We start from the raw sequence: 72,089 nt of genomic DNA, 5'->3' as shown, positions 1-72,089 counted from the left end.
ATATGCCTCATACCTTTGTTATTATAAAATATTAACTGTGTTCCCTGCATTGTACATTACCAGTTTGTAATGTATTTATTTTATACCTAGTACAAATCCCTTTCACATATTTTTCCCTTTCTCCCACTCCTCTCCCCTATGGTGAGGAGTAATTGGTTCTCTGTTTCTTAGCCATTTCATTTTCAATTGCTTAAACTGAAAGTAACATCAGTTGCTCTTGGTAAATGCAAGATTGCAAATAATTATTGATAATTTTTGTTTGATAAAGATCTTTCTGGTGATACAACTGTTAAGAGTATTTTAGAGGCCATGACAACATTGAGACTATTTCTGAGAAATTAGTGGCGGATTCATGTTGATGTATGGCAAAACCAATACAATATTGTAAAGTAATTAACCTCCAATTAAAATAAATAAATTAAAAAAAATTGAGTACATCTAAAGCTGATGTTTTTTCAGAACACTGTTTCTAAAAAGACTTAACTCTTCATACAAATCAGTTTCATGTAGGTCTGAATTTAATTTTAAATGTGAATTCATATAATGGCATTTTAATATATCCTCAGACATCTTCTGTAACTTAAGCTTGTAGTGGTGATGGTTTAGGTACTAAGTTTTGTCCAACTCTTTCAACTCCATGGACAGTAGCCAGCCAGGCTCCTCTGTCCATAGGATTTTCCAGGCAAGTTAAAGTTGTAGAAGAAACTGAAAGTATGTTCATAACTCAAAATACCTGCTTATACATTCTAGTACTTTATCTTCAATTATAAGGAAAATTAATTAAAAATTTTTATTCTCTAGTAATTGATTCATGTGAAACTCTAATAAAAATGAAATGAATGTTCTTAAGGTGGCTCAATGGTAAAGAATTTACCTGCCAGTGCAGGAGACATGGGTTCCATCCCTGATCCAGGAAGGTCTCACATACCTCAGAGCAACGTGGCCCGTGTACCACAACTGCTGTCTCTGTGCTCTAGAGCCCAGGAGCCACAGCTACTGAAGCCTGTGTACCCTAGAGCCCGTGTTCCACAACAAGAAAAGACACTTCAATAAGAAGTCCACACACCACGACTAGAGAGTAGCTCCTATTCGTCAGGACCAGAGAAAGCTCGCACAGCAACAAAGACCCAGCACAGTCAAAAATAAATAAAGTTAAAAAAAAGGAAAATAGTGTTCTTTAAATTTAATTTCTATGCCCATAGATATTTGCTTTATAATGTTGCCGCAATTTTCAAATCCAGAAATTCTAAATTCTTAAAAGAATTCTAATAATTCTTTGATCTGTTTTATCGCAATGTCCATGTATATGCTTTTACTTTGTAAAAATTGTTGGAAAACATTTACTGCCTGTTCCTGAGATGTGGAAGCTCCTGCTCAGGGAGTTAATATTTGTGCCGATGCTGGGGTGGGAAGCCAGGATGGACAGGCAAGCTGACCCTCCGCTGCAGTTCTCAACGTTGCCCACATGAGGAATCCCTCCTTTACCCCAGGCCACAGCCACTGCTACCACAGCAGCTAATTCTACTGCTGCTGCCATCACTGTAGTTGCCTATATGGGTCTGAATCTTGACCCCAATCATTCCTTAGGGAGCGCAGAGCCCCAGACTGCCCTAAGGTAGCAAATAGGTTTCAGACAACCAAGTACAGGGCTCATTGTTCTCCTGAGCCTTAGCTTTTGGTATGTACGCTGGTGCCATGCACATTTCCTCTGTCCACGCCCATACACCATTGTACCTTTGGATGTGATTTACAAAACCAAGTTCAAAGGCAACACTATTAAGGATTTCATGATGGTGATAGCAGAACATTAAATCAAGTGTGGGACTCATTATGAAATCAGGGCTAGTTTTCCACGTAAAGCCTGTCTTACAAGATGTGCTCACTTGGGAAAACAAGGGCCCTGTTTATTCTCTGAATAGGTGCGCAAAAGTACTTAAGTGTGGGAAAAAAGACATGAAAAAAGTTGTCTCCTAGGATTTTACTTATACACATGCACATCCACCCACTCACACCTCATTCTGAAACAAAAATGTTATAAAAATATAATGAATCTTACTATGTGAGATGCATTCTTTTTAAAAATGCTGGTCCTGACTCACTAAACGCATACAATTTCCTTGAAATTTGACAAAATTATCCTGGTTTGCCTGGGACTTTCCTTCTAGCATTATAAGTCCTATGTCTTAGGAAACTCCTCAGTTCTGAGAAAAACAGGATGAGTGGTCATTCTGTCTCCATGTCTTTATTCTACACCGACAACTGCCTGTCTTTGCCTTGACTTGTTTTCAAACAACAGCTTGAAGGCTTGACCTAAGGAGTCTATCTCCTCCATGAAATTTTCTGATACTTCGTGGTTGAGGTAAGTGCTCCTTTGTCTCTTCTCCCACAGAACACTGGATATCACTTTTATAGAATTTATCACATTGCTTCCTTGGTTGTTTCTCCCATTAGACAAGAGTTCCTTAGGACAGGAAGTGAGTTTTTCTCATCTCTGTTTTTTTTTTTTTTGGTGCCTAACATAGTGCTGGTGTCTAACATAACAAGTAGTCAATACAGGTTTCACCCTCTATCCAAAAGTTGTTGTTCAGTCACTAAATTGTGTCTGACTCTTTGCGATCCCATGGACTGCAGCATGCCAAACTTCCCTGTACTTCACTATCTCCTGGAGTCAACTCATTCCCATTGAGTTGGTGATACCGTCCAACTATCACATCCTCTGTTGCCCCCTTCTCTTCCTGCCTTCAGTCTTTCCCAGTATCAGGATCTTTTCCAATGAGTTGGCTATTCATATCAGGTGGCCAAAGTATTGGAGTTTAGCTTCTTCCAGTGAATACTCAGGGTTAATTTCCTTTAGGATTGCCTGATTTGATCTCCCTGCTATGCAAGGGATTCTTAAGAGTCTTCTCCAGCATCTCAATTCAAAAGCATCAATTCTTCAGTGCTTAGCCTTCTTTATTCTCCAACTCTCATATCCATACATGACTATTAGAAAAACCATTGCTTTGACTATACAGATCTTTGTCAGCAAAGTGATGTCTAGAGCATTCCTATGAAATCTTTCATAAGTTAAAATGGCAAAAAGTGAAGAAGGAATTACCTTAAGACACATCTTGCTAACAGATGCACAAAATAAATTGAGATCAAGCACAGATACTCAGACCCATTTCAAAGCTATGGTGGCTTGATGCTGAGATGCTGAGTGTAGTTCATGGGAAAAGAGCTTCTGTTCTCACTGTTTGGGGTGCTCACTGCTTCTGTAAGGACTCACTGCAAAACAAACACCAACATCCTATTTTTGCTTTTTTTTTCCCATAAAAGTAAAAATCCTATAAGAATTTCTTTCTGTTAGTGAAAACAAATGTTAGTGAAAAGAGAAGTGGCATGCAATGAACTTTTGAAAAGTGGGGGATAACCATAACAATTTATTGAAAAGATGAATGAAGCACTGGATATAAAACTGCTCTTTATCATAAACACTAATGGTCAGTAGTCCTTTACTTTGTTAAAAAATCATATTGGATAGTCTTAGCTTCCTTCAGAAACATTAAACAAATCGACCCACCCTCTAAATGTTGGGGGTGAGTTCAATTAATTCCTTATTTACTAGGTTCCTTATTTAACCCTAGCCTTCCTCTACTTAATGGCATGTGCTTTCTTTAAACTTGATATAGGAAATCTAATATAGTTGGCAAAGAAAATGGCTTTCTTTTGTTCTGAAAACAAGTTTTCAGTCTCACTGGACATAGTTGTAGAACTGTTGTGTTACTGAAAACTCAACACTATTATCTGCGTATTACATATTAAGTTTTTCCCAAACATGTTGATGTCACTGTAAGCTCAGTTTGAAGAACACAGATAGAAGATTAAAGTTTGGACTCAGTGAGGAAAAAAGTTTTGTTTGAAAATTACCTTTCTAGTGCTGACATAAAACTAATGAATATAATCAGTCTGTTTAGTGTGATGTAGAATATCTTGGTAAAAAAAGCTTTAATTTTAGTGAAAAAAAAAAAAAAGAAACTGAGTGTTTTGTTTTACACCAGGAAATTCAGTTTTGTACATTGAAATATATGATTCCATACATAATTAGTTTGCTTTAATGACTGACTAGAAAAGTAATTTTGGCAACGCTATTATGATTTATGGTGTTGAAAAAAATTATAAAAATGTATTTGAAGAGTTGCTTGTATAAGCCTGATATATTATGGAAATCTGCAGTGGTCAATTCTATCAAATATTTCTGTTATTATACTTTAAGCCAGTTCTTGACACTGTCTATCTCAGATTGGGACTTGAACTCACAGTCTTTTAACTCAGATCATATCTGATTTGAGGACTTAATGAAGCTCAGGTTCTTGATATCTCATTGCAGAAAGAATTCAGTGATGGACAAAGTGATAGGTAAGAAGTGGATTTATTTAGAGAGAAACACACTCCACAGAGTGTGGGCCATCTCAAAAAGCAAGAGAACACCAGGGTATGGGGTTGTCAGTTTCTATAGGGGTGGGTAATTTCATAGGCTAATGAGTGGGAGGAGTATTATAACTATTTTGGGGAAGGGGTGGGCATTTCCAGGAATTGGGCCACTACCCACTTTGACCTTTATGGTAGGCTTTGGAACTGTCATGGCACCTGTGGGTGTGTCATTTAGCTTGCTGATGTGTTACAATGAGCTCAAGTTCTAGAGGAAGTCAACTTATCTGCCATCCTGGACTTACTTGGTTCTAATCAGTTTATGACATGTTCTATGGCTATGTCATTCCTTTAAAGATTTTGCCCTGCTCCCTTCCTTTCTGTTTCATTCTTACTGGATTACTGGAAAGCCATGTGGATCTAGACCAAACACAGGTTAAAGGCACAATCCTCCCTAGACTGTCTTTATCTCAGACATCAGCCACCAGCCTGGATGAAGAGTGGTCTCAAAACATGCACATTTCTGATCTACTGGCTATAAAATCAAGATTTCCCACTACCCCATTAGGTTCAATAATTCACTAGAATGACTCATAAAACTCAGGAAAGTGCTATTCTTAGGATTACGGTTTTATAATAGTAAAAAGAATAGAAATCAATATCAATCAGGGGACTTCCCTTGCAGTCCAGTGGTTAAGACTTTGCCTTCCAATGCAGGGGATGCGGGTTCAATCCCTGGTCACAGAGCTGTAATCCCATGTGCTTCATGGCCAAAAAAGCCAGAACATGGACAACAGAAGCAATATTTGTTAACAAATTCAATAAAGACTTTAAAAATGGTTCACACCAAAAAACAAAACAAACAAACAAAAAAATCTTTAAAAGATAAGTCAAAGGAAGAGATGTATGTTGCAAGATCCAGGAGGGTATCAAGTGGAGACTTCCAGTGACTTTTCCCATTGAGTCAGAATGTGTCATCTTCCTGGCACATCAATGTGTAGCAATATGCACAAAGCATTGTTAACCCGGGAAATTCACCTGAGCCTCAGTGTCTAGATATTTTAAAGGAGTTTCATTAAATAGATGTGATTGACTGACTCTCTAGCCATGTAATGGAACTTAATCTCTAGCTCCTCTCTCCTCTTTGAAGGTCACATGGCTTAAAGCCTTAAATATCTAATCATATAAATTGGTCTTTCTGGCATGGCCAGCTCTCCTACCCTAAGTCATTTTAGCTAGCTTATATAGAAACCCAAGTATCTCCTCATTAGCATAAACAATCAGCACCTACCATGAATAACAAAGACACTTTTATCATTCAGGAAATTCCAAGAATTAGAAGTTATTTCCTAGGAACTGAGGACAAAGGCCAACTAAATTCTTTGTTAATACAACTGTTCATTGATAAATTGGAAACGATTAAGATTTCTTATGTACATACAGGCTGGCATTCTTTATCTATGGAGAACACACACTTTATATGTTGCAAACATAATACATAAAAAGGAAAACATTTTATCCATAAGCTGTTGTAACAACACATTGATCTATTTTCTTAAGTGCAGGCCAGGGAATAAGGATTTAAGGCCACTAAAGCTTTATTCTTTACTAGTGTCTTTCTTTTACTGGATAGCTTTCAAACAGCAAAACAGCTTCCTAAGTGCTTCACATTGTTCTATCTGTGTAATACCACTCAAGTTCTTGACATACATATGGAATATGCAACTACTGAAATTGATCTGTTAGAGTGCTCTGTTTTCTTTCTTTTTCTTTTTTTTTGGTTTCCATCTTCTCTCTTTGCAGGAGTATTTCTTTCTTTTTTTTTTTAAATTTTATTTTATTTTTAAACTTTACAATATTGTATTAGTTTTGCCAAATATCGAAATGAATCCGCCACAGGTATACCTGTGTTCCCCATCCTGAACCCTCCTCCCTTCTCCCTCCCCATACCCTCCTCCTCCCTCCCCATACCCTCCTCCTCCCTCCCCATACCCTCCCTCTGGGTCGTCCCAGTGCACCAGCCCCAAGCATCCAGTATCGTGCATCAAACCTGGACTGGCGACTCGTTTCATACATGATATTATACATGTTTCAATGCCATTCTCCCATATCTCCCTACCCTCTCCTCTCCCACAGAATCCATGAGACTGATCTATACATCAGTGTCTCTTTTGCTGTCTCGTACACAGGGTTATTGTTACCGTCTTTCTAAATTCCATATATATGCGTTAGTATACTGTATTGGTGTTTTTCTTTCTGGCTTACTTCACTCTGTATAATAGGTTCCAGTTTCATCCATGTCATTAGAACAGCCTTCAGAATGGGAGAAAATAATAGCAAATGAAGCAACTGACAAACAACTAATCTCAAAAATATACAAGCAACTCCTACAGCTCAACTCCAGAAAAATAAATGACCCAATCAAAAAATGGACCAAAGAACTAAATAGACATTTCTCCAAAGAAGACATACAGATGGCCAACAAACACATGAAAAGATGCTCAACATCACTCATTATCAGAGAAATGCAAATCAAAACCACTATGAGGTACCATTTCACGCCGCTCAGAATGGCTGCGATCCAAAAGTCTACAAGCAATAAATGCTGGAGAGGGTGTGGAGAAAAGGGAACTCTCTTACACTGTTGGTGGGAATGCAAACTAGTACAGCCACTATGGAGAACAGTGTGGAAATTCCTTAAAAAACTGGAAATAGAACTGCCTTATGATCCAGCAATCCCACTGCTGGGCATACACACTGAGGAAACCAGAAGGGAAAGAGACACGTGTACCCCAATGTTCATCGCAGCACTGTTTATAATAGCCAGGACATGGAAGCAACCTAGATGCCCATCAGCAGATGAATGGATAAGAAAGCAGTGGTACATATACACAATGGAGTATTACTCAGCCATTAAAAAGAATACATTTGAATCAGTTCTAATGAGAAGGAGTATTTATTTCTTCAGTTTCTTTTATACTGTAGGAGAGAAAAAAATTTTTTTTCTTCTACCCGTCTATGTTCTTGGTTCATACCCCAAACCCTACCTCTGTAAAAAGAGATTAACAGGAGAAAAATAAACTTAAGTTTATTAGCATGTAAACTTCCTGTACACATGGGAAATACCAATGACCCAAGTCACTTAAATATCAATTCCAGCTAAAGACAAAAGAAGATGTTGAGTGTAGGGGAACCAGTTATGGGAGGCTATCAGGAAAAGCACAGTAACAAGAGTATCATTGTTATGCAGATTTAGGTCTTTGTCTTCCCCATTGATAAGAGTTTCTAGAGATTTAGTCATCCCTGTCGTCCTGTTACAGAGAGGGAGATACAGTTACAAATGGAGATTTCCCTTTGTGTCAAATACCCCTTATACAAAAGAGGTATTTTTGAGGGTGGCAAATTCTGCCCCACTTCAACAACTCAGTTAATCTCAGAGTTTCTGAGGTCAGACTACCTAGGTTCAAATCCCTGCTTTTCCATTCATTAGCTGTATAACTGGGCAAGTTACTTGGCCTCTCTGTGCCTCAGTTTTTTTCATTCATAAAACATGGATAATAGTAATAGATACCCTTAGGGTTTTAGTGAAGATCCAAATAAATAAGTAAAATACACAAAAAAGCTATTAAATGCTAGCAGTTATACTTTCAATTTGAGCAACTCAAGGATAACAATTCCTTTAGCTATACAATTCTGTATAACTAAGATTCCTTTGTGAGTATGGTTTCAGTGTGTCTGCCCTCTGATACCCTCTTGCAACACCTACCGTCTTACTTGGGTTTCCCTTACCTTGGGCGTGGGGTATCTCTTCACAGCTGCTCCAGCAAAGTGCAGCTGCTGCTCCTTACCTTGGGCGTGGGGTATCTCCTCACCGCCGGCCTTCCTGACCTTCAACGTGGGATAGCTCCTCTAGGCCCTCCTGTGCCCGTGCAGCCACCACTCCTTGGATGTAACAGAAGCAGAAGATATTAAGAAGAGGTGGCAAGAATACACAGAAGAACTGTACAAAAAATTTTTTATGACCCAGATAATCACGATGGTGTGATCACTGACCTAGAGCCAGACATTCTGGAATGTGAAGTCAAGTGGGCCTTAGAAAGCATCACTACGAACAAAGCTAGTGGAGGTGATGGAATTCCAGGTGAGCTATGTCAAATCCTGAAAGATGATGCTGTGAAAGTGCTGCACTCAATATGCCAGCAAATTTGGAAAACTCAGCAGTGGCCACAGGACTGGAAAAGGTCAGTTTTCATTCCAATCCCAAAGGAAGGCAATGCCAAAGAATGCTCAAACTACTGCACAATTGCACTCATCTCACATGCTAGTAAAGTAATGCTCAAAATTCTCCAAGCCAGGCTTCAGCAATACATGAACCGTGAACTTCCAGATGTTCAAGCTGGTTTTAGAAAAGGCAGAGGAACCAGAGATCAAATTGCCAACATTGACTGGATCATGGAAAAAGCAATAGAGTTCCAGAAAAACATCTATTTCTGCTTGATTGACTATGCCAAAGCCTTTGACTGTGTGGATCACAATAAACTGTGAAAAATTCTGAAAGAGATGGGAATACCAGACCACCTGACCTGCCTCTTGAGAAATCTGTATGCAGGTCAGGAAGCAATAGTTAGAACTGGACATGAAACAACAGACTGGTTCCAAAAAAAAAAAAAGACTGGTTCCAAATAGGAAAAGGAGTACGTCAAGGCTGTATATTGTCACCCTGCTTATTTAACTTATATGCAGGGTACATCATGAGAAATGCTGGACTGGAAGAAACACAAGCTGGAATCAAGATTGCCGGGAGAAATATCAATAACCTCAGATATGCAGATGACCCCACCCTTATGGCAGAAAGTGAAGAGGAACTCAAAAGCCTCTTGATGAAAGTGAAAGTGGAGAGTGAAAAAGTTGGCTTAAAGCTCAACATTCAGAAAACGAAGATCATGGTATCTGGTCCCATCACTTCATGGGAAATAGATGGGGAAACAGTGGAAACAGTGTCAGACTTTATTTTTTGAGGCTCCAAAATCACTGCAGATGGTGACTGCAGCCATGAAATTAAAAGACGCTTACTCCTTGGAAGGAAAGTTATGACCAACCTAGATAGCATATTCAAAAGCAGAGACATTACTTTGCCAACAAAGGTTCGTCTAGTCAAGGCTATGGTTTTTCCTGTGGTCATGTATGGATGTGAGAATTGGACTGTGAAGAAGGCTGAGCGCCGAAGAATTGATGCTTTTGAACTGTGGTGTTGGAGAAGACTCTTGAGAGTCCCTTGGCCTGCAAGGAGATCCAACCAGTCCATTCTGAAGGAGATCAGCCCTGGGATTTCTTTGGAAGGAATGATGCTAAAGCTGAAACTCCAGTACTTTGGCCACCTCATGCGAAGAGTTGACTCATTGGAAAGGACTCTGATGCTGGGAGGGATTGGGGGCAGGAGGAGAAGGGGACGACAGAGGATGAGATGGCTGGATGGCATCACTGACTCGATGGACGTGAGTCTGAGTGAACTCCGGGAGTTGGTGATGGACAGGGAGGCCTGGCGTGCTGTGATTCATGGGGTCACAAACAGTTGGACATGACTGAGTGACTCAACTGAACTGAAGATTCCTTTGAGAGCAGTTGGCCTAAACTTTACTCTCTTTCAGCATAAATATAGGCAGCAAACCACATATAGAAGTCCAAGGGAGGTAAAATGACTTGTTTACGGTCACATAATGAGTAGCATAGTTGTGACTGGAATCCCCCTTACATGTTTCCAAGCTCTTTTCACCACACTGTAGTACAGTAAGTTGAATGCAACTTACAATCAGTAGTATTGCCTCAGAAATCTTGAAAATGAAAGATTCAAAAAGGGTGATAATACTGAACAAAACTCAACCTAGAAGTTCCTTCTCTAAGAATATTCCAAAGAGCAGGTAAATGCCTAAATTTCTTTAAACGTGAGTTTATGCGCATAAATTGGTGAAGAGTTTTCTGTACATATCTCATGGTGACCTTTGTGAGTGTATATCTCCTACATATATAAATATAAAATATATATATATATATATATATATATATATAGCTATGTTCCCTTAAATTGATTCTTCTTTTCCTCAGAACATTTTTATTTTTTCTTTTGCTTTGGTTGTTGACAGATTTATTTTCAATTCAGAACAGCTCACTGAATTGCAAAGGAAAATAATGAGTGTGAAAGTATTACAGTTCACCCACATAGCCCTTCCACCTGGTTGCCTTATCATTCTAACCAGACATCACCCCAAAGCAAACCATGTTGCTCAAAAACAATGATGAAAGCAAAGTGGTAACAGTCTGATGCAATATCCTTATTCCAATGCTTTCTTGAATGCTTTTCTTGGGCTCTTCAGATAAGAGCTGACATGATCCTGTGATGAACAAGGCAGCACTTTTAAAGTGGAGTCCAGAATGCAAGTCTGTTTGAGACACTAGTAAGTAGCCCACAAAAATAAGGCTTTGGGGGGCAAGTAGTCTTGGACAAGTCTGAGTTAGAGCTTTTTTAAAAAATATTTCTGACTTCTCAGTACCTTTCAAATGCCTTGGAACACATCTTCAAGAACACTTTGGAAAACACTACATCAAGATTTTGATATTAGGACTGTTTGTTGGGGAGGAAGAAATTTTCCTTTACCCTTCTAGGTTCTTATGACTGGTCTAAGAATTAAATTGACATGAGACAGATTAACAGGAGAAAATTAAACAAAAGTTTAATAACATGTATACATGAGAGAGACCCAGGAAAACTGAGTACAAAATGACTTAAGCCCTCACTTAAATACCATACTTAGTTAAAGAAAAAGAGGATATTGAGGATGGTAAGAGTCGATTATGAGAGGTTACTAGGAACATCACAGAAAATAAGGGTAAAGTTGTTAACAGATCTAAGTCATTGCCTTCACTTCATTGATGAGTTTCTAGAGATTTATTTATCCTCCTCTTCCTGGTACAGGGAGGGAGACACTCTTACAAATGGAGGTTTCCCTTATAAATGTAAATATTTCTTACAAAGAGGTAACTCCTACTTGGTTTTCAGAGCTTTTCCTTTGTCTGCTGTTTCATAGAAAATAACCAGCTTAAAATAATTAATATGCCAAATATTGTGGGGTAGCAAATTTTGCTCCCTCATAGATTCTTAACCTGGAGTATGGATTTTTTAACTGGAATTTTTATTAAGGTATAGATTCACATGCAATTTTAAGATACAGAGAGGGCCTGTGTACCCTTTATCCAATTTCTCCCAATGATAATATCTTACAAAGCTATAGGACAATATCATAGCCAGGATATCAACATTTATACAATCTACTGACCTTATTCAGATTTCCTCAGTCTTATAGTCGTGTGCATGTGCATGCATGCGTGTGTGTATGTGTCTACTTTTATACAATTTTATTACCTGTGTAGGTTAAAGTATCTGGAATTTTTATGGGGAAATTATTATTTCTTTATTTCCACTACCGTGCTACTTAAATCTAAAATTTTCTTCAATTATCAATGTAGGTTAAAAAAAAAAAAAACAATCATATTAGCTGTGCATGTGACTTTTTCATCAATGGAAATCACATATGGTTTTTGTAGATATCTCAAAATATCACTCATGTTCATCATGACTTCACAGTTAGGAAAGCTATTAAACCTGCCAATAGATCTTGTTACTTACAATGCTTTAATGAACATTTATTTTACTATATTGAAATTTTTAAGTAGTTTGATAGTTTTATTTCAGTATATTTAGTTTCTTTGTGATCCTATGCATTTCATTTATTTAAAAGTATTATTTTGAGAGGAGGCTCATAAACTTCACCAGATTGTCAAAGAGGACTATGGCACAAAAAGGGTTAAGAACTTCTCTTGTTGGGAGAAAAAACACACTGAAAAGAGAAACAGAAGAGGTTGTTTTCATTTCCAGCTCTGCTGCTTATTACCTACATACCTTAGACAAGTATGTAAATACAGAACCTTAGTATCCTGAACCAGTAAAATTAAAGTGAGTCTAATAGATTGCTTTTGTTTCCTTATAGCTCTAAATCTCACAGAATCTATTTACACAAAAGGAAGTAAATAATCTTTCCATCATTTTTCTGAACTAGTTCAGATCTTATAAACTTTTTCCTTTGAATGTCTAATGATACATGGATAACTTGGAGATTTTTCAGAAAACAGCTTGAGACCATTCATTCATTCATTCAAAAATATCACTTCATGGCAAATAGGTGGGGAGAAAGTAGAAACAGTGACAGATTTTATTTTCTTGGACTCCAAAATCACTGTGGACAATGACTGCAGCCATGAAATTAAAAGACACTTGTTCTTTGGAAGGAAGGCTATGACAAACCTAGATAGTGGGTTAAAAAGTGGAGACATTACTTTGCTGACAAAGGTCCTAGTCAAAGCCATGGTTTTTCCAGTACTCATGTATGGATGTGAGAGTTGGTCCATAAAGAAGGATGAGCGCCAAACAATTGATGCTTTTCAACTGGAGTGATGCTGGAGAAGACTCTAGAGAGTCCCTTGGACTGCAAGGAGATCAAACCAGTCAATCCTGAAGGAAATCAACCCTGAATATTCATTGGAAAGAGTGATGCTAAAGCTGATGCTCCAATATTTTGGCCACCTGATGCAAAGAGCCGACTCATTGGAAAAGAACCTAATGCTGGGAGAGATTGAATGCAGGAGGAGAAGGGGATGACAGACGATGAAATGGTTGGATGGCATTACCCACATAATGGACATGAGTTTGAGCAAACTTCAGGAGATAGTGAAGGACAGGGAAGCCTGGCACGATACAGTCCATGGAGTCACAAAGAGTCAGAGACACCTTAGTGACTGAACAACAACAAAAACTCACACTCTACACACAATAAAACTGTGCATTTGGAGTTTGGAAGCACCTAAGAAGATCAACAAGATTAACAAGAAAGTGAAAGTGTTAATTGTTCACTTGTGTCCGACTCTTTGCAACCCCATGGATTGTAGCCTGATAAATTCCTCTGTCCATGGGATTCTCCAGGCAAGAATACTGGAGTGGGTTGCCATTTCCTTCTCCAGGGGATCTTCCCAACCCAGGGACTGAACCAGAGTCTCCCACATTACAGGCAGATTATCTACTCTTTGAGATCAACAAGATTAACCATTAATTAATGATTAAATAGCTATTTTTTTGTGAACAACAGATGGACATAATCAATCTTGGAACAAATTGTTATCAGCGAAGGATGCCTAGAGGAGGAATTTGGATTTGAATTGAATTGACCATTTGAATTGAGTCTTGCCAGAGCACTGAGCAATAAGAGCATGGTGCACTTGGAAAACGGCAAGTCACTGTCTGTATTTTGTGGGAGGTTCAGAAAATGACTCTGGACAACATTAAGGCCCTTCTGTGTCTACCAGGCTATGGTAAGAGATCATGCATTATATCCTGACATTGGTGGTGACTGACAAAGTTTTAAAAAGGAAAAGTGACATAATATCTTTCTTTTTTTTTTTTTTACCATCCATATACCATGTGGGATCCTACTTCCGTGATCAGGGAGGGCACCCATACCCACTGCAGTGGAAGTGTGGAGTCTTAACCACCAGACCACCTGGGAAGCCCAGAAAAGTGACATAGTCTCATTTGCAATTTATATGAATCCTTTGACAGATAGTAGACTGAAGAAAGAATTGAAGGGAAATGAAACAGGAGGTAGGGAAACTATTATTAGGAGATTTGCAACATTTCAGTTGTAATCATCTGAGGGCATCAAATAAAGACATGGCTATAGGCATATAGAATAAGAAATGTATTTGAAAGAAATAAAGCGTGAAAAAGGCTTCTGGGAAATAGATGGCATTCTATTTTAGAAAACTGTATTTAACAAAAGTAGGAAACCTATGTGGAAAAACAGTTTGAGGAAATTGCTATTCAGTCGCTCAGTTGTGTCTGACTGTGACCCCATGGACTGCAGCACGCCAGGCTTCCCTGTCCTTCACTTATCCCCTGGAGTTTGCTCAAACTCATATCCATTGAGTCGGTGATGCCATCCAACCATTCCATCCCCTGTTGCTCCCTTCTCCTCCTCCTGCCCTCAATCTTTCCCAGCATCAGGGTCTTTTCCAATGAGTTGGTTCTTCAAATTAGGTGGCCAAAATACTGGAGCTTCAGCTTCAGCATCAGAAATAAAGAGGAACAAATAATTGGTTCAAACTTAGATAGACTTTGAGATAACTCCAGAATAAACTGGTTGGAACTTTAAATGTGAAGTTCAGGAGGGTAGTTTGGGCTCGAAATTTAGAGTCATCTGTATTTATATGTTAACTGATGCTACAGAAGTGAATATTGTCATTTAGAGAAATCATGAAAAGTGAAAAGAGAAAAACAATACATTCCAAATTTTATTGGCAATGTATTTCATCAATAAAAGTTTGGCTTCTGTGCATGTGTATCGTGGAATATATGGGTATATCAGTTTAGCTGAATATGTGTATATTTTATAAATACATTTATTACAGATCCCACCAAAATGTCAATATTAGAAAGATGAGGTTAGAATATATATGCGTATCCTAATATTAAGCATTCTAATATTTTCCATACTCCAAAGCATCATCTTTTGTACTCTCTCAAGAATGCACACCTCACTGTGGAAATCAACGGAGAATGAGAATAACAGTGGAAACCTGGAACCTTAAAGGATGAATAAGAAAGTGGTGGAAACAGCTTGGGAGGATATCATATATAGGGAGGACATCTTGAACAGTGGGAAAACACAAGAATAGAGTTTCTGGAGAATAGAACGTAAAAAAAGGAAGTAACTAGAGTTTATGTGAAAGAATTTGATAGAAGTTGGATTCTCAGTGTCAATGCGGAGCTGGGCAAGGGTTTAAGGTAGGGAATTAACATGATTCTGTTTACATGTAGTTCAAATCATTGGCGGTGGTAGGGATTAAAAAGGGCAAGATTAGAGGCAGGGAGATAGAATGAAAGATACAGAAAATGGATTTATGGAGATTAGTGAAGTGAATTAGGCATACTTCTGGAGAATGGATGGCTAAGGGATGACTTGGTCACCAGTCTTCCCATATAAGATTTACAATGTGAAAGATTTTTGTCTAGTGTCTGATTACTATGAAGTGGAAAAAGAAAAAAAAAATGATAAGAGAGGGGAAGTTTCAGTTGGTTACCGAGCAAACTTTCTTGATCATCTGGCTGATGATTTATATATTTAAATTCTTTATCTCTAGAAATTTTCATGAAGAGGATGGCATTAGTGACTGACATGATAGGCAGATAGCAAATGTCATAAATGTGTGGATGTGAGACTATTGAAGTTGCTTCTTTAAAAAATTTAGTGACAATTATTAGATGCAGATTAGACTCAACTTGAGGGCTGCCAGTTTGCGTGAGTTATGGTTTAGTCACTCACCCAGTTTTAGGAATTAGACCAGTTAGAGTCTCACAGCATGTCCATTGGTGCCCTATAATATTCTGAGAAGGTGATCAATGAAATAGCATGCACTTAATGACAATTTACTAGGTTCTGGATTAAAAACAAGCATTTACCATGCAATTTCTGCTCTTAAGGAGCTGGTCATCTAGTTTGAGAAAATAGTACATATGTGTGGGAAAGTAATAATATGCAGGAAGTGCAAAGATAACTTACCAATAGCCCATAAACTTGGTGATGTACCATATATAAAAATCTATGTGTTACTGCTAGTTTCCCTAATTATATTGTTCCTGAGAAACTCAGGTCAACAGAAATGAATGCATTTTAGAATGTTTTTCCCTCTCACAGGTAAACCTGACATATCTAGTTCTGCTATGTAAAAGGGTAAAAAGTTTAGAAATGAATAACAACACTGCTAATTCTATTTGATAATTTAAGAATTAAATTAACATTTACTCTAAATATTATTCAGTTTGAGTACAAATGGTTTATAGATTCAGCACAATAAAGATGTGAGAAGGCAATGGCACCCCACTCCAGTACTCTTGTCTGGAAAATCCCATGGATGGAGGGGCCTGGTGGGCTGCAGTCCATGGGGTCACTAGGAGTCGGACACGACTGAGCGACTTCACTTTCACTCTTCACTTTCCTGCATCGGAGAAGGAAATGGCAACCCACTCCAGTGTTCTTGCCTGGAGAATCCCAGGGATGGGGGAGCCTGGTGGGCTACCGTCTCTGGGGTCGCACAGAGTCAGACAAGACTGAATCGACTTAGCAGCAGCAGCAGAATAAATAATGGCTAGCAATTTATTTATTGTTCTGAAACAAGCATTTATAATCGTTTACATTAATGTATGCTGAGAGATAGTGTAGTGTGGTGGAAAGAGTATTGGACTGATAATTAACACATTTTATTCCAGCTTTACTTCTGCCCCTATTAGTTCTATGATTGTTTTGATTAAAATATTGTTATAGTAATACCAAGCTATTCTTTCTAAGGGATAACAAATTGGCTAAAATTATCATTACTCTAAGAAAAATATTGAGACTTGAAGGCCACTTAAATGGAAAACATAATAAATATACAATAACACTGTTGAATGGCCTAAACAAAACACTTAAATAGAATTCAGCTAACAGGAATGTTTGTCATGATAGGTAATATGGCACTTGGGTGAGTAAAGTATTAAGATGATATGGCAAAATTCTGGGAGAAGACCACAATAATATGCAAGTACTTGATTCTCCTTTCACATCAGAAGCAGAGCTCCAGAAATGAGATATACAAACATTCTTGAATATCACAATTTTGTAAAGGGGCCATAAAAATAGGAAGAAAGGGAAAGGGATAAAAACATTTATCAAGTACTTATATTTGTGAAAACTTTTTCTGTTTTCATGCAATCTTTATCCTATGAGGAAAGTAATATAGATCAGTGTTTCCCAGTCCTGTCAGATCATTATATTTATCTGGTACGATTGTTAAAAATACAGATTCCTTGCCCTCAACTTACCTCCTGAATGATAATCAGGAGGAGGGGCCTAATATAATGCAACCCAGGTGATTTTGCTGCTGCTGCTGCTGCTAAGTCGATTCAGTCGTGTCCGACTCTGTGCGACCCCATAGACAGCAGCCCACCAGGCTCTGCCGTCCCTGGGATTCTCCATGCAAGAGCGCTGGAGTGGGTTGCCATTTCCTTCTCCAATGCGTGAAAGTGAAAAATGAAAGTGAAGTCGCTCAGTCAGGTCCGACTCCTAGCGACCCCATGGACTGCAGCCCACCAGGCTCCTCCGTCCATGGGATTTTCCAGGTGATTCTTATGATAAGGCAATTTTAGAAAATACTTCTGCAGACTCAGTGTTAACAAAGGACATATCAAGAGACTTTTGGAAATTCTCAATATTGCAAATACCACTATAATCATTGTAATTTCCCACATAAAAGTTCTACTTTGCTGGCTCAGATCCATCAGTCTTTTAGAGCTTCTCATTTTCTCTTTTTCTTCATTTCTATCACCAACACCAGCCATTGGCTATTTGGGGGTATTTTTCACAAAGAAACAAAAGTTTTATCACTTCAAAGGGAGTTACCGACAACATGAACAGAAGAGAGCTACAAAGACACACTGGTGCTAGGCGTATACTTCTCTAGATAGACAAGTGGAAACTGCGATGTCTCACAGGTATACATGCTATGATTCAATCTTATTTTTCGTGAATTTATAATATGCTGTTTCCAAATGTGTGTTAAATAAAACTCTGTGGAAGAGTGAGTCCATAGTACATCTGTCAAGTTGTCAGTTAACATCATAATCTTTTAGGTTAGTGAAATGCTAAGTTGGAGGTTGTAAAACAAGGAAAAGGCATTCTCTGTGAGATCATGCTAACTTTCTGTAATGTGAAAATTACAGAATTCAACCAGGGACTCTGAAAGACCACTTTTTAACATTTCTCTGACTGAAATGAATTAGATTTGTCATTCATGACTTTTAAAAGAGAGAGGGCAGGAAAGTGGTGTGTGAAAGTTCCGATGGTACACAGCACGAGGGTAATAATCCAAATTATGTCTAGTGCTGTGCTGTCATTTCAGACGTGTCTGACTCTTTGCAAGCCTATAGGCTGTAGCCCACCAGGCTCCTCTGTCCATGGGATTCTCCAGGCATGAAAACTTGAATGGATTGGCATGCCCTCCTCCAGGAGATCTTTTCCAACCCAGGGATCAAACCCGAGTCTCCTGTAGCTCCTGCATTGCAGGCAGACTACCATCTGAGCCATCAAGGAAGCCCAATCCAAATTATACTCATAGCTAATGGATTCCCAGTTTATCAGTTACTTCTATAGAATGGAGCTGAGAATCTGTCTAAGGTAGCCACTCACGCATCCAAGGACACTGTCACATTTACCTGTTTTATTTTCTTTATAGCACTTGCCATTCATATTTCATTTATTGCTTATTTGTTTGTTGTCTATGTCAACTTCTCCCAACCCCAAAACAAGATGCAAGTTCCATGAGAGTACAGACTTTGGTTTTAGTTATTATTGTCTGTTGTGCTGAATCATCAGCTCCTAGCCAAAAAAAAAAAAGACACATTAACTATTTGCTGAATGCATGAATGTCCTGAAGACACCAATTTAGCATGCTACTGTAGCCAAAAGGTCAAGAATATAAAAAGTATAACCGTGGTGGAAATCAAACATAAAAAATGCAACACTTTGTTTAAAAAATTAAAAATTTATCCCCATATCTAGAAGATGTGCTTGAACTGGGGAAATTCTAAATATAATTAATTGGGATGATTGAGGAACAAAGCTTCAAGAGTCGACTATGAGTATTAAATAATGTTGAAAAGTAGCTGCTTTAGTCTGATAAGACAGAAGCTGAAGGTTAGACACTGTAAGGGAAAAGATGAGTTTAGAACTGTTTATTGTATCTCCATATTTAACAACTAGGGCTTGCCCTTTGGAATTCCTTCATTCTATAGTTATGCATTGTGTAAAAAGTCATGTACTAGATGCTGGCGACATGAAAATGAATAAAATAGAATAATTCATAGGATTGGAGAAGGCAATGGCACCCCACTCCAGTACTCTTGCCTGGAAAATCCCATGGACGGAGGAGCCTGGTGGGCTGCAGTCCATGGGGTCGCTAAGAGTTGGACACGACTGAGTGACTTCACTTTGACTTTTCACTTTCATGCACTGGAGGAGGAAATGGCAACCCACTCCAGTGTTCTTGCCTGGAGGATCCCATGGACAGAGGAGCCTGGTGGGCTGCCGTCTATGGGGTTGCACAGAGTTGGACACGACTGAAGCAACTTAGCAGCAGCAGCAGCAGTCCATAAAAGCCTGATGCGGGGATTTTAGGAAATGCTTTATGGACAAGGTGATACTTATTTTGAGTATTAAAATATGATTAGAAGTTAGCCAGGTGAAGAGTATTTGGAACTAGGCAGAGAAGACAGCAGAAACAAGGGAAATATAAGAGAAAGAGCCAGTGGGAATTCCCAGTGCTCCAGTGTAGGACTCTGCACTTTCACTGCAGGGGGCACGAGTTTGATCCCTGGCCAGAAACCAGGTTTGCAAATGCCTTTTGGACTTGGTCCAAAAAATAAAAGTAAAAAGAGAAAGAGAGAGAGAGAGAGAAAAACAGGAAGGCCTGTGTAAGAGACTATAAGCTTGAATGAAGACATTAAGCTTGAATGAAGACTATAAGCTTGAATGAAGACTATAAGCTTGAATGAAGAGACATTGCTTGAATGAAGCATTTGGTAGGGGAATGGATGAAAAATGAGACTGGCAAGGCCAATAGGGATAATCATGAAGAGCTTAAACAACATATAAGGAATTTGGGCATTATTGTATAGGAAATATGAGCATATAATTATGTTTAAACATGGTGTATATATGTATGTTACTCGCTCAGTTGTGTCCGACTCTTTGTAGCCCACCAGTCTCCTCTGTCCATGGAATTCTCCAGGCAAGAATACTGAAGTGAGTTGCCATTCCCTTCTCCAGGGGATCTTCCTGACCATAGCCCACCAGTCTCCTCTGTCCATGGAATTCTCCAGGCAAGAATACTGAAGTGAGTTGCCATTCCCTTCTCCAGGGGATCTTCCTGACCCAGAGATCAAACCCAGGTCTCCCACATTGCACGCAGATTCTTTACCTTCTGAGCCACAGGAAAGCCCCTTTTAAACATAGTTCAGTTCAGTTCAGTCACTCAGTCATGTCTGACTCTTTGCGATCCCATGAATCGCAGCATGCTAGGCCTCCCTGTCCATCACCAACTCCAGAGTTTACCCAAACTCATGTCCATTGAGTCGGTGATGCCATCCAACCATCTCATCCTCATTGGCCTGGAAGATTTTTAGAAGATAAATTTAAAGGGGAATGTGTAACAGGTTGGGAGAACAGTTAGGAAGATGTACTAGTCTAGGCAAATGATGACAGTTGCTTTGGGTAATGTCTCAATGGTAAAGAATCTGCCTGCCAAACAAGAGAGGCAAGTTCGATCCCTTGGTCAGGAAGATGCCCTGGAGAAGGAAATGGCAACCCACTCCAATATTCTTGTCTGGGAAATCTCATGGACAGAGAAGCCTGGTGGGCTATACTCCATGGGGTTGCAAAAGAGTCAGACATGACTTAGTGACTAAACAACAAAAACAAATGGTAGTATGGATATTAAGGTGATGACAAACTCAAGGAATATTAAGGAGGGTATAACCACCAATTGGATAAAGGAGGAAGGAAGGAGAGGGGGGAGTATAGATGGCTTTAAAATGTCTAGTTTTGGTGACTGAGTAGATAATGATAATACATACCAAATAAATACAGAGGGAGGAGAGGATGTGAAATGGGATTTAGAGATGATTTCAGTTGTGGTATTACAGTTTCTATAAAACATTTAGTATACAATTTAGTACAAGTCTTAAGCCTGAATGAATGGTATAGACTAGAAATATAGATGTAGGAGTTCTGTGTATGTAGGTAATATTTAAGAACTTGTGTTGAATTTGATCATCTGAAGACATATATAAAGTGAGAAGATGAGAAGAATTATAGGGACTCTGGGAAACATCAGTATTTACTGAGAAAATGCAAGAATAGGAAGCCACAAAAGAAAAAGAATGGTTAAAGATATACTAAATTAACTGAAGGCGTTTGGGGTCCTGGGGATCAAGAGTGAAGGATTTCAGGAAATAGAGAATGATTATTGTTACCAAAATATGGTAGAGAGGCCCAGAAAAGTAAGGGTTAAAAAATCTTTTGTGGAGCTTACAATTAAGAAGTTTTGCAACATCAGCTATGATAGTGAGTATAGAATCCAGAGCACAGGAAATCGAGGATTGAGTCGAAAACTTAGAGGGTAATACTTAGAGTTACCTTCATTTACCAGGTAACTGGATGTTACCTTCATTTCTTTTACATAGACCAGGTAGAAGAACACTGGAGTTTCTAACTTCCAAGGTATGATACAGATTGAAAAAAAACTCTTAATTTTTTCTAGATGATTTCGTGATTTGAAGATCCACGGTATTTATTAATAAAAGAAAGGTTGCTTGCAGTAGCATCGTTAAACTGTGACATGCATAAACATAAGTCATTTCTTATGTTTTTATCATAACACTTACCAAAGGACCATTTGTAGTGTTGTCTGAATTGATACCAAATGGATGATAACTCATGGGTTTATTTAGTCTATTGACACACTGTAAGAGCAGGGATAGGAACACATGACTGCATCCTAATTTTCCTGCCAACTTAGAATGCAGTCTCAGAAGGGTAATGTAATATTTTTAGCTCTCTAACAAAGACTATTGAGAGGAAAACAACAGAAGCAAGACCACAGGGGTAGAGTAGGAAATAACTCACCTGGAAAGTAAAACACACTAAGCTTGCCACTAGAAATATTAACATTGATATCCTAAATTGTTGGATCAAAAGCAATAGTATTCTATTACAGCCATTTAAAGTTAATTGCTAATTCTTATTAGTTATGGAGGGTCAGTACTCAAAGTAGAACATCAGAAAGGAGTATTGCTTTTGTGGAATACTGGTAGTTATTCTAGCATATAACCAAAGTTTGTTTTTAAACAAATGCTATGATTTGTAATTTTAACTATTTGTAGGCCTTTCAGACAATGAAACATTATAAATGGCACTATATATCTGATTCTCTCTAAAATTATAATGATTATCTTGATTAGTCTAAGTCAAGTAGGTGAACCTGTGGCTGCATGAATCATGACATAAAGTTGTTACCTGGGATGGATATATCTTTGTGCGGATACCGTATCCAGGGTATGCTTCTCACCTCTGTAGATCAGATGCTCAATTTGATCAGGTGCCCAAACATTTCCAATTGATCACAGACTAGCTTATATTAGCTTAATTCAAAAGGGATCAGTGTTTAAAATTGAGTGCTGATTTATTTGTTTACAGCTATAAGCATAACTCTCAAGCAAACTGCAACACTTAAGTTGATGATGAGGGTGTTCCCTCCATATCTTTAAGTTAAACTGAAGTCCAAATATTATCAGGAAACAATAGATGAACCTGTACTGAGAACAACTGGAATAGGTCGGAAGATTTTCATAGAATGTTGTCATGGAATTCTATAGCCTGATGCCTCTGTCTCCAGTATAAAGACAGATCTGAGCAGAGGACCAGAATATTACCATCCATTGGTTAGAACACTGTATGGGTTTTAATGGCAATTTCAATTTGCACCCTCTGACTCCTGCTTTCCTATGTTTCAAATTGTCATTCCTCTTCATTTGATTCATTTTTAAAATGTGTTTAGGCTACCTAATAGGTTATAGGCAAGATTTGTTTTTGCTTTTGGATTGAAAGATTTTCTTTTAGTATGACTTTTGCACATGTATTATCACATCTATCATGTATTGACTTTATTAGTTTGGGTCTCAGCATTCTGGGGAAATGTGTCCTGGCAGGCAGTAAAGTGTAATTTTAGGAACATGGGTTTTGTACTCAGACCAATCACCATATTAGTTCTAGCTTTACCATACACTAGCTATGGGTCCTTGTAAAAATTATTTAGCTTTCTTAAGCCCCAATTTCCTTATTTAAAAAATGAAGGTAATACTGTTACTTGATGCACATAGTTGTGATGATTTCATAAAATAAAGCTTACAAACTATGCACAGCACCTAGCACATGGTAAGTACTAAAAAGCTAACAATTATTTATTACTATATAAAAAGCCCAGCAGAGAAAATTTTTATTAGCATCATCATTATTGTTTATAATATAATATGCAAAATACTATTGAAAAGATTATCAGTGAACAACTTTAGTTTTAGTTTAAATGGAATCATTTCTATCTTCACATAATAGCAACAATGATTAGTGCCAATTTGGAAATTAGATCTGGTAATATTGATAATTGCTCATTATGCCTGAGTGCTTTTTTATATAGCTAGCAAAACAATGCTCTTACTTATAATATCTATTCAATACTTGGCAATTTGAACAGGTCCAAGCATGAAAATGTTTTCATTTTCAGGGAAAACTGTTATCTGGTTATCTACATAGAAAAGTAGATACACACACTGAATGTAGCTTCTTAATGTTTCAGGGTCATACCTGGGTTTTTCATTTTATTTTCATTTGTCTATTACTGACCTGAAAAGATATGATTATTATTGTATATAAAATCATTTACCCTCATAATTATATCCTCTTAATATGTGTTTTCACTTTTTCTTTATATTCCAATTTTCTTATTTCTACCCTCCAACCACTTTATTTTCTACTTTCATATACAGAATATGTTTTGTTTCTGATCAGAGGCAGATGATGCCTCAGCACCCAGAAGGCTACATAGATCCTGGAAATACCACAAATGCCATTACACACATGGTACCTCCTTGGTGGTGTCAGATGTGTAGCTATAGCAAAAAGCACCCATGGAAATAGCTGAAATGTTGAAGGCAGGTAGGTGGGAGACCAGATGTCAGCTTCTAAAAACATAGCGGAACAAAAATACAAGAGGCAGTTGTTGTATGAATTGAGCAAAGTAGTTCAACTGAATATGTGAGAACAGGATGACCCAGTGCAAATCTTGGCCAAGCAGCTGATTGGTAAATAACAAACACACATCTTTTGTCAGTTTCAGTTTCATTTTCTCCCTCACTATTCTCATCTAAAGTCTACCCATTTTTCAAATTCCAGATAAAGTCCTACCTTCTGCATGAAGACTTATTTAATAAGGATATGATGAAAGTGAAAATTAGCTTATATATGTGTGTGTTCTTATTGCATCTTTGCAACAACTCTTTGAGGAAGTGGATCCTCAAAAATGGTAAGAAATTTGGCAAGCCATTTGTCCAACATAGTGTTGATGAATTGAGAACTTGTAGAAAATAAGGTGCCCATCGAGGATCTAAGAAAAGGTTTCTAGTTAGTTGATTAGATAAATCTCAAGTTTGGGAAACAGAGCAGAACTGGATATAAAGTTTTGGAGCCTTTAGCAATTAATGATGGCAGTTAAGAACAAGAGAATAGATATGATGACACAGAAAGACTGTTTAGAAGAAGGGTGCCTAAAATAAATAAGGGGTCTAAGAACAAAACTTGGAGAGACATCAGTATTTAAGGGCTGAATGGAAGCATAGCAGACAGCAAAAGGAAACTAAGAAGGAGTAGCCAGAAAAACAGGAAACAAATCAGTAGAGTCTGATGTCACCAAAAAAAAAGGGAAGATTGAATATCAAAAGGAAGTGGTCAATAGACTTAAAGGCTACAGAAAAGTTATAAGCAACTTGATTAACAGAGGGGAGAGGGCCACATGTGTTCCCCTTAGAATATTTTCTGTAGTTTTATGGGTATAAATTAAAGTACAGGAAATGTATATAAGAACATTTTACAGGATAGAAGAAGCTTGGACATGCTTATACCATGATGGGGAAGAGCTAATAGAGAAGAAGAGGCTGAAATATAGGAGAGTGGAGAGATTATAAGTGGATTTAGCTTCCTGAGGAGATGGAAGAGGCCAAGATCCAAATCACAGGGGAAGGATGTAGGTATAAAACTGAGGACAGAGGCTTCCTTGATGGTCCAGTGGTTGAGAATCCACCTTGTAATGCAAGGGACATGGGTTCAATTCTTGATTCAGGAAGATCCCACATGCTACGGAGCAACTAAGCCTGTGTGCCATAACTACTGTTCGTGTGCTCTAGAGGCCAGGAGCCACAACTACCAAGCCCACATGCCCACTGAGTCTGTGCTCCGCAACGAGAGAAGCTGCTGCAATGAGAAGCTCGTATACTGCAATGAAGTGTAGCCCTCACTCGCTACAATTAGAGAAAAAAGCCACACAGCAATGAAGACCCAGCACAGCCATAAATAAATAAATAAATCTTTTAAAAAATAAGATTGAGGAGAGAAAATTCTTCTGTGAGAACAAGTAAGGTGGGAAATAATGCAGGAGACTTGAGGAGAGAATGGCAACTAAGAAGTATAAGAGAAGGAGCTAAGCAAAGATAACTCCCTTCCACACAATCCAGAATGGAAAACCCCTCTACATAGCTTGTGGTGCCTCCAGAAGCCCTTAGAAATATTTTAGAGGCAACATATTCACTGCTGCTGCTAAGTCGCTTCAATTGTGTCCGACTCTGTGCGACCCCATAGAGAGCAGTCCACCAGGCTTCCCCGTCCCTGGGATTCTCCAGGCAACAGCACTGGAGTGGTTGCCATTTCTGTCTCCAATACATGAAAGTGAAGTCACTCAGTTGTATCTGACTCTTAGCGACCCCATGGACTGCCGCCTACCAGGCTCCTCCGTCCATGGGATTTTCCAGGCAAGAGTACTGGAGTGGGGTGCCATTGCCTTCTTCACATATTCACTATGATTCACTTTTACCGTACTTGCTCACAAACACTGTCTGATCATTCATTAGAGTGCTTAATGCTAAAATTTGAAATGTTCTTCCCTCTTCTTCATTGAATCAGGTTACTTATCTCAGTGTGGCTTCCTATTTCTTTTTTAAAAAAAAATTAATTTATTTCTCAGTTCAGTTCAGTCGCTCAGTCGTGTCTGACTCTTCCCAACCCCATGAATCGCAGCACGCCAGGCTTCCTTGTCCATCACCAACTCCCGGAGTTCACTCAGACTCAGGTCCATCGAGTCAGTGATGCCATCCAGCCATCTCATCCTCTGTTGCCCCCTTCTCCTCCTGCCCCCAATCCCTCCCAGCATCAGAGTCTTTTCCAATGAGTCAACTCTTCGCATGAGGTGGCCAAAGTACTGGAGTTTCAGCTTCAGCATCATTCCCTCCAAAGAAATCCCAGGGCTGATCTCCTTCAGAATGGACTGGTTGGATCTCCTTGCAGTCCAAGGGACTCTCAAGAGTCTTCTCCAACACCACAGTTCAAAAGCATCAATTCTTTGGTGCTCAGCCTTCTTCACAGTCCAACTCTCACATCCATACATGACCACAGGAAAAACCATAGCCTTGACTAGACGGACCTTTGTTGGCAAAGTGATGTCTCCGATTTTCAATATGCTATCTAGATTGGACATAACTTTCCTTCCAAGGAGTAAGCGTTTTTTAATTTCATGGCTGCAGTCACCATCAGCAGTGATTTTGGAGCCCAAGAAAATAAAGTCTGACACTTTCCACTGTTTCCCCATCTATTTCCCATGAAGTGATGGGACCGGATGCCATGATCTTCATTTTCTGAATGTTGAGCTTTAAGCCAACTTTTTCACTCTCCACTTTCACTTTCATCAAGAGGCTTTTTAGTTCCTCTTCACTTTCTGCCATAAGGGTGGTGTCAGCTGCATGTCTGAGGTTATTGATATTTCTCCCAGCAATCTTATTTATTTCTAATTGGAGGATAATTGCTTTACAATATTGTGTTGGTTTCTGCTATACATCAACATGAATCAGCCACAGGCATACATATGTCCCTGCCCTCTTGAAACTTCCTCCCACCTCCATCCTATCCCTCCAGGTTGTCATAGAGGACTGGGCTGAGCTCCCTGCATCATACAGCAAATTCCCACTGGCTATCTATTTTACATATGTTAATGTATACATTTCACTGCTGCTCTCTCTATTCATCCCACGCTCTCTGTCCCCCACTCTGTCCACAAGTGTGTTCTCTATATCTGGGTCTATTTTCCCAGAGCATCTTGGTCTGGCTTCCCATTACTCTTTAATAATTCCAGTGCCCCTCATGATACTTTTGAACTGTGGTGTTGAAGGAGACTCTTGAGAGTCCTTTGGACTGTAAGGAGATCCAACCAGTCCATCCTAAAGGAAATCAGTCCTGAATATTCATTGGAAGGATTGATGCTGAAGCTGCAACTCCAATACTTTGGCCACCTGATGTGAAGAACTGACTAATTGGAAAAGACCCTGATGTTGGGAAAGATTGAAGGCAGGAGGAGAAGGGAATGACAGAGGATGAGACTGTTAGATAGCATCACGGACTTGGTGGACATGAGTTTGAGCAAGCTGCGGGAGTTGGTGATGAAGAGGGAAGCCTGACGTGCTGCAGTTCATGATTTGCCATAGCTTGCATGTCCGGAATTACAATTCTGTTGCCACTGTTAAATAAACTTGATTTCACCACTTAAACCACTTAACTTTTTGTTTTAAAGGTTAGTATTACTTGGTGTCAGAAAAATAGAAGGTGATGACCCTTGAAGAACTGGAACAGTATGCAGTACACCTGGAAAACTATGCTGAACCCACTTGAGCCCCTTGTGCTCTTAACTTCTATGAGTTGTCTTCTTCTTTCTGGTCTGGCAAGTCTCTTAGATTTGATGTCTTTCCTTTTGACTGAACTCTGTAACTTTTTTTGAGATCTGCTGGTGTGTGTGTGTGTGTGTGTGTGTGGTGCCATTGCCCTTTTGGTGAGTACTGACTTGTTTTCTTAATCTCTGGTTTTAAAGTATGTGATCCTAAGCCTATAAAAAAATCTCTCAGGAGGGTCCTCCTTCTGGGAGTCTGTCTGGTTTTATGTTAAAAACTGTGGTCCTTCCTCATGCACATTTTAAACTAAATGGATCAACTTGAGCGAAGATAATTTAAAACTCCAATGGCCATTATGGGGAATTTTAGACCTCCCCAAACTTGTTTTTCTCAGAACTGTTAGAAGACTATGGCTCTAAAATTAAACAGACTGAATGCAATGTTATTTTAATAGGTACCTGGAAGATTTCAAACACATTCAAGACTCTAAAATTGCCTCTTTATAAAATACCATTTCTAAATAAACTGAGGAGAACAAACAATTGGAAGAAAACAATTAAATTTGCCCATTCCCATCCATTTTAGTTCACTGATTCCTAAAATGTTCACTCTTGCCCTTCCTTTTCCTCTTTGTCTCTGTTGCCATCTTCCTCTTACCCTTCTGTATCATTCTGCCACCTCTATACTCTCTGTTTCCTCATTACAATCCTCCCATTGAACTTCTTTTTTTCTCCCAACTCTCTCTGATTCCTCTTCCCCTGAACCTCTTAACATCAGACCCTCTGGGGATCTAAATTCTAAACCCCTACTTTCTTATCTCCTCTGGATTAAAGCTGAACTATAAGCCATAGTCAAAGACTTCCCCCGAATAACAGAATCCTCACAGATTTGCTGTAGACTTATATCAGCTAGTTCATATGCTTGCTGATGAAGTTCAGACCCAACACTGGATAAAAACTAATCGGGATAACCCTTGGAAGTCTTTAGAGTTATACCCTGGGGGCAAAGTAATCCCTGCTGTTTTGCTATGCCATGAGGATTGGGGAATCACCAGCAACTACAGTTGGCAATTTCTAGGGTTTTTCCAAAACCAGTTGATGGGAATAAAATTCAGGCTTGTACCTAGAAGTCCAAAGAACCCATGTATGATTGCTGTAGAGTATTCCAAATTGTCTTTAAAGAAAACTCTTCTTTTGAACGTTGAATACACTTGGGTAGGCATTGTGAGACTGATGTGCTGCCTACTGTGCTAAGGAGGCAACAGCACTTGGGTAGCCTTTAACTTTGTGTTCATTAATCAACTGAACTGGAATCTTTCTCTTCTGGTTAAAAAGACTAGAATGGAATGGGAAACTATGTCCACCTGAGATTTAGTTAATTTAGCAAACTAGCTGACCTGCACCCTAGATGATCCAATGAAGAAGAAGACTACAAAAGTCTTCAATTTTCAACTCCAAGAAGTGGAAGCTCTTAAGCAAAATAAAAATCCTCCTTATCTCTGCTGTTATTACAAAAATCCAGGAAATTGGAATAAAGACTTACGAGCTTGAGCACTCCAGCTGCCTTTAGCCCTCTAACCAGCCTTTCCAATGCCCTTCTAATCTCTAATGATGGGACTCTGAGGAATTACAGGGTTTTCCCCCAGTCCTTCCCCTTAGCCAACTTTGCAAAACCACTCTCCAGATTGGGAATAAATGTCTCTCTGTACTTATTGACACTGGAGGTACGCTCTTGGTATTCAACCTCACTGTTATTAAATTGTCCTTGCCTTGGAATACTTGGATAAAATAATGTGGGCTACAAATTAAACTCAACAGGTTTCTATTTCTAAACCTATCTCCTTTTGTTTAAGACCTCTAAAAGATACCTGTCCTTTCCTCCTTAGTTCCTCCACCCCATTCATTTATTGGGCTGAGATTTCTTCATAAAATAACATGCTGGAATTTCTCTCTCCCAAAAGGGGGAAATAGTTCTAGAATTTGATAACAGCAACCAAAATAGCCAACTAAATAAATCAAATGACCCTTCAATGTATTTTATTTGTTCTGTCTCTGACAGCATTAGAGCTAATTGTAAGGATACTAATCATTTGTTCCTATTGGATTAACTATCACTCTCCTTATGGATGAAATCTTCAACAGATATCACCAGAATCCATGATACACCTCCTATCAAGATTGAAGTAGATCCCTTAAAGCCTCTCCAAGAATTGACCAATACCCTATAAGTAAAGAGGACCTCCAGGGCATTAAGCTGATAATAGAAAACTGTTTGGCCCAGGGCCTCCTTATCTCCTGCACTAGTCCCTGTAACACCCCTATTTTACCTGTAAAGAAACTCAGTGGCTGAGGATGGAGATTTGACCAAGACCTCTGAGCCACAAATAATATTTTATCCCTCATTACTCTATTGTTCCCAATCCCCATATTTTATTAGCCTCCATCCCCACTTAATGCAAAATTTTAATTGCAATTGACTTATGTAGTGCTTTCTTTAGCATCCCAGTAGATAAAGCTAGTCAATTTCTCTTTGCCTTTATTTGGGAAGTACAACAATATACCTGGACAGTAAAACCCCATGGTTTTACCAAAAGTTCTTCCTATTTCTTAAAAAAATTAAAAGCTGATTTAGATGATATAAAATTTCCTGGAGGCTCTACTTTATTACAATATGTAGATGACTTGCTTCTCTGTTTCACTTCCCAGGTCTCCTCACGGGAAGATATTTAAGAGCATCCACCTGTTAAAGCTTTTATACTCAAAGGGACATAAAGTTTCTATGGAGAAACTGCAGCTTATTCAAACTAAAGTTTACTATTTGGGGCATCTGATCTCAGAACAAAGGGTGTACCTAGATCCAGATGGGTTTCATGGCATTCTGAATTTCCTCCAACCCCAAATCAAACACCAGCTACAAGGTTTTCTAGGGTTGGCTGGCAATAGTCAGAACTTGATTCCAAACTTTTATCTCATGGCCCGAGCTCTATATGCCTTACTGGGGAACATGAAACCTGATCTTGTTACTTGTGAAGATCAGAGTGACCTAGCTTTTAAAATGTTAAAGGAAAAACTGATAAATCCCCCTACTCTTGGATACATGATTATCATTTTTCCTTGTTCTTCTTCATATATGAGGAGGGAAACACTCTTGGAAATGGGGATCATCCTTGTCTTGCTGGGTACTAAAGTCAGCAGCTAGACCCTATGGCATAAGAATACCCTCCTTGCCTCAGAGCCATTCCTGTTCCGGTCTTTTTAGTTCAGGCCACCGAAGAAATAATCATCAAATCTTTTCAAACTATCTTTGTAGTCCATGCAGAAGTCTTCCTAAATTCTTATCACACTCAACACCTTTAGGCCAGTAGTCTCACTTCCTAGAAAATCCTCTTGCTAACTGCTCCTTATATAACTCTTTTTCACCTAATAACTTTAACTGTATTACCCTTCTTCCCTCATCTGTGGGTGATACTCCTCATGATTGTTCGACTCTAACAGATCATCTTTTGACCCTTTGCAAAGATTTATAGAAAAATCCCCTAACCAATGCTGAATTTTCATAGTTTACTGATGGTTCTTATTTAAAGGATGAAAAATGTAAATACTGGGCTAGGTACACAACTGCAACTCCTTTTGAAGTCATTGAGACAGCATCTTTGCCTTTGGTTACCTCAGTCCACCAGGCTGAATTATATGTTCTTACTCAGGTTGTACTCTAGCCAAGGGTAAATTTGCAGACTTTATACTGATAGTTGGCATGCACTTTAACTTGCCCAATGGACTATTCAAGGTTTGGCAAATGGATTATATTCAGCTTTCTCCATCTCATGGATATAAATATGTTTTAGTCATGGTTCGTACGTTTTCCCACTGGGTCAGTTTTTCGATGTAGATAAGCTACTGCCTCTTCAGTATCTACAATATTAATAGAAAAGATTATCCCTACCTGGGTAACTTCTTGAGCTCCATCATGACTGGGGAACCCATTTTACTGGCCAAATACTATATTTGTGCTGTTTGCCTAGATCTACAGCATTTTCATTATGCTTATCATGCTCAGTCGTTAGGACTAGTTGAATGAACTAACAGCACTATCAAAACACAATTGGCAGACTTCCCTGGTGGTCCAGTGGTTAAGAACCCACCTGCCAATGCAGGGGATACAGATTTGATCCTTGGTATGGGAAGATTCTACATAGCTTGGGGCAACTAAGTCCATGTGTTACAACTACTGAGACCATGCCTAGAGTCAGTGCTCTACAGTAAGAGAAGCCACTACAATGAGAAGCAGTCAGAAGCCTGTGCATAGCAACAAAGAGTAGCTTACCACAACTAGAGAAAGCCTGCATGCAGCATCAAAGACCCAGCACAGCCAAAAATAAATAATAAAAACTAAAAGAAAAAAACTCATTTGGCAAAATTTGTGGAGACCCTCCAAGTACCTTCGCCAAAAGCATTGCTTGTTGGTCCTTCTAAATCTCAGATCCATCCCTTTGGAACTCATAATTGCTGGGCACCTCAGGCATGTAGCTCTACAATTAATAAAAGGAGATATACTTCAATATTGAAAAGTTCTGATTACATCCATTGAAAATAGTCATGCTTCAGTACAGCAATATTTTCACAGCATGATCCTGAGAGATGAAGACCTCAAACACCATACTTTGCAGCCTGGAGATTTTGTTTTTTGGAAAAGACATCTCTAGAATGACTCTCTTCAACCCCATGGGAAAGGTCCTAATAAGGTAATATTAACCAACTCTTGTGCTGCCAAACTCCAAATTATAGACTCTTGGATTCATGTGTCGTATAAAGAAAGCACCAAACCCTGACTAGACCTATACACTAACTAGTGACTTGAAAACAAAGGTTTCCAGGAACTGAAGCAGACAACAGGTGAAGGAGACAGTTTTCCTGAGATGACTAGACCAGATGGCTGTCATTTCTCACTTTATTTTCCCTTTCCTTCTTAGAAAGACAATGCTCTTATCCACATTTCCCACTCTATTGAAAAAGGGGTAAACTTTTCTGATGGATATGTCACCAGAAACTCTATGTTGGATAACCATGTTGAAAACCATGTAGGAGACCTGTTGGTCTTGTCTGTAACCATTTTCTCTGTAATCCCAAATGCCAAGGCTGATTTTATCCACAAGCCTACAGATGTTACCTATCAGGTTAAGTTGTTATGACTGAATGTTCCCATACCTTATCTCAATCTTTCGCCAATCATAACCATACCACTGTAACTAAACACTCTACTTTTGCTGATCATATGTTCTTCACTTTCCATGTTATTTTCCTCATCCAAATATGGTCTCCTGCACTCAAGGGAAATACAAATGAGCTTACTCTTGTTTGCAAGGCTTTTAGAAACGTTATTTTTGACATGAAATGGTATTTCAAAGAATGTCATCCCAATTAGTCTGATCCCTAGTTTGAGAAGGGATCAGATTTTAAATCAGAAACTTTAAGCTAATGGATTTATCCATTTCCAGACCTCAGCTGGAGTTTCTTGTGCTCCATCTGGCTTCATCTTTGTCTGTGGTGGATGACATTTCCCATGGACATATGAATATTTAGATAGCTGACAAATCGGAGGTTAATACTTATCATTATATTTAACTGTCCCTGTTAATATCAATAACAAGCCAGAAACCTCTCACTAGTACACCCCATTAAGCCTCCATATCTATATTAAATAGGAGCTTCCAGGATACATACATGACTTCAGGTTTGTCTCCATAGGGTGAGACTTTCTACCTTGCATCAGAGTAAGTGCCATTGATTGCATTATCAGAAATATCTCCCTAACATTAGGAAAGCTAGCCAATTCTGCAGCCAAAGTAGTAGCAGCCAAACAACAATCACTTGACTTAGTGGCTAAAGTAGTTCTAGACATTTACATAGCCCTTTATAACCTACTTGTTGAACAATGAGGCATTTGTGAGATGTTGCACATGGATAAGTGTCTCTGAAGAGGTCAAAACTTGATTACACAAAATCAGAGAATAAGCACACTGGTTGCAATAAATTTAATCTGACATGATCCTCTTATTTGTTCAGTTGGCTACCTTCAAGTCTAAGGTCGTGATTTAGAACCATCATACAAACTGAATTTTTCATATTACTTTCAATTCTACTTTGTATAATTATTTGTAAGTTTTGTAGCTATTGCTTGTTAAATTCTTTTAGAAATGATGTACAATAAAGTGATGCTAGATTAATGCTTCAAGATAATCTCTAACACTTATGACTTTGATAAAATAAAGAATTTAGGTGGAAAATGCTTAAGAGTTCTTCCTATCCTTCCTTCTTACTCAAATGTGACCTCAACAGTTTCTAATGTGTATACTTTCCCTCTGACATGGCACATGACAACGATCAGGAAAGGTCCTTCCTGGCCCTGAGGAACAAAATCACCAAATATAGAAAAACTGACTCTTGATCAGCAATACTTTCAAGGAAAGATTTTGATCAAAAGGGGGAAATGTAAAAATCAAAAAAGGAAACGTACCATTCTTACATCTTATTTTACATATTCCAGCAGGAAGAAGTTTACTTTACACACCCCAGCAATTAGAAGGAAGATTTTCTCTTTGCACAGCAACACACAGCCAATGGGAAACTGCCATAACTCTGCCAATGAGAAGCTGCCACAACCCTAAACTCTTGCTCCCATTCAAAAACTTTAATTCAGAACAGTCCCTCCAAACTTCCTCCTTTCCTCTTTAAAGATCACTCCTCTTCTTTGTTCATTGGAGTTGCTTACAGTTTGCCACACTTTATATGTACTGAATTTAATTCTTCTGGTTTTCCAAAATAAACTCAATTTTGCTGACTGAATTATTTACCTGTTTGTTTTTGTTTTTGTTTTTTTTTTTTAGGTTGAAACTGGTAATCAGGATGCCTTACAGCATCTTGTATAGGGAGGGTACCTTTCATATGGGATATTTACTTCCTGATTTTAGGGGGATGAGGGTCAGGGTGTCCTTACACTGGCTGTTTCTTAGGTAAATTTAATTCAAACTAATAAATATGCCAAAGTGGCATATTTACCTGGTTTCCACTGCTTCCCCACCATGCAACCTCATCACTTTCCTCACATCAGTAGTGCAAGCACAACTTTCTCTCTCAAGTCTCTCCCAACACTGTCCAACTCCTTTTTGGGGTTTTGATAGACCCCAAGTTTGCACTCCTAAACTAGGGGTCTTGAAGCCCCAGTCTCCTTAACCTCAACTCCTTACCCCCCAAATCCACCCCCCCACTCAAGTTCTCTGATCTCCATTGATTCATCCTTCCTTTTACAACAGGATTGAGAGAGTATATGTGTGTGCGTGTGTGTATGTGTGTGGTTGCAGCCCCTAGGTGCATGCTGCTGCTGCTGCTGCTGCTGCTAAGTCACTTCAGTCGTGTCCAACTCTGTGCAACCCCATAGACAGCAGCCTACCAGGCTCCCCTGTCCCTAGGATTCTCCAGGCAAGAACACTGGAGTGGGTTGCCATTTCCTTCTCCAATGCATGAAAGTGAAAAGTGAAAGTGAAGTCGCTCAGTTGTGTCCGACTCTTCACGACCCCATGGACTGCAGCCCACCAGGCTCCTCTGTCCATGGGATTTTCCAGGCAAGAGTACTGGAGTGGGGTGCCATTGCCTTCTCTGCCCTAGGTGCATGATTGGCAACTATTAGCATCTGGAAGGGATCCGCAGAGCCCGCTGCCGCAGCGTGCTTGCATCCTGCTGCCTGCACCAGCTCCCCCCTCCCCTCTGCCACGTCTGGTCTCATTGCGGCACCCAGTGCAGCTTCTGGTCCGCTCATCCTGTAGAGGGGGCTCTAGCTGGGTGGCAGGTCTAGCAGCCTTGCGTGCGTGTGACTCAGCACGCCTGTGACGAATCACGTTCTCTGCACTTTGGCGGTTGGCATGGTGGTGAGTGGACGTGTTCTACTCTCGGTGAGGAAAGCGGGACCGTGTGAGGGACAAAAAAGGCGGGTGAGGAGGCCAGGACTGAGCTGGGAAGTGAAGGGCGGACTTGGTAGCAGCTGCAGCTTTTAGCTGCCGCGACTGTCGGAAGGCAGCGTCTTCCTCAGTGAGGTGGTTGGTTGACTAGGCCTCAGCAGCCATGGCTGTGGACTTTGGGGACAATGCCAGTGGCTTTCGCCACGTCGATGTAATCCGGTTCATCAACAACGAGGTCCTCGAGAACGGGGGTGGCCCCGATTTTTACATGGCCTTACGCTCGCGACCCTGGAACGAGGTAGAGGATCAGCTGCAAATCGTGGTTGCTGACCCACGGGTGCCGCACGCCATCAAGAGGGCCTGTGCCTGGAGCGCACTGGCATTGAGCGTGCGTGTGGGCGCAAGGCAGTGGGAGCAGCAGGCGCACCATATCAGGCAGCTCCAGCAGCAGGTCAGGGAGCATAAGGCAGCTTCCTGGGCCCTGGCCAATGAGCTGAAGCGCCTCCATGAGGAGCGTGAGAAGGCGGCAGCACATGGAAACGCATGGTTCGCCCTGAAGCAGGTGATGTACGAGCGAGATATGTTGCGTGGGCGACTGCTCCAGTTTGAGAGAGCGGCCCAGTTAGCACCTGTGGCACATGAAATGCTGCCTGGGCCTGGAGCTGAGCAGCTTGGGGCTACAGCATGGCCCCTGAATGTACCGGAGCACGGCAAGATGGTGGCTCTGGGAGCACAGGGTATGCCACATTCAGAGAGTCAGATGGCAGCCCCAGCAGCTGTGATTTATGTCCCCGGACCTCAGAGCTCCTTTGCCCAGGCAGTGCAACCCCTTCCACCAATGCTGGTGCCACATCCATTCCCATGCCATGAGTCATTCCCACTGGGATACCCATATGTGACACCTTTACCACCTGTAGCAGTTATGGAAGAGGGAGCAGTCACGGCAGCAGCAGTGCCAGTAGCAGTTGCACCCCAGGTGCCTCCTCTGGGGATATACCCACTTGGTCAGTGGGCTGCAGTGGGGGCCCAGGAAGAGATGGCCCCACCATATGACCCGAGTTTCTATGCCCAGGAGGAATATTCTGAGAACCTCCAGGGGGAATATGCACAGGAGGCCTGCAGAAGCCACAGCCGAGAGGAAGGTGCTGTGTGTCCCCAGGGGATGTCCTCCCTGCGGGACAGCAGAAGCCACAGCCGAGAGGAAGGTGCTGTGTGTCCCCAGGGGATGTCCTCCCTGCGGGACAGCAGAAGCCACAGCCAAGAGGAAGGTGCTGTGTGTCCCCAGGGGATGTCCTCCCTGCGGGACAGCAGAAGTCAGAGCCAAGAGGAAGGTGCTGTGTGTCCCCAGGAGATGTCCTCTGTGGGGGGCCGCAGAAGCCAGAGCCAAGAGGAAGGTGCTGTGTGTCCCCAGGAGATGTCCTCCCTGCGGGACAGCAGAAGTCAGAGCCAAGAGGAAGGTGCTGTGTGTCCCCAGGAGATGTCCTCTGTGGGGGGCCGCAGAAGCCAGAGCCAAGAGGAAGGTGCTGTGTGTCCCCAGGAGATGTCCTCCCTGCGGGACAGCAGAAGTCAGAGCCAAGAGGAAGGTGCTGTGTGTCCCCAGGGGATGTCCTCTGTGGGGGGCCGCAGAAGCCACAGCCGAGAGGAAGGTGCTGTGTGTCCCCAGGAGATGTCCTCCCTGCAGGACAGCAGAAGCCAGAGCCTAGAGGAAGGTGCTGTGTGTCCCCAGATGTCCTCTGTGGGGGGCAGCAGAAGCCAGAGCCAAGAGGAAGGTGCTGTGTGTCCCCAGGGGATGTCCTCTGTGGGGGGCCGCAGAAGCCACAGCCGAGAGGAAGGTGCTGTGTGTCCCCAGGAGATGTCCTCCCTGCAGGACAGCAGAAGCCAGAGCCTAGAGGAAGGTGCTGTGTGTCCCCAGGGGATGTCCTCTGTGGGGGGCAGCAGAAGCCACAGCCAAGAGGAAGGTGCTGTGTGTCCCCAGGGGATGTTCTCCCTGGGGGGCAGCAGAAGCCACAGCCCAGAGAAAGGTGCTGTGTGTCCCCAGGGGATGTCCTCCCTGTGCGACAGCAGAAGCCAGAGCCGAGAGGAAGATGCTGTGTGTCCCCAGGGGACAGTGCCCCAGGGAGACAGTAGGAACCACAGCCAAGAAGGAGGCCCTGTTTGTCCCCAGGGGACAGCGCCCCATGGAGACAGCAGGAGCCACAGCCAGAAGGAGTGTCCAGTGATGCCCCAGGAGAAGTACTCCATGAGCAGCAGCAAGTTCCCCAAACAGGAAGGTCCAGAGAGGCCCCAGGGGACATGTCCCTCATGGTACAGCAAATGTTATATTGTGAGAAAAAGCTCCAGGAAACAGGAGCAAAATGCCAAGCAACCAAAAGAGAAAAATTCCTCAGATACCCAGCATCAGCAGAAACCTACTATACATCCCAATCAAAATTGTTGGGAGTGCCTGCGCTGTAAAGCAGTGAATTTTCCATGGCGCAAGTCCTGCTATAAATGCAAGAATGTCTGCAGGGCATTTGAGAGTGGAGGCCTGGATCCAGGACAAGCTCACTGATTTCAGGAAGGTAAGTAAGAATGGAAACACTCCAAGGAAAAACCAATTTCCTAACAACCTCTCCTCTTTTGATCAAAAAGTAACTCATTTACTTCACAGAAAATTTGAAAATCAAAATTATGAAATTTAATTTCATAATTCAAAATTTAAATAAATTCAAATTTATTTGAATATTCATATATTAAAAATTCATAATATTTGAAATATTCATAATTCAAAAATTAAATAAAACAATCCATTATTTTATTACCCAAATTAAGCACTTTTTATCATCTGAGCACACATACAAATATATACACACATGCATGCACACACATAATTATATCCTTATTTGTACACTTATTTTAACAAAGACTACTTTGAGTATTACGTGTTTAAAATAGAGGACTTCTAATTCCTTTTAAGTTTGTAGGTGCTGGATTCTGGATGGCTGATGCTAATTGGCTGACACCCTGGAGGCACCGAAGTCATGAAGAATTTTTTTTTTTTCACTAATTTCTGTTTTCTTATTAACCACCTTTTCCTGAAAATGCTACCTTTTCCTGTCTTTGCCTCAGAATAGCCATATGCTTTTAGAGTTATATGCTACATTGAATTTTAGGAGTACTGTTTTTCCTTGAAAATGCTATTGTTCTTTTGTAAACTACTGCAGTGTTCATGTTTGCTTCTTGTATTTAAGTTTTATAGGTAGGGGCTCATTTTTGTCTCTGAGCCCCATGGAATTTGCCTGTTGCTGAAGAATCTGAACCTATCCCATTTAGAAGATCTTCCAAGATCCTGAAGAAATCACACTTCATTTCTGACTGACCTGCACCTCAGTGAGACCCTCCCGGCTGGCTGAAGCTAAGAAGTCAGGGAAGAAGAGATACTTTGGGACTTATTAGAGGGAAAAGGGATACAAAATAATTTTGTTATGATTTAATTTCTCTGTTGATATGGAATTATTTCAGAAGTGCTAGGGGGTGGGTTTGCAGTGTTAAATTCTATAGATGATAGCAAATTTGATAGATTTCATTTAATTAAACAACTAGTTATTGATTGTCTAGTATATGATAGGAGGTAGAATTATATTGTATTATCTAGTGTACACAAATCTTTTTGGTGAGTTTGGTTAGATGACAGGGGACAGCATAATTTGAGATACATTATAGATTAGAGGTGACTTTATTTTGCATGTTGTGTGGCCTTTGGGTAAACCCAGTTGAAATAGCATCCAGATATTTTTGTAGTTCCAGGGGCAAGATCAAAGAGATTTTTGTGGATGGACTTGATTTCCCAACTGTTCATCTCGTTGGTCCCAGATGTCACAAATGAGTAGTGGCAAAGAGCAGGAAAGTTCAGGCAGGACTTTTCTGATACTCTCCTGATTTCCTCCCTCGAGAGGGACAGCTAGTTCCCTGGTTGCCTGAAAGACCACTGAGTGACTGCCTTAAAGAAGTGCTTCGGGGAGTGCTGGCAACACAGCTTCAGGCAGCCACCATCCCAAGCCCCTTTCCAGCCAGTGGATGAAGAACAAAATGTGTTCTAAGGACAGACATCGTGCTATGGATAGTGCTTCTCTTGGGAGGGCTAATTGGATTAAAAGTAGAACTGGACTGGGACAAGTACTCTTGAGAATGCCCTTGGGCCCTTCTCTTCCACTTTGTGTGTTCTCTGCAGGCGCTCTGCTCCCCTGAAGCAGCTGCTGCAAGCCAGGGGGAGCCAGGGTGGAGCCCAGGGGCTGGAAGTCAGATCAGCCTCCAGTCTGAACAAGAGGTATCCTGGAGTTCTCCCAGGAGATTCCAGCTCACCAGGCTCAGGCTCTGTCAGAAGTTTTCTGTTTCTAACTAGTAATAAAGAGTGTTCACTTATTGCTGTGTCTTCTGTGTAGTGTGTACCTCGGGGACAGGTTTGCTCAGAAGTAGCAGTTGATTTAATTATTTTAAATTAATTTTTTTTTGGTTGAGCCATGAGGCTTGTAGGAACTTAGTTCTGCAACCAGGGAATGAACCCAGGCCCATGGCAGTGAAAGCACTGAGTCCTAACCACTGGACCTCCAGGTAGTCCCCAGAAGTTACCATTTAAATCTGAAGCTTCCCTCCATCCCACTGAGAAGACTGAAAGTTAAATGTCATTCACTATTGAAGGGCCCCTCTTCTTCCTGTGAGTTACCAAGAATGGGAGGGGGAGGGCCTTCTATGGGGGCCTTCAGTCCATTGTTACTGTCCCTGGTACTCTCACTGTCCAAGTCCACATGGTCTCTTGAGGGTGGGCATTTCTGCTTCTCTATAGCCAATGGGGGTTGAAGGTGTCTGCCAGTGCTGAAAGCCCTGAAGCCCTAGTCTCTCTACATGTACCATAGTCTCTCTACAATCACCATTTCCTTCTGGGGCTCTGCTTTCTCCCTGGGGTCCTGGTATGGAGTAAGGAGTACATAGGCATTATAAAGCAGTATTCTTTCTCTAGGCCATTCCTTTCATATCATAATTTGGTCCAAATGCAGTGGATTATAGAAAACCAGATACAGGCTGGCTGGGATAAGAGGTGCCAAGATCTGAATATCTTCTTGGAACGAGTATGGTGAGATGAGGGGTTAGAAGAGAAAAATGACCCTGTCATATGAGAACTCTCCTTTCTCAGAGATGACTAATGGTAAGAGCCTTGGCTAGGGATAGGAATGTAGGAAAAGAAGAGGGTTATGAGGGTGAATAAACAAAATTATTTAAGAGGGAGGGGAGAAGATAGTATGATATTTTGTGGGTCCTAATGTCCCCTGTACACTTGGAAAGGTGGGCATGTGCTGGTATTTTTCCTGCTGGATATAAATTCAGTGTTGGTGCAATAGAGGAAGAGTACAAATGGTGGTGGAGGAAAAGAAGAAAGAATCAGGCCTGGCAGCAGCCACTGCCATTATTGATGATAGGGGTGGGCCTGGTACTGCTCCCTTACAGGCACTTATGAAGGTGGTGATGCTGGAGGAGGGATATGGGTATTTCTCTGAGCAGGAGGGTGTAGAGGAGATGGAAAGAGGCCTTTTAGATGCTGTGGAAGCTTCAGAGCAAGAGAAGATGCAATCTGTGTGGAGAAAGTGAAGGATCATAACAATATTCTTCACACCACCTCCTCACCATTCTATCATCTCATACCTGCTATTGGACCCTACACAGGAGCAGCATCTTCAAATGCCTATTTCTATTTCCACAGTTAGTATGCCATCTATCATTTAACCCCTTTCATTCCCACTAGTAAAAGCAGAATCAAAATAAGTGCCTCAAATAAGAGCACTTCCTGTGAGAGCATCTGCTACTAGCACAGCCTATCAGCAGGCGTGGGTTACAGAAAAAGTCCCTGTGGTAGATAAGAGGTGGCAGCAGCTTCAGTATCAGAATGGACAGGAGCAAAAGGCTCAGCATTTCTTAAGATCCCTTAGGAATGAGAGAATTCTACCTTGTAAAGACAAGGAACTGGAATGATGAAAGTGGTAAGAAATGATTCCTGGGATGCAACCATGCTTCAGATAAAGGAGATGTCTAATCCTGGACAGGCATTCTGTCTTCTTATGGGGCTAGTTGTCCTCTTTGATTTCAGAAATGTAAGAGAGAACCAAGGAGGTCTGAAACAAAAGAGATCAATTTCCTGAGTACATGTCTGATTATAAACACAGCAATATAAAAATAGCTATAAATGTAGCTTAATTTCACTTTAGGAAAATTAGAAAAAAAATTCAACCAGAGTTTCACCACTAGAGGTACCACGGTTTATATTTTTATGTGTTTAATTCCATATCTGTATATATACACACTTATATTGGCATGATAAATTTTTTTAAAACATTCTTTACATGCAACTGTACACCTTTTATCGGAGAAGGCAATGGCACCCCACTCCAGTACTCTTGCCTGGAAAATCCCATGGAAGGAGGAGCCTGGTGGGCTGCAGTCCATGGGGTCGCTACAAGTCGGACACGACTGAGCGACTTCACTTTGAATTTTCACTTTTATGCATTGGAGGAGGAAATGGCAACCCACTCCAGAATTCTTGCCTGGAGAATCCCAGGGACGGGGAGCCTGGTGGTCTGCCGTCTATGGGGTCGCACAGAGTCGGACACAACTGAAGCGACTTAGCAGCAGCAGTACATCTTTTATAGTCCTTTTTATTGTGGTTTTAAAAAACCAACATGAGGTCTAATTGTTAAGCATAAGCAGGTTTCTAGAATTTTTCTATCTTGCATAATTGAAATTTTATAGCCTTATTTTAAATTAACATATTAATTTTTTTTCTTTTACACCTGTGTGCCCCAGTGTTGGAGGCCCCTTGTTCCAGACTCCGAGGTTCATGCCACCTGTTAAGCAAACCCCAGTCCTCTCCAATGTCTTTCCTCCTATTCAGAGCCACAGTGCAGCTCCACCTTGGCTCAGGGCCTGTGGCCAGGTGTCTGAGAGAGACCTCTGGCTTAGAGGGATTCAGGGATGGGACTGCCTGAGGCCAGAACGGGGCAGTGAACGGCACATGCAAGGGGCGTTAAGTCTTCTCCTGGGGAAGTGATGTGGGGCCCCAAGGTCTGAGACCAAAACAACCCGAGCCCACCCATTCCACTGCACGTGGCTGTGGCCAGTTGTTCCTCCCAGAAGTAGCCAGATGTCTAGAATTCGTCCCAGGAGACCATCACTGCCTGTACTTGGAGTCCCTCTGCCAAAGAACAGGGCCCTGCTCTCTCGGAATCAGCCCAACTGCGAGCATCCTGCGATGGGGAAGCTGGCCCCTTTACCCAAGCCCCTCCATCTAGAAACATTCTTTTTTCAACAGCATAGGGGACGCCTGCAGCCAGGGCCGAGGGCCAGACCCTGGTCCAAGCGCGTGGAGTGTGGGGTTTCCCAGGAAGGCAAAGACAGGGTGCAGTTGGAGCGTGCAGGATACACTTTGTGGCTTCGGGTGAGTGTGGAGGTGTAAATGTGAATACAGAGGGAGGGGTAGGGAGAGAGTGAGCTAGATGCACTGATCACGTGAAGTGGCCCAGAAGACCGCGGAAGTAATCTAATAGCGCAGCCACCGCTACCTCACGCCCCAGAGGAAACCAAGTCTCGAGGGATCTCACGGGATCTCGGGAGTTCTGGGACTGGCAGGGGAGCCCTAGGATGAGAAACACTGGGCAGTGGCGGATGCCGGAAGCCTCCAGTTCTGAACTCGTCCACAAAGAGTTTGGCTTGCACCATTTATCAAGCAAACCCCATCCTCATATATGCCTCACCCTCCCTCCACTCCCCCAGTCAGAGTGACTGTGTGGCGCCTGTTCCCAGGAGCCCCGAAGGTTGAGCAGGGGAATCACCGCTGATGCCAGAATGGGTGAGTGAGCTGTGCATGTGATATATTCATATTAATATTTTAATATTAATCTGTGAACAACATCTGCAAAAAAAATTATGTGATAAGGTATTCCCATGAGCCCTATATAGAAGAGGCTGCGGGCAAGTTACAGCTACAAGACCTGAGCAATCTGTGAAGGAATGAGCATAGAGAAACAATGGCTCATTTCACAGACCAGAAAGTAGGAAGACCTTAAAATACTCTGTGAACCAAAATGCTCTACAGGTATTTACTAGAAAACACAGTGGACCAATTTGAGAAAAGCAAGTGGAACTAAAAATGGGTGCAAGTGATACTTGGTAAGGTTGATGGGGTTGAAGCATCTAGATGTCATGAATTCGCAAAACTCGCAGCCCAAGCTCCCTTCCAGGATAGATGCACATGGAGAAGAGAGATGTCATTCTGCTCTGTATTCTCTCTTTTAATAACTTTGGGATTTTACTTCCCTCATTTTCTGTTACTCATTTTAAAATGAAATTCGTTTTTCTGAACTTGTAAAAGGAAGCATGGCTCAGTAGAATTTTTCTAATATCGCAAAGCTCATATCTGTTCTTTTGGCTGTTGCTGCTGCTGCTAAGTCACTTCAGTCGTGTCCGACTCTGTGTGACCCCATAGACGGCAGCCCACCAGGCTCCTCTGTCCCTGGGATTCTCCAGGCAAGAATACTGGAGTGGGTTGCCATTTCCTTCTTCCTGTTGTTTTGGTGTGGTCTTCAAAAAGCAACTTGGTTTTTTATAGTTCTGGAGGCTAGAAGTTCAAAATCAAGGTGTCAGCAGAGTTGGACTATGAGGGGTGAACAGGAGGCATCTGTTCCAGACCTCTCTCCTTAGCTTATGAATGGCCATTTTCTACCAGTTCCTCTTCAAATCGTCTTTCATCTATGTATATCTCTGTTTCTGTGTACATATTTCTGCTTTTTATAAAGATACCAATCATATTGTATTAGGGCCCACCCTAATGACCTCATCTTTAATAACATCTGCAGTGATCCTATTTCCAAGGTCAGTACCTATTTTGAGGTACTGGAGTCTAGTACTTCATCCTGTGAAATTTTAGGGGATACAATTCAACCCATAAGAATCCTAAATATAGTTTTTTCTACCTAGATATGTGAATTTAAGACCAATTAAAATTCTTAAAGCTCTTGGAACTCTTTTCTAGTGTGTAAACTAGATTTGAATCTCAGCCTTTCCACTTGTTAGCTGTATGATATTAAGCAAGTTCCTTATCTGTGCCTCAGTTTTCCCATCTAGAAAATGGGAATAATAATACCTATTGAATAAGAATGTTATGAGGATTAAATGAAATAATATATGAAAATGCACTTAGAACAGTACTTCATTTTATAAAATAATTTGTATGATTTTTTTCCTTACTCAGAAGTAGCAATGAAACCTAACTGAATAGTATTAAAAAGGCAGTCTCTCTGAATAGTTACCAAATAAAATACAAGCATATGGAAATGTGTAATTTTAAACTTTCTTATTAGTGAGAGAAATAATTAATTTCTCTCATTAATAATTAATGAGGCCCTGGGTGAGGGCCTTAATTCCTGTAGAAGAACTCAGAGATGTGTACCAGATTGTTATGTATATCCCTTGAAGAGAAACCAGGACTTTGCTACATCGCTGCGCCATCATGTTTTGACTGCCTTTCTTTTATTTCTGCATTCCCTCACTCCTCTAATTAGTTAATCTGTCCTTTGGAACTCAAGAAAGCTCTTGGAGGCAGAAACCTTTTTCCTAAAAATAGGAAAGGCTTTTGTACTTGGGAGGGTCCCACAGGATTCTGCTTGATTTCAATTAGCCTCTAGAAACTGGAATAGGCAAGGGAATGGATTCTTCTCTAGAACCTCCAGAAGGGAATGCACTACTACTGATGCCTTGAGGTTAGCTCGGTGAGATTCAATTCAAACTTCTGATTTCCAGAACTGTAAGATGATAAATTCTTATTATCTTAAATTGCTAAGTTGGTGATAATTTGTTATAGCAGCAGTAAGAAACTAATGCAGCAGAATTCAGTTCTTCAAGTATTATTGGAGTGAGGGCCTCAGTTCCTTGCTGGTGGTTGGCTGGAGGCCATCCTCAGTTCTTTGTGATATGGACCTCTTCAGCTTGATTCATCAGAGCAACCTCTCGAAAAGAGCAAAAACAAGAGAGAGTGAGGGAAATTAAAAGATGGAAGTCACAGTGTTTTGTAACCTAGTTACAGAAGGGACATCTCATCACTTATGGTGTATTCCATTTGTTAGAAACCAGTCATAAGGTCCAGCCCACAGTGGAGGGGAGGGGGTCACATAAGATTGTGGACTCTGAGAGACAGGGATCAAGGGACTATGTCAGAAGCTGCCTACCCCAAGTACTGATACAAACTCACAGTATTTTCGTGTTTAAAACCACTTGGACTTCCGGCAAGCTTACTGTTCTTACTTTATTTAGTTTCTTTCTCATCTGCTATATTTTCATTAAAATATGCATGTATGTGGTATACAGAAATAAGAAGAGAATATGAGTGAAATATTAAATGTTGTGATCTCTGGTGGAAGGATTTCAAGACCTTTGAAATGTTCTTTTTGAGTTTTACAATGAGCATGTTTTATATATAATCAAAATTAAAATTTTATGAAACTATTTGAAAAATTAAAAGATAAAACTCTCCACATTTATGAAGGCCTCATACTAATCTTGATATGTGCATTGGGTTCTTAAGCTTATTTTCATTGAAAGCAAGTTATATTCTGCATTCATGAACCATATACCCCAACACTGTCTTTTATTACAGAATAAATGGGTCATAGGTTTCATTGGAAAATAATTAAAAGACTTAGAATGAATTAAAAATTTATTGTTAAAATATAGAAATCTCTCTTAACCTCTTATGAGAGATACAGAACAACGGAACTTTGAAATAATAAGATTATTTTTTAAAACCATATGCATAAAAGTCTTACGTGTGTCTGAGACCTTCACCTATTTTTTATGGAGTTTGTCATGCCCCTGGATAGTTCCATATTTAGACATGTAGAAGTAAGTTTCAACTGAAGAAAAGCCATTTTTTCCCTGATTTGTTATAAGTAAGAAGATTTGTCATAACACTGAAAGTGAAGGATATGCTCTGAGGTTTCTCTGAAAAAAAAAAATGACAACTTGGCAATGATTCAAATTGGACATACCTTTGCTTTTATAAGAAAAGCAAAGTGAACATATTGATTTGATTTCCTCGTAATAATGAGTTACATGACCAGCTAAAACACTAGCAAAGAATAATTCATATATAATTACATTCTGTCCCTAGGAAAAATTGAGTGCTTTATAAAACTATTTTGAAGCTAAGATAATATGAAAAGAAAAACATTGTTTTCTGGAAAACATATTCACAACATGATCTTTGTTATATTTCTCACTTTTAAAAGAAAGGTATAGTATCCGTTATTAGAGTGGAGGAACTCACCTTTTCTTCTGCCTGCAGTTTGATTTTACATGTTGAATATGTTTGATTAAAATACTTTATAATTGTGTGTGTGTGTGATCTCATATGAGAGAGTATTTTTTGTGAAGCTTAAAGTCATAACTTCTCCTGGCCAGAGAAAAGGTGACCAGATAAACAAATGACTGTTTGCTGTGGCATTTAACAAATGCACATAACATTCATTTTTCTTTTGATCCCTATTGTTTGCACTTGTAATGTTCTGTGAGACATTAAAAAGGCAAGATAAAATTAATAGTGTCTAATAATAATATGAGAAAGGGACTGAAGGAATATTTGAAAATGTGTTTATCATCTACAGAATGAGAGACAACACATGATGTTGTAGGACTACTTTTGTTTTTACCTTTAAGAAAATAAGTGGAAACATGCATGAGATGTACCCAGTAAAGAGAACTATATATATTAGAGTATTTGTATTCATTTATTGTTACCATTTTCTGTTGACTTTTGATATTTATAGCTGTGGCTTTGAACTGCACAATACACATCATTCCTGGAAATCATTTATGTATAAATATATACACTCATGTGATTACAATTTATGTTTTGATCACCTAATATTTTAAGTACCCAAGTTTCATGATGATCACATATTATGACATGCTTAGGTATGCCAAACTATGCTATGATATATTACAGGATACCTTACTGCCTGGTGGCCATATAGCTGCTTTCCCAGAAGCAGTGATAAACATGGTTAGGAATGGAACAGTGATTAATAGCATCAATGACGTGATTATTGGAACCAGTCATTTTCTTTTTTTTTTCTTTTAATTCATTTATTTATTTTAATTGGAGGCTAATTACTTTACAGTATTGTGATGGTTTTTGCCATACATCGACTTGACGTGCTTTTTAAAACTCTTTGTTTTGAGAAGTGGCCTGCCAAAACAACTTAAAAGAAAGCTTGTTCAAGGGAATTTGTAAACAAATGATAGAAATTCAGCAATGCTTTGGTGATCCAGTTTTTTGGTGATTAACATATTGTTTGTTGTTTTAATGATTGAGTAGCTTAAAGACTATTATCTTATTAGGAATGATCCTAAGGGGCTTTTTTTTTTTCAATGAAAAAAACTGGTTTGTCAAAATGGTCAGTATTCAAAGTGATCGTGCTTTTTACCAGTTACCAAAGGAATAGAATGTCTGAATTTCTGTAGCAAACTCAAATTTGCTCCCAGCAAATGAGTCTGCAACTGGGGATTCAGGTTCCATTTATTCAATTCTAAAATAAAAGTGAAAAGAAATCTGCTATACCCTTAGTTTTATTTTCATATGTGTTAGTACAACTACACAGATATTTTGAAAATATTCAGGTGAGATTTTCTTTCCCTTAATCTGTTAGTCAGCAGAGAGATATATGAATTTTCATCTAAATACTTGAAGTTGATCATGGAGTTTATTTTTCTTTTTCCTTTAAAATACACATTTCTACTGCAAGTTTCAAATTTGTTTTATGCCAAACCATTGTCAGCATATATATGCCATGTAAAAGATTTAATATGAGGATTTGCAAACTTACGGAGTTTTAATAGTCTTTTAAAATTACTGTTAAGGATGACCCTAAGTCCATAAAAGGATGTATAGCATATATATTTATTTTTAAAAGTATTTACTTTGGAAGTTGGAAAGGACATTAAAGATCATTGGACATCAGAACTTTCCAGTCCTATTTGCAACTTTCCTCAAAGTGGTCATTTGGCTTCCAGGTGTCCAAGTGAATAGTTTACTCCCACATCCTACCCAGGAATTTATAACCTCTAGAGAAAGCAAGGTTTTTCCTTATACCAAGATGAAAGCTGACATGTGGCAACTTCCTCTCAACAGTTCCAATTTCTTTTTTGGGGGAGTTTACAGAAGTAAATCTAGTATCTTTCTGTTGACTTATCTTTTTCAGATTAAACATTATAATTCCTTTACCTGTTCATCATATAAAATGGCTTTGAATTCTTTCATCAGTTTGACTGCTTTCATATGAGCAGATTCTTAAATTGTGGCTCACAGAATTGAACATCATACTCAGGTGTGATCTGAAGAAGATTATTGACTTCCATCTTTAAAATAATGTGCTGTATTAATATAACCTAAATTATAACCCAATTTTTAAAGGCTAACTCATTTTGTGTTATTTTTTAACTAAAATGTCCAAAGCTTTACTATATTTTATTAATATATATTGTTGCTGAGTCATGTCTTTCCATTTTGTATTTGTAGAGTTGTTTTTTTTTTTTTAATCCAAATCCAGGACCTTATACTTATCTCTATAATTTTCATCTTGTTAGATTCCACCTGTCATTTTCCAAACCTGTGATAATCCAAAGTGATTCTGATTTTTACCAACAAAAGCATTTTCTCCTCCGTCCAGATTTGTGACATCTACCAATTTGCTAGATATGCCATTCATATTTTCAGAGAATTCACTAATCAAATTATTAAAACCAGGATGAAATTTAACAAAACAACGTTGACCTAAAATGGAATACTGTTAACCTAAAAGGAGATCAACGATATGCCAAAGAAGTTCTCTGGTCTCTGGCCTGTTTAATAATTTGATTAGTGAATTCTCTGGGGTGTATCCTTGGTCTACCAATTATTTACCCTTCCAGAAGAGAAAATTAAAATTAAAGTGAAGTGGATTTTTTTTTTTTTTTTTTGCAAAACAGAAGTTTTTTCTGTGGCTGCTCTAGGATGTGGTTCTGAAAGCATAAAGGTGGCACTTTACCTGTTAATTGTATTACCTTATGAAATCAAGTCAAACATCATTTATTGACTACTTACTCTATTCAGAGTACTCTGATAGACAAGTAGGATACCAAGAAATAATTCTATGATCCTTTTTAATGAAACACATTGTATTTTTATGGTCACAGATTGCTGTATACCTCAATATTAGCTGATCACCTTACAATTCCTGTTGCCCTGATCACAAGGAAGACTTGCTGTGAGAGATTATGAATGGCACATTGTAAACACATCCTGTCAGAAACAGAAGCCAAATCCCAAACTCTAATGTAGTCCTTTTCAATTTTTTTAACCCCAGAAGATAGACATTTTACATCAATATCTATTATATATATGTGTGTGTGAGTGTGGGTATATGAATATATGTTAAAATGTGTGCACATAAGTATATATACATATATATCATCATACTGCATATATGTGTATATAATGCCAAAGAAATATTTCACAATATAGTATTTACTCTTCTTTGCTGGGTTTTCTAAGCTTGTCTAATCTATTAAATTTTTAAAATTCAGTGACACTAAATTTCTCTTAGGATGGTAGGTTTACTATATCATCCTTAGTCTTGAAGTAGGGAGATATATACTCAAATGTAGCAGAGATATATATTCCTAGTCTAAGCACAGTAAGGATGTATTGTCCTCCATATTGTCTAGGCCACCATCTCCTCTGTGTGATCTAGGATACGGTTCTTTATAGATTAGGTTATTCCAAGGAGAATATTTATCTGTTCAGCCTCGTTTGGAGAATGAGAGATGTGAACAGAATGTTGGAGGCAGGATGCAACTGAACATTTATTAAGAGACAATTATGTACCAGCCACTGTTGAAGATATTTTACAAATTTGCTTAATTTGGCCTTCAAAAAGAAGTGAGAATCAGAGACTATAGTAATCTACCTAAGGTCACTAAGTTCCTTTATCTAAGAAGCCTGAATTTAGGCCCCAAAGTCTTTCTGACTTCAGAGCCTGTATACACTCCACTATGCTGCATTCACTTCCACTTTAAAATCTGATTTGCTTTTATGTATTTGAACTGCCTTTTGCTTTCCACCCAATTCTTCAAAACTTCAGTTGCCTTTCAAGCAAGATTTCTTTGCAATACAAATTGTTGTCCTCCAATTCCCTTCTGTATTCCTTATTTGAGACTCAGATTTGTATGGTGGTTAATAGCATAGACTAGAAACTTTGGAGCCAGATATCCTGGGTTTGAATCTTGGCCCTTCCACTTTGTTAGCGGTGTCAACTTGGATAAGTTATCTAGCTTCTCAGTGCCCAAATTTTCTCATCTGTAAAAATAAGATATTAGTAGCTACCTCACTAGGGTTCATGTGAGGATTAAAATGAGTGAGTAAAAGAAAGTAAAAAATAAATGAGGAAACAATGGAAATAGTAACAGACTTTATTTGGGGGGCTCCAAAATCACTGCAGATGGTGACTGCAACCATGAAATTAAAAGACGGCTGCTCCTTGGAAGAAAAGTTATGACCAACCTAGATAGCATATTAAAAAGCAGAGACATTACTTTGCTAACAAAGGTCCATCTAGTCATAGCTATAGTTTTCCCAATAGTCACGTATGGATGTGAGAGTTGGACCACAAAGAAAGCTGAGCGCTGAAGAATTGACGCTTTTGAACTGTGGTGTTGGAGAAGACTCCTCAGAGTCCCTTGGACTGCAAGGAGATCCAAGCAGCCCATCCTAAAGGAAATCAGTCCTGAATGTTCATTGGAAGGACTGATGCTAAAGCTGAAACTCCAAAACTTTGGCCACCTGATGTGAAGAGCTGACTCATTTATAAAGACCCTGATGCTAAGAAAGATTGAAGGCAGGAGGAGAAGGGGATGACAGAGGATGAGGTGGTTGGATAGCATCAATGAGTTTGAGTAAGCTCTGGGAGTTGGTGATGCACAGGGAAGCCTGGAGCACTTCAGTCCATGGAGTCGCAAAGAGTCAACACGACTGAGCGACTGAACTGAAAGTAAAGCACTTAGGTGGTATAGTGGCTTGCATGTAGTACTCTGTAAGTGTTAGTTATTATAAATGCCCTGCTGCTGCTGCTGCTAAGTCGCTTCAGTCGTGTCCGACTCTGTGCGATCCCATAGACGGCAGCCCACCAGGCTCCTCTGTCCCTGGGATTCTCCAGGCAAGAACACTGGAGTGGGTTGCCATTTCCTTCTCCAGTGAATGTCCTGTGTGCTTACTTATTGGGTGCATTCCATTTCAGAATAGCTAGTGGCCTGCTATGCTGTGTGAGATGCTGAAAGGACCAACTGGAAGAAAACTGTCTTCTGTGATGCACTTTCATGGTATTCCTTCTTGTGCTGTTCACTCAGTCGTGTCCGACTCTTTTTGACCCCATGGAGTCTAACCGTCTAGGCTGCTCTGTCCATGGGATTCTCCAGGCAAGAGTACTGGAGTGGGTTGCCAGTTCCTTCTCCAGGGGTTCCTTCTTATGTGGTCTGAAATTCTGTTAGTTACTAATGGGAAATACAAAGAGAAGGAGGGACTCTATCTCCCGAAGGACTCAGCAACTAACTCAAGTTACTAGGAAACTGTGTACTCTCTTGTTCTCTGACATTAAACCAGACTTAAATATATCTGATTAAACTGGGGACTGGTAAAGGTTGGAGAGGCCTAGCAAGAGGAGGTGTGGTGCACTGCTTCCAGCCCTGCTTCAACCACAGGGCTGTTTGCCTCTTCCACTCCTCAAGGCAAAATTAGCAGTCTCCCTCCCTCTTATGTATGCATCCTAGATCCTGAACCCTAATCAAAGTTAATGCCTAAATAGTCAGTTTGAACCAAATAACTGAGAGTTGACTGTATTGTTCCCATCTTAAATGTGAGGAAGCTTAAAAAGGCTAAGTAATTTGCCTTATATCAGGGTGTGTGACATTATTATGTGTGGCATTATTGACATTTTGGCCCAGATAATTCTGTTTTCAAGGAGCTATCTTGTGCACTATAGGATGTTTAATATCATACATAGTCTTTACAAAGTAGATGCTAGTTACACTTACCAGCTGTGAAAACCAAAAAATGTCTCTACCCATTGCCAAACATTCTGGGCATTTGAGGACAGGTTATAAAATTATCTCCTGTTAAGAATCACTACCTTAGGTCATAAGCTTGTAATGTGGAAGCTGAGAGTCAAACTTGACTCTACTGTTTCAGAATCCCATGATTTTCACATTATGTGAAACTGTTCCTATAAAATGTGACACAGATATGCCCTGAATGGCCAGGCCTAATAAAAGAGTGCATGTTATGAGAAGTCAGGTGTAGGGGGGGCCAAACTTAATCCAACTCACAATGACTGCAAAACTCATTATAAACAGCTTCTTATGTTAGGGCTTCCCACTGCTAAGGGAAATGTAATATGTGTGGGGCCTTGAAGCCCTTTCTGAAGTGAGTTAGAAGAGCTTCCAGAGCAGAGACACAAATGTGCAGGTGGTAGAAGAGAAGCTTCAGGAAATCAGGGTCTTTAGCACTTGCTTCCGCACCCCAGAGCACTGGAAGTAAGTATGCAGAGTTCTGGACACATGCAATCTATTTTATGTTCACTCACGAGAGTGAAGGTACTAGAGGAACTGGACAGACGTCTTTAAATTTCTTTGAAGATGGTATGGATCTGAAATTCTCTAGTAAATGCACTTCGTTCCCAGCGATAGTTATATTCTACATCCCCTTCCGGTCCTTGAAAAACACTAAGAACAAAACGAAAACAGAAAGAAGGCAAATTTTGGAGCCTGGAACCCTGCATCTAGGCATCTTCCACATGATTTACTGCTCGCAGTGCAGGATACAAATAATGGCCATGCCAGCATGTGAAAGCTTAAAATACATCCTAATAAAGATCACATTGTGAGCATTTCAGAGTAGAATAAAATGCAATCAGGATTTAAATGTGGCTAAAATAATAGCTCCTTGGATTCAAACACATTGATTAATGCCAGAGACACTTATGAAATGCTGTTGTCTGGCCATCAATGTTATTTTTCTTGTGGAACACTTTGTAGTAAAAGCAATAAAAGAGGACTAGTAAACTAAGAAAAGAATCCCTTTTTCTATAAAATTAACATGACTCAGGTGAGGTGCTTTAGTTGCAGATGATCCATGTTCCAAGATTGACAGGTTATCAGCATAACTTACTTTGAAATATGCATGCTCCCAGTATTTCTGAAATATTCACCTTTCACAGCATATTCTCTTGCTTTTCTCATGTCTGCATATAAATGTAAATTTTGTGCTTACTGTATACTCAGCTTTTTTTTTTTTTTTTTGTAATTTGAGGAGCCAAAATTAGCTTTGAAGATGTCACTCATATCATTTGAAGAGGAAAATGTGCCTAAATTTAAAAAGAACACTGAAGCAACTTATAAGCATTGCTTACTTTAGTTTTGTAAGTTAAGATGGTAGCTCTGCAAACACATGTCCACAAAGGCTGGCAAAAGACTTGGTCATGAGTTAGTCATAAGAGTACATGGTAAATACTCTTTACTACTGTACTTTGTCTGAAACACAAAACAATAAGAAGCACAACAAAATAAAGCCCACTATGTGCATCCCTCTTATCTCCTGTATACCCTCTCTTTTTCGTGAAGCAAGAGTTATTAGCGAGCAGAAACTTGCTTGTACTCATAAAAACACGTACGCATTGCTAAGAATGAATTTAAGTTGATAAAGCTGTTCACTTGTTGCTCTTTTCAAATAGCACTTTGATGTAGCTGATGTAGTAAGAAAAAATGCTGGTCATGATAAAATTCAGCATACTAATGTAGCACTAACTATACCATATCTTTACTAACTATAAACATATTCCCACTATTACCATTGTATAGCAGAAAGACGAGCTTGGGAAGTAATACCTAGATGCTAACCTTGGCTTTATGTCTGTTTACACTTTTACTCCACTTCTATTATTTGTAACATAAAGTGTAATAAAGACAAAATGAGGAATGCAGTGAAAATAAATAAAGGGAATATTGTAGGAACAAAACAATCAATAGCTTCTACTTATAAAATTATTAATACAAGAATAGGTTTGGTCTGTTGTAGTACAGTAGGAAGACTGCTAGACTAAAAACTAAGAAACCTGGATTCTACCTTTGGTTCTGTCACTAACTAGCATGTGATTATAAATAATTTAATTAGTTTTTCTATGACTCAGTTTCTTTATCTTTAAAGTGAAGCATTGGATCAGATGATTTAGCTCCAAGTTTCCTTCCCCTCAAATATCTTACATTTCACTGACTTTGGCTTATATAGGAAGACCAGGTCTTGGCCACAGCCAGCTAAGTACAACTTTATTACCATTCATTATGAAATTACTACTAGAATTTAAAAGAGTTCTTTAAAAATTAGCCCAGTATATTTGAAATTTAAATTGTTTAGCATGGTGCTCATTGATAAAAGCTAAGCATGGCAGTTCAGGCAAGGTCATATATTAAGCTAGTGCACATGCCCTTTTAAAATTTGTTATATAAATGAAGATGACCTCTGTATATTGGCCCCTAGGTTTATTCCTACATAGCAGACTGAGATCCTAGCCCAAATGCCCTCTGGCACCAACTCAAATTTTTACACATCTGATTGTTTTAAACATATCTAAATAAGTAGATTTTTAGCCATTTAGAGTCTGTCTGCCCTATTTGCATACCCAGTGAAACTGCAAGACATCTGTTAGCCACAGATAAGATAAAAACTGTGGCTCTAAAGACTCCGAACCACTGTTGCCCTTCAGAGCTCTCTGATCTAGAGACTCCTTGCAGTGCTGTTGAGGTGTATCGCCTAGATACGTGGGCCTCATCTCTGATTCCCCTTCCTTCTGGAGCTCCCTTGCCCCCCAAAATAAAGTCTGACACTGTTTCCACTGTTTCCCCATCTATTTGCCCTTGCCCCCCAAAATAAAGTCTGACACTGTTTCCACTGTTTCCCCATCTATTTGCCATGAAGTGAAGGGACCGGATGCCATGATCTTCTTTTTCTGAATGTTGAGCTTTAAGCCAACTTTTTCACTCTCCACTTTCACTTTCATCAAGAGGCTTTTGAGTTCCTCTTCACTTTCTGCCATAAGGGTGGTGTCATCTGCATATCTGAGGTTATTGATATTTCTCCCGGCAATCTTGATTCCAGCTTGTGCTTCTTCCAGCCCAGCGTTTCTCATGATGTACTCTGCCTATAAGTTAAATAATCAGGGTGGCAATATACAACCTTGATGTACTCCTTTACCTATTTGGAACCAGTCTGTTGTTCTGTGTCCAGTTCTAACTGTTGCTTCCTGACCTGCATACAAATTTCTCAAGAGGCAGATCAGGTGGTCTGGTATTCCCATCTCCTTCAGAATTTTCCACAGTTTATTGTGATCGACACAAAGGCCTTGGCACAGTCAATACCACTTGTAAAAGAATGAAACTAGAACACTTTCTAATACCATACACAAAAATAAACTCAAAATGGATTAAAGATCTAAATGTAAGACCAGAAACTATAAAACTTCTAGAGGAAAACATAGGCAAAACACTCTCTGACATACATCACAGCAGGATGCTCTATGACCCGCCTCCCAGAATACTGGAAATAAAAGCAAAAATAAATAAATGGGACCTAATTAAAATTAAAAGCTTCTGCACAACAAAGGAAACTATAAGCAAGGTGAAAAGACAGAATGGGAGAATGGCATTGAAACATGTATAATATCATATATGGAATGAATCACCAGTCCAGGTTCGATGCAGGATACAGGATGCTTGGGGCTGGTGCACTGGGATGACCCAGAGGGATGGTACGGGGAGGGAGGTGGGAGGGGGGTTCAGAATGGGGAACACGTGTATACCTGTGGTGGATTAATGTTGATGTATGGCAAAATCAATACAATATTGTAAGTAATTAGCCTCCAATTAAATTAAATAAATTTATATTAAAAAAGAAAAACACTACCATGCCTGATGCCAAAGTAAGGCAACCTTTGTCAAGGGTCACATGGGTTACTACATTCGGGAAAACACACACTCACTGTGGAAATCTGAGCTGTGAAGTGACACACTTCCTGAGCTGTCATAGAATTCTCAGGCAGTCTAATGCAAATCATGATGAAAACTCTAATAGGTCTCTCATGAGATAACTAACATTAAGCCAAAATTGTGCATAGGCTATCAAGCCAAGAGAGGCAGAGGCCTGCTGAACTCAACCAGGGCCAACAGGAGGAGGAAACGTCTTGGTTAAAATCAGGAAAAGGTATCAGATTGCCATCTCTTACCATCTTTTTGAAAAAGAATTGGTCACCAAACCCTTTTTTAGTTAATTTCTTACCCACTCTCCAGAAACATGAAGCAAAAGGCATTATGCCTTAGGCACTGTAGGTGAGATGACCCGGTCCCATGATACATTTAGGAGCCTACAAAAATTATTTGGTTTCTCATCTCAAATGGGGTGGACAAAAACAGTTGTGTAAGATAACACAAGATAAGTACATTGTCAAGTATAGGGCCCATTGTTAGAAGTTATTTTCAGTATTTAGGATATTAACAAGTCTTGGGGCATCCATAAAACACTTCTTCAAGGAAAAATCATAGAGCCTGCAATCTGGCCTGGCTCTCTTTTATTTGACAATAAATAAAATTTATTTATTCCTCAGCAAGGTCTCAGGACGGTTTCTAGAAAACATGATGAGGCGAGATAAGGGGTCGGTGGTGGGGCGGGGAGGCAGCTGCAAGAAAGCAAGTAATTTAGCCATGTCCACAGGGGTCCACCACAGGGACATGTATACCTCCGTAGAGGATTTACAGCCAGAAGCAATAGGAACTGTTTGTAAAGATGTAGCTCAATACATAGTTGTAACAAAGGCAAAAACAAAAGAAAGGGGCTCTCTCTGTACCCCATAAGCATTCTTGAGTGTTCTAAACACTGTGCAGGTTTCTACACTTGGCAATTTGATGTGGATTCGTTACTAAAATAGGCTAACGGCCTTTCTTAAGGGGGTGGGCTGGGTTTTGCTTTGTTTTCGTAGTGCATCTGAGCATCCCACCTGCTCAGAAAACCCAACCCTGTACTCCTGCTCCTGGAGACCACTGGAGTATGGCAGACTCGGACTTCAGCCTCACTGCAAAAACTCAGAGCAAGCGAAGGCCTAGCTGGTCCACTTATACACGGGTTTTTTGTTTTGTTGTTTTTTTTTCTGTAAACAAACAGACGGCCTTCCATATCTGTGGGTTTCACATCCGCAGATGCAGAGGGCCCACTATGGGACTTGAGCATGCGCAGATTTTGGTATCACCGGCGTGTCCCGGAACCAGTCCCTGGCGACACCAAGGGGTGAACGTATTAGTTTGATTGCTTCTCCTTAGTACTGGCTGCTGGATATGGCGGGCTGAGCCAGGAGATAGGCCCCAAATGTTTCTCCAAGGTCTACGGAGCTAGGGTGAGGGCCTGCTCTTCCTGTCCACAAATCAGGCACAGGCCCTTGGTCTGGGAAGACGCCAGACCAAGTGCGCAGTCCTTGGTCAGCTAAGTTGCAACTTGGGGGCCTGAGTTCTGCTCTCACTCGTGCTCCCTACCAGCGCCCCACGTGGTGCGCACCTGGAGTCTCCCCCGCCCCCGCACCTCCTGCCCACCCCGCCCCGGCCCCCAGGACAGCCAAGCTCCTGCCGCATGCGCACTTCAGCTGACCCAACCCCCAGCAACCGATGATAAACCCCCAGGGAGCGTGTATCCAGACTCTAGTCCTGACCCGACGCCAGAGTAGGCCTAACGGTGCCACATCGCGGGCCGCCGCTTCTAGCCCTGAGTCCAGAGCCGGGGTCTCGGGAGATCCAGGACAGCCTCCGCTGAAGGCACAGCCTCCTGGACAGCGGTCGGAACATGAAGCCTCAGCCGCAGCGTGGCCACAATGCCGATGCCAACACCGACGCGGCCGCCGCGGGCCTCTAGGCTGGGGTCAAGGAGAATCGGGAAGAAGCTCACGGTCAGTGGCAGGCTGGGCGCTCGGTTCACAGGGTTCCTGGAAACGAATTTCCCTAGGGAGGGGCGAGCGGGAGGATTCCTCCTCAGACGCGGCGGGTTCCTGCCTCTTCCTCAGCGGGCTCGCTCGACGGCCTGATCTTTGGCTTTGGGTTTCTTGTCTTGCAGAGGCCGAGGCCCGCGAAGGTCTCGCTTCCTGGAGAGAGGGAGAGGAGCCGAAGGCTCAGTCCGAACCTGAGCAGGAGCAGCCGCGGAGGGGAAAGAGGCGGGATATGAAGAAGGAGAAGAAAAGGAAGGCGGCGATGTGGGCGCGGGAGATGCGAGCCCCCCGGATGGGGAAAGCCGCGAGGCCAAGGCTGAGGTAGAGGCTGAGGCGGGCGCGGGCGGCGGCGAAGACGGAGAGAAGGCCGGGGAGGAGCAGCACCCGGGAGCCGCCGTCGAGGTTCGAAGGCGGCAGACAGGCGCCACCGAGTCTCCCGGCACACCTTCACGCTGGAGCAGCTGCGGGAGCTGGAGGGAGTTTTCCACCGCACTCCGTATCTCGATGCGGCCATGCAGTAAGCGGGCAGCTCTGGGGGCGTCGGCTGAGGCGAGCGGGTCCCTGTCCTCAGCTCCGGAGTTGAAAACCCCGGGGCCTGGGGCGGGGGCGGGGGCTCCTCTGCCCGGTGGGGATCGAGGCAGTATTACGGTGGGGAGTTTGAATAAGTCACGTCGGGGAACTGTCGGCCCACAGTTAACAAATGAGTCTCCTGAGGCATGGTGGAGTACGTACGCGGTTGGATTCTACTTTGATTTAAAATATTGGTCATCAGTTATTCATGGATTATATTTGCATTAATGTAAAGACTACATTGAACGTGAAAGTGAAAGTCGCTCAGTCGTGTCAGACTCTTTGGGACCGCATGGACTGTATAGTCCATGGAATTCTCTAGGCCAGAATACTGGAGTGGGTAGCAGTTCCCTTCTCAAGTGTCAAACTCAAGATGCCCCTTGATTTGGGTGTCTGCTGCTGCTGCTGCTAAGTCGTGTCCGACTCTCTGCGACCCCATAGACCGCAGCCCACTAGGCTCCTCTGTCCCTGGGATTCTCCAGGCAAGAACACTGGAGTGGGTTGCCATTTCCTTCTCCAGTGCATGAAAGTGAAAATTGAAAGTGAAGTTGCTCAGTCATGCCCGACTCTTAGCGACCCCATGGACTGGAGCCTACCAGGCTCCTCCGTCCATGGGATTTTCCAGGCAAGAGTACTGGAGTGGGGTGCCATTGCCTTCTCCAAAAGCACTTGAAATTAAACCTCAACAAATATAAGATAGGAGGTCAGTGGATAATGCTGCTGTGAACATTGAGGTGCAAATATCATTTTGAATTACTGTTTTCGTTTTCTTTGATATTTACCCAAGAGTGGAATTGCTGGATCCTACGATAGTTCTATTTTTAGTTTTTTGGAGAAACCTGCATACTGTTTTCCATAGTGGCTGCACCAGTTTACATTCCCACAGTATAGGATTCCCTTTTCTCCACATCCTTGCCAACATTTGTTATCGTTTTGATGATAGCCATTTGACAGGTATGAGGTGATCTCATTATGGTTTTGATTTGCGTTTCTCTGACGATTAAGAGTGTTGAGCATTTTTTTTTTATATATATATGTCTGTTGGCCATCTGTGTTATCTTCTTTGGCAAAATGTCTATTTGGGTCTTCTGCCCATTTTTGCATTAGATTCTTTGTTTTTTGATACTGAGTTGTATGAAGTGGAGTGAAAGTCACTCAGTCGTGTCTGACTCTGTGATCCCATGGACTATACAGTCCATGGAATTCTCCAGGCCAGAATACTAGAGTGGGTAGCCTTTGCCTTCTACAGGGGATCTTCCCAATCCAGGGCTCGAACCCAGGTCTTCTGCATTGCAGGCGGATTCTTTACCAGCTGAGCCACACAAGGGAAGCCTGAGAACACTGGGGTGGGTAGCCTATTCCTTCTCCAGTAGGTCTTCCCGACCCAGGAATAGAACAAGAGTTGCCTGCATTGCAGGCGGATTCTTTACCAACTGAGCTATGAGGGAAGCCCGACCTGTTTTTGTAAACATTGGATATTAACTCCTTGTCAGTAATATCCTTTACAAAAATTTTCTCCCATCCAGTAGGTTGTCCTTTTGTTTTGTATATGGTTTCCTTTGCTGTGCAAAAGCTTTTAAGTTTAATTAGGTCTCATTTGTTTTTGCTTTTTTTTTTTTGCCTTAGGAGACAGATTCCAAAAAGTATTGCTGTGATTCATGTCAAAGAGTGTTCTGCCTGTTTTCCTCTAGGAGTTTTATAGTATCTAGTCTTAGATTTGGGCTTCCCTGGTGGCTCAGAGGTTAAAGCGTCTGCCTGAAATGCTGGAGACCTGGGTTCGATCCCTGGGTCGGGAAGATCCCCTGGAGAAGGAAATGGCAACCCACTCCAGTATTCTTGCCTGGAGAATCCCATGGAGGGAGGAGCCTGGTAGGCTTACATTTAGGTCATTAATCCATTTTGAGCTTATTTTTTAATGTTCTGTGAGAAAATGTTCTAATTTCTTTTACATGCAGCTGTGCAGTATTCCTAGCACCACTTACTGAAGAGACTGTTTTCCCTGTTGTATATTCTTACCTGCTTTGTCATAGATTAATTGATGACAAGTACTTGGGTTTATTTCTGGACTTTCTAGTCTCTTCTCATGATCTACGTGTTTGTTTTTAATGCCAGTACCATACTGAGTTGTTGTTGTTGTTGTTGTTGTTTTGCTACACCCCATGGCTTTCTGAGTCTTCTCTGACCAGGGATCGAACCCAAGCGATCCCTGGTCAGAGAAGTGAAAGGGTGGTGTCAGGTGTCTTAACCATTGGACTGCCAGGGAAGTGCATTGATGACTATAGCTTTGTGGTATAGTCTGAAGCCAGGGAGTGTGAAACCTCTAGCTTTGTTCTTTTTTCTCAAGATGACTTTGGCCATTTGGGGGTCCTTTGTGGTTTCACATAAATCTCAGGATTATTTATTCTTTGGGTGAATTTATTGTTGGGTAAACAATGTCATGTATTTCACTTTTTTGTAGGTTCTTTTTGTTTTTTTAATTATTTCTTATTGGAGTATAGTTGCTTTACAATGTTGTATTAGTTTCTCCAGTAAAGCAAAATGAATGAGCTATACATATACACATAGCCCCTCTTTTTTTAAATTTCCTTCCCTGTCATGTATTTTGATAGGGCTTGCATTAAATCTGTAGATTGCTTTGGGTTGTATGGATATTTTAGCGATATTAATTCTTCCAATCCAAGAACATAGATTATCTTTCCATTTCTTTGTATCGTCTTTAAATTCCTTAAGCAGTGTTTTACAGTTTTCAGAGTATAGGTCTTTCACTTGGTGAAAGTTTATTTCACTTCCTTTGGTGAAACCAAACCTCCTTGGTTAAGATTATTCTTAGGTATAATGCTATTTAAAATTTTACTCTTTTTAATGCTATTTTAAATGGGATTGTTTTCTTGCTTCCTCTGATAGCTTATTATTAAGTGTATAGAGAAAAAGCAGCACATTTCTATATATTAATCTTGAATCCTGAAACTGTACTGAATTCATTTATTAGTTCTAATAGATTTTTGGTGGAGACTTTAAAGTTATCTTTTTTAAAAAATTGAGGAATAGTTGATATACGATATTATATGTTTTAGGTGTACAACATAGTGATTTGCAATTTTTAAAGGTTGTACTCCACTATAGTTCTTATGAAATACTGGCTGTATTCCCTGTGCTGTACAAGGTATCCTTGTAGCTTATTTATTTTATACATAGTAGTTTGTACTTATTAATCCACGACCCCTATCTTGTCCCTCTCTCCTGTCTCTTCTCACTGGTAACCACTAGTTTATTCTCTATATCTGTGAGGCTTATTTTTTTGTTATATTCAATAGTTTGTTTTCATTTTTAGATTCCACATATAAGTGGCATCATACACTGTCTGCCTTTCTCTGTGCTACTTATTTATTTCACTGAGCATAATACCCTCCAAGTCCATCCATGTTGTTGCAGATGGCAAAATTTCATTCTTTTTAATGTTGAGTAGTATTCTGGAGAAGGCAATGGCACCCCACTCTAGTACTCTTGCCTGGAAAATCCCATGGACGGAGGAGCCTGGTAGGCTGCAGTCCATGGGGTCACTGAGAGTTGGATACAACTGAGCAACTTCACTTTGACTTTTCACTTTCATGCATTGGAGGAGGAAATGGCAACCCACTCCAGTGTTCTTGCCTGGAGAATCCCAGGGACAGGGGAGCCTGGTGGGCTGCCGTTTATTGGATCACACAGAGTCGGACACGACTGAAGTGACTTAGCAGCAGTATTCTGTTGTATGTATATACCATATCTTCTTTATCCATGCCTATGTTGATGGACACTTAACGTTCCTTCCATATCTTGGCTGTCGTGAATAATGCTGGTATGAACATTGGGGTGCATGTATCTTTTGGGATTAGCTTTTCTTTTTTTTTAGATATATACCCGGGATTGAAATTTCGGGGTCATACGGTAGTTCTGTTTTTAACTTTTTGAGAAACCTCCATACTGTTTTCTACAGTGGCTGCACCAATTTGCATTCCCACCAACAGTGTGCAAGTGTTCTCTTTTCTCCACAAGCTTACCAACATTTGTTATTTGTAGTCTTTTTGATGATAGCCATTCTGACATGTGTGAGGTGATATCTCATTGTAGTTTTGGTTTGCATTTCTCTCATGATTAGTGATGTCTGTTTTATTGAGGTGTAGTTGATTTCAAATATTCTATTAGTTTCAGATGTGCAACATACTGACTGAAAATTTTTGTAGATTATTCTTCATTTAAAGTTATTATAAGATATTGGCTATATTCTTGCTGCTGTAAAATAAATACATCCTTTTAATTTTCCAATTCAGTTTCATTACTAGTAATTGATTTGTTCAAATTTTCTATTGCTTCTTGCTTCAGTCTTGGTAGACTATACATTTCTAGGAATTTGTTAATTTCTTCTAGGTTATCCATTTTATTGATGTCTAATTAATTGTTCATAGTAGTCTCTTATGATCCTTTGTATTTCTGTGGTGTTGATTGTAACTTTCTTTTTCATTTCTGATTTTATCGATTTGGACCCTCTTTTTCTTGATGAGTCTGGCTAAAGATTTATTAATTTTATTTACTTTTTCAAAGAATCAACTCTTATTTGCATTGCTATTTTATATATTTTAAAATATATTTCATTTATTTCTTCTCTGATTTTTGTGATTTCCCCCTTGTACTAGCTTTAGGTTTTGTTAGTTCTCCTTTTTCTAGTTCCTTTAGGTGTGCAGTTAGGTTGCTTATGTGAGATTTTTCTTATTTCCTGAGGAAAGCTTGAATTACTACAAACCTCCCTCTGAAAACTGCTTTTAGTGCATCTCATAGATTTTGGATTATTGTGTTTTCATTTTCGTTTGTTGCCGTTTTTTGTTTTTTTTTTTCTTCAATGACTCATTCATTGTTCGGTAGCATTTTGTTTAGCCTCCATGTGTTTGTGTTTTTTTAAGCTTTTTTCCTTGTAGTTGATTTGTAGTCCCACAGCATTGTAGTTGGAAAAGATGCTTGATACCATTTCAGTTTTCTTAAATGTACTGAGACTTGTTTTGTGGAGAATGTTCCGTGTGCACATGAGAATGTGTTCTGTTCAGTTCAGTTCAGTTGCTAAGTCGTGTTTGACTCTTTGCAATCCCATGGACTGCAGTACGCCAGGCCTCCCTGTCCATCGCCAACTCCCGGAATTTACTCAAACTTATGTCCATTGAGTCGGTGACGCCATCCAACCATTTCATCCTCTTCCATCCCCGTCGCCTCCTGCCTTCAATCTTTCCGAGCATCAGGGTCTTTTCCAATGAGTCAGTTCTTCCCATCAGGTGGCCAAAGTATTGGAGTTTCAGCTTCAGCATCAGTCCTTTCAATGAATATTCAGGACTGATTTCCTTTAGGATGGGCTGCTTGGATCTCCTTGCAGTCCAAGGGACTCTCAAGAGTCTTCTCCAACATCACAGTTCAAAAGCATTGATTCTTCTGCACTCAGCTTTTATCCTCCAACTCTCACATTCATACATGCCTACTGGAAAAACCAGAGCTTTGACTAGACGAACCTTTGTTGGCAAAGTAATGTCTCTGCTTTGTAATATGCTGTCTAGGTTGGTCATAACTTTTCTTCCAAGGAACAAGCGTCTTTTAATTTCATGGCTGCAATCACCATCTGCAGTGATTTTGGAGCCCCCAAAAATAAAGTCTGCCACCGTTTCCACTGTTTCCCCATCTATTTGCCATGAAGTGATGGGACCAGATGCCATGATCTTAATTTTCTGAATGTTGAGTTTTAAGCCAACTTTTTCACTCTCCTCTTTCACTTTCTTCAAGAGGCTCTTTATTTCTTCGTCACTTTCTGCCATAAAGGTGGTGTCATCTGCATATCTGAGGTTATTGATATTTCTCCTGGCAATCTTGATTCCAGCTTGTGCTTCATCCAGCCCAGTGTTTCTCATGATGTACTCTGCATGTAAGTTAAATAAGCAGGGTGAGAATATACAGCCTTGACAAACTCCTTTCCTGATTTGAAACCAGTCTTGTTCCTTGTCCAGTTCTAAATGTTGCTTCCTGACCAGCAAACAGATTTCTCAGGAAGCAGGTTAGGTGGTCTGGTATTCCCATCTCTTGAAGAATTTTCCACAGTTTTTTGTGATCCACAAAGTCAAAGGCTTTGGCATAGTCATTAAAGCAGAAATAGATGTTTATCTGGAACTCTCTTGTTTTTTTGATGATCCAACGGATGTTGGCTCTTTGATCTCTTGTTGGAAGTTCATCATTCACGCACTGTTGAAGCCTGGCTTGGAGAATTTTGAGCATTAGTTTACTAGCATGTGAGATGAGTGCAACTGTATGGTAGTTTGAGCATTCTTTGGCATTGCCTTTCTTTGAGATTGGAATGAAAACTGACCTTTCCCAGTCCTGTGGCCACTGCTGAGTTTTCCAAATTTGCTGGCATATTGAGTGCAGCACTTTCACAGCATCATCTTTCAGGATTTGAAATAGCTCAACTGGAATTCCATCACTTACACTAGCTTTGTAGGAAGCGATGCTTCCTAAGTCCCACTTGACTTCACATTCCAGGATGTCTGGTTCCAAGTGAGTGATCACACCATCATGGTTATCTGGGTCATGAAGAATGTTTTTGTATAGTTCTTCTGTGTATTCTTGCCACTTCTTCTTAATGTCTTCTGCTTATGTTAGGTCCCTACCATTTCTGTCCTTTATTGTGCCCATCTTTGCATGAGACGTTCCCTTGGTATCTCTAATTTTCTTTTATTTTAATTTTGTTATTTTTGTTTGTAATGTTATTGATGTATAGTTGACATAGAATATTACACTGGTTTTAGGTGTACAACTCATGATTCGTCATTTGTATACATTGTGCAGTGACTACAACAATAAGTTTAGTTGTCCTGTGCCACCATACAAAGTAATACAATAACATTAACTACAATTCCCGTGCTGTATATTATATCTCCATGACAGGTCCTTTTTTAAATTAATTTATTTATTTTACTTTACAATATTGTATTGGTTTTGCCATACACTGATTTGAATCTGCCATGAGTGTACATGAGTTCCCCATCCTGAATCCCCCTCCCACCGCCCTCCCCAGGCCATCCCTCTGGGTCATCACAGTGCACCAGCCCCGAGCACCCTGTATCATGCATCAAACCTGGGCTGGAGATTCATTTCACATATATTTTACATGTTTCAATGCCATTCTCCCATATCATTCCACCCTCGCCCTCTCGCACAGAGTCCAAAAGATTGTTCTATACATCTGTGTCTCTTTTGCTGTCTCGCATACAAGGTTATCGTTACCTTCCTTCTAAATTCCATATATATGCATTAGTATACTGTATTGGTGGTTTTCTTTCTGGCTTACTTCACTCTGTATAATAGGCTCCAGTTTCATCCACCTCATTAGAACGGATTCAAATGTATTCTTTTTAATGGCTGAGTAATATTCCATTGTGTATATGTTCCACGGCTTTCTCATCCATTCATCTGCTGATGGACATCTAGGTTGCTTCCAGGTCCTGGCTATTATAAACAGTGCTGTAATGAACATTGGGGTACACGTGTCTCTTTGGATTCTGGTTTCCTCAGTGTGTATGCCCAGCAGTGGGATTGTTGGGTTATATGGCAGTTCTGTTTCCAAATTTTTAAGGAATCTCCACACTGTTCTCCATAGTGGTTGTAATAGTTTGCATTCTCACCAACAGTGAAAGAGGGTTCCCTTTTCTCCACACCCTCTCCAGCATTGATGCTTTTGAACTGAGGTGTTGGAGAAGACTCTTGAGAATCCCTTGGACTCCAAGGAGATCCAACCAGTCCATTCTAAAAGAGATCAGTCCTGGGTGTTCTTTGGAAGGAATGATGCTAAAGCTGAAACTCCAGTACTTTGGTCACCTCATGTGAAGAGTTGACTCATTGGAAAAGACTCTGATGCTGAGAGGGATTGGGGGCAGGAGGAGAAGGGGACCACAGAGGATGAGATGGCTGGATGGCATCACTGACTCGATGGACGTGAGTTTGAGTGAACTGCGGGAGTTGGTGATGGACAGGGAGGCCTGCCTGGTGTGCTGCAATTCATGGGATCGCAAAGAATGAGCCACGACTGAGCGACTGAACTGAAATTAAAGCCTTTGATTTCTCCTTCATATTTAAATGAGATCCTTGCTGGGTATAGTAATCTGGGCTGTAGGTTATTTTCTTTCATCACTTTAAGTATGTCCTGCCATTCCCTCCTGGCCTGAAGTGTTTCTATTGAACGATCAGCTGTTATTGTTATGGGAATCCCCTTGTGTTATTTGTTGTCTTTCCCTTGCTGCTTTTAATATGTCTTCTTTGTGTTTGATCTTTGTTAGTTTGATTAATATGTGTCTTGTGGTGTTTCGCCTTGGGTTTATCCTGTTTGGGACTCTCTGGTTTTCTTGGACTAGGATGATTATCCTTCCCCATTTTAGGGAAGTTTTCAAGTATTATCTCCTCGAGTATTTTCTCATGGTCTTTCTTTTTGTCTTCTGCTTCTGGGACTCCTATGACTCGAATATTGGGGCATTTCACATTGTCCCAGAGGTCTCTGAGGTTGTCCACATTTCTTTTAATTCCTTTTACTTTTTTCCTCTGTTTCATTTATATCTACCAGAAATGGCAACCCGCTCCAGAATTCTTGCCTGGAAAATCCCATGGACGGAGGAGCCCGGTTGGCTACTGTCCGTGGGGTCACAAAGAGTCCGACACGACTGAGCGATTTCACGATCACTATTCACTATCTATCTTCTACCCTACTTATCCTGTCTTCTGCCTCTGTTATTCTACCGTTTGTTCCCTCCAGAATGTTTTTGATCTCATTTATTGTATTATTGATTATATATTGACTCTTTTAGGTCCTTGTTAAACCTTTCTTGCATCTTCTTGATCCTTCTCTCCAGGCTATTTATCTGTAACTCCAATTTGTTTTCAAGATTTTGGATCATTTTCACTATCATTATTCAGAATTCTTTATCAGGTAGTTTCCTATCTCTTCCTCTTTTGTTTGGTTTGGTGGGCATTTGTCCTGTTCCTTTACCTGCTGGGTAGTTCTCTGCCTTTTCATCTTGTTTATATTGCTGTGTTTTGGATGGCCTTTCTGTATTCTCACATTTGGTGGTTCCTCTTTATTGTGGAGGTTCTTCATGTGGGTGGGGCTGGACGGGTGGCTTGGCAAGGTTCCCTGGTTAGGGAAGCTTGTGTCGGTGTTCTGGTGGATGGAGCTGGATTACTTCTCTCTGGAGTGCAATGAAATGACCAGTAATGAGTTTTGAGATGTCAGTGGGTTTGGTGTGACTTTGGGCAGCCTGTACATTGAGGCTCAGAGTTACGTTCCTGTGTTGCTGGAGAATTTGTGTGGTATGTCTTGCTCTGGAACTTGTTGGCCCTTGGGTGGTGCTTGGTTTCAGTGTACGTATGGAGGTGTTTGATGAGCTCCTATCAATTAATGTTCCCTGGATTCAGGAGTTCTCTGGTGTTCTCAGGATTTGGACTTAAGCCTCCTGCCCCTGGTTTTTAGTCTAATTCTTACAGTAGCCTCAAGACTTCTCCATCTGTACAGTACTGATGATAAAACATCTAGGTTACTGATGAAAAGTTTCTCCACAGTGAGGGACACCTAGAGTGGTACACAGAGTTAAAAGGAGAAGAGAAGAGGGAGGAGGGAGATAGAGGTGACCAGGAGGATAGAGGGGGAATCAAAAGGGGCAAGAGCAAGCTAGCCAGTAATCACTTCCTTATATACTCTCCACACTCTGGGTCCCTCAGAGATGTTCCAGGAGTTACACAGAGAAGAGACGAGGGAGGAAGGAGACAGAGGTGGCCAGAAGGATAAAAGGGGGAATAAAAAAGAGCAAGACAGATCCAGCCAGTAATCAGTTCCCTACAAAGGTCTGTCTAGTCAAGGCTGTGGTTTTTCCAGTGGTCATGTATGGATTTGAGAGTTGGACTGTGAAGAAGGCTGAGCACCGAAGAATTGATGCTTTTGAACTGTGGTGTTGGAGAAGACTTGAGAGTCCCTTGGACTGCAAGGAGATCCAACCAGTCCATTCTGAAGGAGATCAGCTCTGGGATTTCTTTGGAAGGAATGATGTTAAAGCTGAAACTCCAGTACTTTGGCCACCTCATGCGAAGAGTTGACTCATTGGAAAAGACTCTGATGCTAGGAGGGATTGGGGGCAGGAGGAGAAGGGGACCACAGAGGATGAGATGGATGGAGGGCATCACTGACCCGATGGACGTGAGTCTGAGTGAACTCCGGGAGTTGGAGATGGACAGGCAGGCCTGGTGTGCTGTGATTCATAGGGTTGCAAAGAGTCAGACACAACTGAGCAACTGAACTGAACTGAAGTGTTCTCCACAGCCCGGAACACACAAAGAGATTCACCTTGTTGGGCAGAGAAGAAAAAGGGGAGGGGGGAGATAGAGGCAACCTGGTGAAGAAAAAGGAGAGTCAAAAGAAGGAGAGAGCAATCAGGCCAGTGATCTTCCTCCCAAGTAAAAATGGGTACTGAAGATTGGGTTCTTAAAGGTACAAAGTTGATAACAAATACCAAAAAGCAAAGATTAAAAATCTTGAGTAGAGGTTAGATCCTCAAAAATACAATATTAAAAAAAAAAAAATGAAAGCAAAAAAAAAAAAAAACAACAAAAGAAAAAGTCACAGAAATTATAAAATATATATATATATATGAAGTTTGCTTTAAAAATAGGGTCTATCTTTTTTTTTTGCAAGGTAATAGTAGATTATAAAAATGAAAATTAAAGGAGTAATGGGGACTTAAAAATAACAAAAAATAAATAAAATAAAACAAATTTTTTTTTTTAATTTAAAAAATGATAATAGTAAAAATATATCTAAGACTTTCCTGGAGCTATTGTGGACAGTGTGGGGTCAGTTCATTTTCAGATAGTTCCTTGGTCTGGCTTGTACTTCTCACTGTCTATAGGCCCCTTCCTATGTAGTTGGTGCTAACTACAGGGTTTCAATCTATTGCACCTGCCCCTTCCAAAGCGGTTCCCTCTGTTTATGTTAGCTTCTTCTGTTTGCTGGTCTCTTCATTGTCTAATTTCCGCCCTGACACAAGGGGCGGTGGTGGTCACTTTTTTAGGCTCGCTTGTTCAGTTGTTCTTTGGGGAGGGAAGAACACTGCAAACAAATATCACTGTGTGTGTTCACACTGATTCAGCCACACTGGGTTTGCTCCACTCACAGCGTGTGTGCTTTCCCAGTCAACACTGCTCAACTCTAGGTTGCTCTGCTGGGAACTGTCTGATGTGGGCCCTGGTTTGCATGCACTTCCCAGGTCTAAGCTGTTCAGGTTCAGGTTCTCAGGTACTCTGCAAAGGCACAGACTTGGTTGGGCCTGCATTTTGCCCCTGTCGCAGGTCCGAGCAGCTCAGGTGACCAGGTCCTTGGCGCGCGTAGTCGCCCCCTATTGAAGGCTGTGACTTATCCCCTCCCCATCCCAGCCACTGGGTATTCTGGGTGTACAACGGGCGTGCCTTCTCTCTTCTGGGAAGCTGATCTCTGGCTGTGACCCTCCCAGCGGATATCGACCGTCCAGAATCCCAAGAAGTCTTGGTTAGCAACAAAGTCTCTTTGCAGTTTGGTAAAGGATGCCTCTCTGTGGCCGCGATTGCCCCCTTCTGGCTCTGGCTGCCCTTGCCTGCCTGTCTCCAGCAGGGGGATGGGACAGTCCGCAGCCGGCTAGCTCTGCTCAGTACTTTGTTCTGTGAGCGTGCCTGGTGGTGGTTAGGACTTTTCGCGGGATAGCTATCCCACAGTCTGGGTTGCTATCTCAAGCTAGTTGCCTCAGATTGCCCTCAGGGCATTCATGCCTGGTCCTTATCCTAAGCAATGCTGCCCACTCCTCCCTGTCCCTCCCCTGCTTGCTAGTGCGGGATGTGAGCGTCTGGGCTGTTGCACCGCTGGGAGTTGCTGTTGGGCACATAATCTGTGGGTTTTAATTATTGATTTATTTTTCCTCCCGGTTATTTTGCCCTCTGAGATTCCAAGACTCGCCACAGACCTGCCGGAGAGAGTATTTCCTGGTGTTTTGAAACTTCTCTCTTTTTTAAGACTCCCTTCCCTTGATGGATCTCCGTCCCTACCTCTTTTGTCTCTCTTTTTATCTTTTATATTTTGTCCTACCTCCTTTTGAAGACAATGGGCTGTTTTTCTGGGTGCCTGATGTCTTCTGCCTGCATTCAGAAGTTGTTCTGTGGAATTTGCTCGGCTCTCAAATGTTCTTTCGATGAATTTGTGGGGGAGAAAGTGGTCTCCCTGTCCTATTCCTCTGCCATCTTAGGACCGCCCCGTCTAATTTTCTTGAAGAGAGCTCTGGTCTTTCCCATT

At 40.6% G+C, this 72,089-nt stretch overlaps 1 protein-coding gene across 1 annotated transcript; it reads left to right on the top strand.

Moving 5' to 3' along the window:
• Positions 1 to 36,198: 36,198 nt before the first annotated feature.
• On the top strand, positions 36,199 to 38,586 carry LOC106701424 (testis-expressed protein 13D). Its single transcript, XM_070366160.1, has one exon. It carries the CDS (start codon positions 36,199 to 36,201, stop codon positions 38,584 to 38,586), a length of 2,388 nt encoding a protein of 795 aa, XP_070222261.1.
• The last annotated feature ends 33,503 nt before the right edge of the window (positions 38,587 to 72,089 follow it).

Source organism: Bos mutus, chromosome X (assembly GCF_027580195.1).
Source record: "Bos mutus isolate GX-2022 chromosome X, NWIPB_WYAK_1.1, whole genome shotgun sequence".
In the NCBI taxonomy this organism is placed as follows: domain Eukaryota; kingdom Metazoa; phylum Chordata; class Mammalia; order Artiodactyla; family Bovidae; genus Bos; species Bos mutus.
This window is presented reverse-complemented; position numbering and strand designations above follow the sequence as displayed.

Bases quoted from the DNA above. Each gene is read 5' to 3' on its own strand.
- LOC106701424 (XM_070366160.1), top strand. From the start codon at position 36,199: ATGGCTGTGGACTTTGGGGACAATGCCAGTGGCTTTCGCCACGTCGAT.